Consider the following 72,089-nt stretch of genomic DNA (forward strand, 5'->3'; position numbering starts at 1 on the left):
TGATACCAAAATAAATGATTTATTAGTTTTATAATTATGTTTTAAACCAAGAATTAATAATTGTATAAAACTCGGGAAACTGTAAATTACATTATATTTTACTATAAGCATAGTAATCAACTTAATTTACTTAATCAAATAATCAATTAGAACAACAAGAAAAGTAAATCATCTTTTAATTTTAATATAGAGACCATTCATTGCACACATCAAATATTTTCTACGAAAAAATAAAATTAAATTAAAAATATATTTATTAGATTAGGTACCTACTTAAATTATTATAAAAGGTTTGTTATTTTTTCAAAATAAAACATACAGTTAAGACATAAAGAATAAGATACTTCAATAGCTCAATCAACTGAGTAGTTATTTGGAAACTTACCAGTGATGATTTCGGTCGTTTGAAAATATTCATCAGGATGAATATAACCATTTTGTACGAAAATAGTGATAGTATTCTAAAAGCCAAAAAGCAACCATATTCCGGTCCCGGTGACATAATATTATATTAAAAATATAATTTAGTTTTCAAGTTGGAGAGAGCTCATTCGTTATTACGATATGGAGATATTTGATTTGTTATCGTTTCAATCGTTTTATCATGATTGGGCGAGTCAGTTGCGATGGTTATTATCAGATAGTTGTACCATATTTGTACCATGTTCTATGATGTTACCATTCGACACACGAAATAAAACCATGAATAAATCCGGCCCTATGATTGGTCTATACATTTGGTGCGAAAATTTAAATTATTATGAACTTATTATTAACTATAATAAAAAAAATGTGGTATAAGTACTCGCATGGGCGCCACGAGGGGGGTGCAAGGGGGTGCACTTGCACCCCCTGACTTTACAAAAATTAAATTAATTAGAAAAATTGAATGGTATTGAACTATTTTATTTTGCATAATTATCCATATTATATTATATTATATTACGTATTTAACTATTATTATTATTATTACGTATAAAAGCATTATTAGAAATTAGCGTATACCTACTTGCACGATGCACCCCTGAAAAATTCCTAGCGGCGCCTATGAGTACTCGTAATATGATAATAGGTACATCTTTACAATCCAGATTGTCATTCCCAATATTTTCGAGTGTTAAGAGCTAACTCATAGTTACAATTACGGTTACCTTAATATAAACAACCATTAGCAAGTGTTGTATATTTAAAACGTGTTTTAATTTTTTTTTTTATTGCCTTTAACCTGTGCATTGATCAAAATTGAAAAGAAGTTGTTGCCTAAAATCTATGAAAAAACAAATATAAATTTTTACTAGTAAATAAACTGGTCTGATACGCTACGTAACACTCGATTTGCCGGTCATATATCTACTTATGTCTAACGTCTGTATCCGGTCGCTGCTGATGTCGCACATCTACACGTACCAGGAAATAGCTGTTCCATTTCAACATTAGTGACATTTTTTTCATGCAACTCACCTTGTACCATTCTCATCCACACACAAATATATTAACATAGCCTTTATCAATACTGCCCACCACCTGCGCCTGTACAGCTGTACCGCTAACCATCAAAAACCACAGTCGTCCAAAACGCGTTTTTAAAGACGCTGATCTGGATGAGCATCTCGCGCGTGGCGCGTTTTACAGCCGTGTTCGGAGAACGTGCATGATTACTTGCCGGACGACACCGAGTAGCTTTCTTTAGTGTAACCTAATAAAGCAATAAATTTCATGTTTCCGAGTCATCGAGACAAACGTTATTATAATCAATGCATGTACCTAGTCAGTTATACCATAGATTAAATATTTATACAATATACTATATAGTATAGAAAGTAATTGTATAGTACTATACTCGTAAGTATATTTATTTAATCTATGGTTTAAATGGTATATGAAATGCGTATTAGTTATACATTTTAATATTTTATCCAAAAATACTTTAGATTTTAGATTTTTTAGCCGGTTTAATGATTATATATGATATAAAAAGTACTATTTTATCCAGGAGCAAAGCTTTTAATAAAAAAATGTAAACCCTAAGTGGACTGTATATACTATATTTTAACTTAAATAGTTGTGAAGTCGCTCACTGCGTCGGTATAACTTTCGATGTACGATTAGCATTATAAAATTATACAATAATTGATAGTGCAATAGTTGTAATAGCGTAAATAATACGACTATGTACTATGTACTTGTGCACTAACAAGTACGTATTAAGTACGTTTTATAGTTTATACTTTTAAAATTTTAAGCAATACATCAACATTTTATTAAAACTATAAATATTTTACATTATTATTTATAACTTATTTAGAATTCGAAATTTTTTTGATGTAGAAAGAATGTCGGACGTTCCCTGAAGCACGCTAAAACGTTTTTTTACTCACCCTGAGCGCCGTTCATACAAAAAATCACGTATATTTAGTTTTTTAGGTAAAAAACGTCAAAAAACAACTAGGGGCCGTGGCGGCCGTTATATAAAAAAAACTCTGCATTATTTCGTGTTTTTTTCGCGCAATCTATTTCGGTACACGTCTTACAATGCGTGTAAAGTTCAGAGTCGAAAAATAAATTCTTCACTGTGAAAACTTGCAAAACAGTTGTTTTTAAAAAAACCGGTTTTTACCGTTACTTAGGTGGTTAATATTTAGAATTTCGAAATTTTTTGATGTAGAAAGAATGTCGGACGTTCCCTGAAGCACGCTAAAACGTTTTTTTACTCACCCTGAGCGCCGTTCATACAAAAAATCACGTATATTTAGTTTTTTAGGTAAAAAACGTCAAAAAACGACCTAGGGGCCGTGGCGGCCGTTATATAAAAAAAAAAATCTGCATTATTTCGTGTTTTTTTTTCGCGCAATCTATTTCGGTTACACGTCTTACAATGCGTGTAAAGTCTCAGAGTCGAAAAATAAATTCTTCACTGTGAAACTATGCAAAACAGTTTTTTTCAAAAACACGTTTTTACGTACTAGGTGGTAATATTTAGAATTTCGAAATTTTTTGATGTAGATAGAATGTCGGACGTTCCCTGAAGCACGCTATAAACGTTTTTTACTCACCCTGAGCGCCGTTCATACAAAAAATCACGTATATTTAGTTTTTTAGGTAAAAAACGTCAAAAAACAACTAGGGGCCGTGGCGCCGTTATATAAAAAAAAATCTGCATTATTTGTATTTTTTTTCACGCAATCCATTTGGGTTACACGTCTTACGATGCGTTTAAAGTCTCAGAGTCGAAAAATAAATCTTCACTGTGAAAACTTGCAAAACAGTTTTTTTCAAAAAACCGGTTTTTACCTACTTAGGTGGTTAGAATATTTAGAATTTCGAAATTTTTTTGATGTAGAAAGAATGTCGGACGTTCCCTGAAGCACGCTAAAACGTTTTTTTTTACTCACCCTGAGCGCCGTTCATACAAAAAATCACGTATATTTAGTTTTTTAGGAAAAAAACGTCAAAAACAACTAGGGGCCGTGGGCGGCCGTAATAAAAAAAAAATCTGCATTATTTCGTGTTTTTTTTTTTTTCGCGCAAGCCTATTGGTCACTGTCTTACAATGCGTGTAAAGTTTCAGAGTCGAAAATAAATTCTTCACTGTGAAAACTTGCAAACAGTTTTTCAAAAAAACCGGTTTTTACCGTACTTAGGTGGTTAATATTAGAATTTCGAAATTTTTTTTGATGTAGAGAAAGAATGTCGGACGTTCCCTGAAGCCCGCTAAAACGTTTTTTTTACTCACCCTGAGGCCGCCGTTCATACAAAAAATCACGTATATTAGTTTTTAGGTATAAAAACGTTAAAAAACAAACTAGGGGCGTGGGCGGCCGTTAAATAAATAAAAAATCTGCATTATTTCGTGTTTTTTTCGCGCAATCTATTTCGTTACACGTCTTACAATGAGTGAAAGTTTCCAGATCGAAAATAAATCTTCACTGTGAAAAATGCAAACAGTTTTTTTCAAAAAAACCGGTTTTTACCGTACTTAGGTGGTTAATATTTAGAATTTCGAATTTTTTTGATGTAGAATGAATGTCGGACGTTCCCTGAAGCACGCTAAAACGTTTTTTTACTCACCCTGAGCGCCGTTCATACAAAAAATCACTGTATATTTAGTTTTTTAGGTAAAAAACGTCAAAAACGAACTAGGGGCCGTGGGCGGCCGTTATATAAAAAAAAAATCTGCATTATTTTGTAGTTTTTTTTCGCGCAATCCATTTGGGTTACACGTCTTACGATGCGTGTAAAGTCTCAGAAGTCGAAAAATAAATTCTTCACTGTGAAACTTGCAAAACAGTTTTTTTTCAAAAAACCGGTTTTTACCGTACTTAGGTGGTTAATATTTAGAATTTCGAAATTTTTTTGATGTAGAAAGAATGTCGGACGTTCCCTGAAGCACGCTTAAAATGTTTTTTACTCACCCTGAGCGCCGTTCATACAAAAAATCACGTATATTTAGTTTTTTAGGTAAAAAACGTCAAATAACGACTAGGGCCGTGGCGGCCGTAAATAAATTAAAAATCTGCATTATTTCGTGTTTTTTTTCGCGCAATCTATTTCGGTTACACGTCTTATAATGCGTGTAAGGTTTCAGAATCGAAAATAAATTCTTCACTGCGATAACATGCAAAACAGTTTTTTCAAAAACCGGTTTTAACCGTACTTAGGTGGTTAATATTTAGAATTTCGTAATTTTTTGATGTAGAAACAATGTCGGACGTTCCCTGAAGCACGCTAAAACGTTTTTTACTCACCCTGAGCGCCGTTCATACAAAAAATCACGTATATTTAGTTTTTTAGGTAAAAAACGTCAAAAAACGACTAGGGGCCGTGGGCGGCCGTTATATAAAAAAAAAATCTGCATTATTTGTGTTTTCTTTCGCGCAATCCATTGGGTTACACGTCTTACGATGCGTGTAAAGTTTCAGAGTCGAAAAATAAATTCTTCACTGTGAAAACTTGCAAAAACAGTTTTTTTCAAAAAACCGGTTTTTACCGTACTTAGGTGGTTAATATTTAGAATTTCGAAATTTTTTTGATGTAGAAAGAATGTCGGACGTTCCCTGAAGCACGACTAAAACGTTTTTTTACTCACCCTGAGCGCCGTTCATACAAAAAATCATGTATATTTAGTTTTTTAGGTAAAAAACGTCAAAAAACGACTAGGGCCGTGGGCGGCCGTTATATAAAAAAAAAATCTGCATTATTTTGTATTTTTTTTCGCGCAATCCATTTGGGTTACACGTCTTACGATGCGTGTAAAGTCTCCAGAATCGAAAAATAAATTCTTCACTGCGATAACATGCAAAACAGTTTTTTTCAAAAAACCGGTTTTTACCGTACTTAGTGGTTAATATTTAGAATTTCGAAATTTTTTTGATGTAGAAAGAATGTCGGACGTTCCCTGAAGCACGCTAAAACGTTTTTTACTCACCCTGAGCGCCGTTCATACAAAAAATCACGTATATTTAGTTTTTTAGGTAAAAAACGTCAAAAACAACTAGGGGCCGTGGGCGGCCGTAATTTAAAATTAAAACGTCCTTCCCGAACAGAGTCATTTTTTACTGGTCATTGCAATCAGTGTGTGTCTGCATTGTGTTGCTTTTGTGGTATGACGATTGTTCGTTGTTGACCGTCACATCATCTCCTACACATATACATCAAAATTCTGATTTTATTAATCTCTTAATTTTTAATATTTTTTCTAGTTTTGAAAAAAACTGTGGATTATTTATTTTTTAATTATTAATGCTAGGTACCTAGAGTAATTAAGGCACTTTATATGGATAGGGTCAAATATATTTTAGGGCAAGGGATACTGTAGGCCTATGTTATTCCAGCATTCCACCCAGTGCCTGATAGATGATAGTTGATTCACAAAAAAAGCTAACTATAACACTACATATAAGTGATTTTTTTGTTAAACATGATTGATTATGGTCTTTATCGACCTATGCAATGTAGACATTTGATGTTCACGATTGCGTATGATTTTTATCTGTAACTTTGAAGCATTACTATTGCCATTTGATTTGAAGTAATGTAAAATACAGTTTGAAATTAATCCGAAGGTTTCCATCGAACTTATAACGTTCAATTTCATAGCTTCCATCCTTCTAGAAATATGTATGAAAATAGAACCAGTATTTAAAGGTAGGATTAAAAAAACATGTAAAACATGTAAAAACATGTGCTTGTTACTGTTTAAATGTATTACTTATTAGTCAAATAAAATTTGTTTAATAATACATATCCAAATGGCAAATTATTATAGTTGGCTTTTAACTAAGAATATTTTCTAACTCTACCGGTTACACTGCAAGTAGCATGTGGCTATATGAGAGATCTTTTTTAACGTTAAAATACTTAAAAATAATCGTTTAAATAATACAAGTTGATTTATTTCAAAGTATGCTCCTAATTTTTAATAGTTTGAACTTTTTAAATGAATAGATACTAGGTCGGTTAAATAAATATAGGTACCTATATTAAAATAGGTATATTTAAAAATATATTAAATAATTAATATAAATAATATATTATTATATATAATAATATAATATATAATATATATTATATATTATTTTTTTATTATTATTTTTATTATTAATATAATTAATTTATATTTTTTTAATTTATATTTATATTTTTTTTATATTTTTAATATATTTTTGTATATTTATTTTTTTTTAATATTTTTACCTATTCAAAATACTAAAATTACTATATTAACCATATACCAATTAGGTATAGGCTATAACTATAGGTACTTATATAAACTAAACACCAATTCTCAAAATGGTTGACTGCTAATACATTATTGAGTAATGTTGGTTAAGGACTAAGGTTACCCTACGTTAAACTACTTAACATTTAGTATTCTAATGTATAAGAAAAAATTAAGTTTTTACAAAAAGTATAAATAAATATTCCACATTTATATCATTCTATCTTAAGTCTTTCTTATTTTCTCTACAATAAAAACCCTATGTAAAATATAATCTTAATCTTAAAACCAGGGAAACCACCCAATATCCCATATAGCCCAATAAGTGTTTTGCTTCTCTTTGCGACACTTTGTAAAAACGAACATGAAAATAAAATAAAAATATTTTATTATGTATTTAGGTGAAATTCGAAACCAATCTAAAGCCATCCGCGAAGATAGGAGAACTACAATATGATCAAAATGAGTGATTTTGTCAAACTACAAACGAATTATGTACAAGTGCATGGTATAAAACACTTATAATTTTATATTATCAATAATTGACATTCCAAATAGTTGTACACGTATTAGGTATAAGTCATAATAACGTTCGAAGTTATATAACATATTATAAATAAGTAATAACTATCCTGTCGCGCCGCCGTGGCTGTAGTAATACGTCGAACTGTAGATGTAGAAGTTGTGTAATTATAACTATTATCTATTAAGGTGGATTCACTTTAATCTCGGAGTAGGTACTTTTCCCAAAAGTATCTGGAAGAGAAAAAATTATGAAATTTAAAAACCTTATCACTGATAAAATGAAAAATAATTATGCCATAGATTATACAAAGAAATAATAGATAATAAAAATAGGAATTAAGAATACCTAATTTAATATTGAAAAGTAATATTTATATTATTATTATCTATTAGCATTATTGTTCTGAGCTATTGCCTATGAGTAAATAATAAATAAGTAGTTTTTACAATTTTAACTTAATTCTTAAATATTCTTTGTTAAGTGTTAACTTTTCATTCGTTGAATAAACAAGAAATGTAATTTGAATTTAATGATGAACCTTATTTGTAACCTTCTCATTATTTAATTACAACTTACTCATGTTTGTTTTTGTTTAGGTAATAACAATTCACCAATGGCACTCACAAATAAGTTATTATTAAGTCAAGTAGCTGGCTATACAATAGCAGCAATTCTTTCACTATGCATCATTATACCAATGAGTCTTCATCAAGATGAATTTAAGTAATAAATTCAATGGCTATTTAATTATTTATTATTTTATCATTTAACATTACAAATTGTTAATATTACAGAGGACATTGTCTTTTGTTTTCTTCTGGTCAATGGCTTGAGAAGAATGGTCAGTTTTTAGTAAATTGGGCTTCTCAAGCTTATTGCAACTATTCAATTTTTGTCGGAGTTTTGCTATTAGTGATATCATCAATACAGACGTATAGGATGTCAATTTTTGCTTATAAGGGAACTGACAGGTTTGTAATTTATATTTTTAAATTAAAATTACCATCAAAATTATTTTAATATATTTGTTTTTTTAAACCTTGAAATTAAGTATAAATTAAAATTTAGCATAATACATAATCAATAATTTAAATGATACCAAAATATATTTTCTTGTGTATTTTTCAGTTCATTTTTATTGACATTTATTGATGCCATTACATGTGTACTTATGTGTATTTTTACAATCAATGCTGCTCTGATGATAACATTTGGATTTATGACATGGTGTAATGACATGATTGAAAGATTTCCATCGTAAGTTATTTTTTTTTTTTTATCATTACTATAAAAACCTATGCGATATTTACAAATTACAATATTCACAAGTTTTGATTGTCTACAACAATCTTCCCCACAGTGGCTGGGAAAATGTTATAAGAAATAAGTTTAATGTATATATTACATAGTTTGGTGTTTATAACATTTATTTCATCATACCTTATTAATTAATCAGTACCATCTTATTTACAATCAGTTTGTATCTCTTTTTGGATATAATTCAAGGAAATGTGTAGTTTCTTTGGGTGTTCATAAAGGAGGACATCTACAGTCAATATTATTCAATATTTTAATAAATTATTTGTACTTATCTATTAATTGTAATATTAAACTATTTGATGATTTACATTAATTCTATGTTTGAAATGTATTCAAGACCATACTAAGTTGTAAAAATCACTAAATTTATTAGTACTCTGACGTAATGCAGTCAGACTTAATTTTGTCATTTACAAATTTAAAACAATGTCATTCAATAATATAAGCTTAGAACTAAAATATGTCTTGGTATATTAGAGCTGATAGTTTTTAAAGTTGGATTTGTGAATTTTGGATTGATATATGAGAAACTATCCTTTTTAGAGACCCACATTCATAATATTGTTAAGAAAGCTCTGCAAATATTTGGATTTGTCAGGTGATATGTCAGACTATCAATCTGTTTTATATGTTTTTTAGAAAACCAATACTTTAGAGTCGTTTGAAAGTTGCTGGTAGTAAATTTTTGAATGACATAGTTTCTGGATTAATTGATGCATCAATATTACTATCTAGAGTTGAAATAGTTGAATTTTGAATTCTTGTAACAGGGATAACTACTTTAAAGCCATACTAAATATTTATGATAAAACTAATTATTTGTCGGTTATTTTTTAAGGAAAACTACATTTCTAGAAAATTATGATATTTTTTGTGAAATCAAATTTTTATGAAAAGATAGTCTATTAATTAATTTTCAGCTTATTAAGCAATGTGTTAATTATAGTTTTATACCTAATAAATTGTATATTATATATATAAGTTATAATATTAATAACATATTAATTTAAAGGTGTGAAATGGCTGCTGGAAATCCTATTGATATTCAAGATGGAATTGATACATCTGGTTTTTACTTCCAACTTGGGGTAGCTCAGGTACTTTTATAACAATTTTTTGGAACTAATTATAAATGTACTAATTAATTAAGTAAATAACAATAATGTGCAAATAAAAACAAATAATACTATCATCGTCTATAGACCCATACTATGTTGAGGCTTGATTAACTTGTGGTATGATATGCAATGCTGAATTAGTTATGAATGATACTATACATTAATGTTTGATTTAAACTATCAACTGAATCAAAAAAATTGAATAGAGAATAATAAATATTTTATAACAATTTTTCTAAATACATAAAATATATATGTTTGCTCTAAAGCTCGCAGCAAATTAGCCAAATTAAAAATCATTGTCAAATTGAAACCATCTACTATTGATATAGGTATGAGCTTAGAAGAGATAGTGTGGACAGCTTGTCCACGAGGTCTACCTTTTTATCTTGAATTATGGCTGATAATAAAGTATCTTTAAAAATATAATAATAATTTACCACGGGTAGTGTTACTAAAAAATTCTATCCCTCTAAACTCAGCAAGATTTGCACATGCTTGAATATTAATGCAAATTAAATAACATTAAACTTAAACAATATATAGGTAAAAGCCTTATATATATTATGAACTTCTTTCTCGGGAAACTTCTGGTTTCTCTATTGAGGAATTAAGAAATATAAATATTATAATTGTTTAAGGGTAAATCTGTATGTATTTTACATTGACAAATTGATTATTTTTTTTTCTTTGTTAGCATAGCATGTAAACTTTTTTAGAAGTATATTTTTAATATCTACAAAATTATATTTTCATAGTTTGGTATATGGGCATCATGGTCCTGCTGGGTTGGCTTGACAGTTTGCACCATGTGTAAACTTTGTTATTATCATCAAATGAGTAATATGAAAGCTTCAATGTTACGAGAAAGACAGAAACTTATTGATGAAGGTATGGCTGCACCCACACGAGTGACTCCATATACTACTCAAACAGATACTTCAGATGAAAGTAATAATTCTAAAATTGAATCACAACCATCAAAATCTATTGATGTTAAAAATATTCAGTAGTTCATGTTCTAATAATATGTATATATTTTTATTATTCCATTTGATTAAAAGTTTTATAAAATATATAGATAATATTACATTTGTGAATAACACATTTTGTATTTATGTGAATCAATTTAAATTAAGATTATTATTATTATTGTTATTATTATTCTTTTATTTTTTTACCTATAATCACTTATACAAGTTGTTTTGTTTGTATTTAAACCTATCCATTATAGATATTTATGATTTTTATTTCATAGCCAATAAAAATATTTTGTTTTATGAAAAAATAAAATATTTACCTCTTTTATGATTTTTTACATTTTAATATTTTATTATATAACAAATCTTACTTGAATTTGTAATGTGTGTATTTTAGCGGTTCACGGACTGGCAACCATGTACATAGTTTTGAAATATATGTAAGTGTTTATTTATATTAAATTTTAATGATTAATCTGAATGTTTTAATAAATGAAAATAATTTTTTCAACTCAAAAAATATGATTTTTGATATTGATTGGTATAAAGCAATCATTCAAACTTTAGTAAATCATGCTTGAAAAATGCCTATCTTGGGCAGGAAAACCCAAAAATATAGGAAAACATACATTTTTTTTTTACTCTTTTAGTCTAACTACACGCATTATTATTCCTATGGTTTGCATAGTATCATGTGATGACTCTACTTTTCTATAGCACCCAGTTGATATACTCCGTACACTCAAACTTTATTTCAACCAGTGCAAATGGTTTCCTAAAAAATGGTATCACATTGTTGATAATCTTAAATACTTGTAAGCTCACAATAAATTGCTGCTGATCGGACATTATAAATTATAATATACAAATGAGTGTTGGTCTTTTTTTCCAAATTATGAACTATGGTTCTTTCTTTATTATTATTCTATTGTTTATATAGAATATATATAAATAGCAATATAGCTACAGTGTTTCAACTTAAATTTTATCCCCCTATAATTAAGTGCTGGAGTATATAAGCCTGTATCACAGTATATTATATGGGTTATCAGAACACGTATGTATGTAAAATTAATTTATTATAAACGTTCTGTATATAAACCCAATACTATGTATAAACATAAATTTTAGTTTTTTATATTAATGTTTACATAACTATTGTAATTAATGCATAAAGAAAAAAAGGACTATTTTTTAATGTTTTAAACAAACAGAAAAACGTATGTTTATATGTATTTTTTTATATCATACAATTATTGTCAAAATAAAAGATCTAACACACGACACTATTTTTTTGTCAAAAAGTATATTCAACCAAAATATATGGTAAAAAAAAACATGTTATGTAATATATTACTAAAATTATAAAATAAAAATGAACTTAACCGCTAACAAATTCAATTTTATTTTCAATTTCAACATAATGTTCAGTTCCAACCAATTTTGACAAATGTGCACGCTGCATTGGTGATAAAGTCATTTTTGTCATAATTTTAGAAATGAAATCATCTAATTCAAAATAGTTTACTTCCAAAGAGTATTCAATGCACTTCTAAAGTAAACACAAAATAATAATTATTAATTAAAAATATTATGAATTTAAATAATAATTATTATAATCAAGATTGAAAGATTAGTCAATTAGTTGCTCAGCTCTAATTTAATAAATTTATTTTCAATTTTGAATAATTTTTGACAATTACATTTTTCTGGTATAAATATTGTAAAATCTTTTTTATAAGTCTTGAAAATATTGAAATAATAATTTCTTATTAACAATATATTAAGCATTAAATTTGAAATAATCATGTGGAACTTTGGAATACAATTTATCATTGCAGATTTACAGATTTAACAATAACCAGGTTTTAAAATAAATAAGTAATAACTATATTAGAATTATGTATATCTAAACTATCACCAATATCAAACTTAATTTTACTCTACTTACTAATAATTCATTAAAACAATTATTTTCAATGCAATAATCTAAAAATGTAGCGATTGTATTGCTATCTGGAATTCCAATGATTTCGTTTTGATGTTTATGCAGTTTTACAATAATTTCAGTAGCCTTGTTAATATTATCTCCAAACAAACAGATGTTTATCAAATTTCCCAACATATTACCTGTCCATCTAAAATAAATAAGAACATTTTTAATAAACTATACTAAAAAATGAACATGATTTTTTTTTCTATTTTAATAAGAATTATTTTACAATAAATAAAATGATGTTATTATAAATATAATATTTTATATTCAATTTAGTAACTTGATTTATTTATTTTTTGCTCATAGGAAAAAATTATAAATTGCTTGGTAAACACATATTTATTTTATTTATTTATGTTATGCATTTAAACATAACTATTAAATAATTATTTAAAAAATACTAATTATGAAAAATTAAAGACAAGTTCATTGATCTTAAAAATGAAATTCATTAATTCAAAAAACAACTATCCAGAATATTAAGATTGGATTTCCCTATTGTAGTGATCTCTCATCTCTAGCCCACAGTTTACATTATTTACACCATAAATACCCACATAAAATCATTCTCCCGGTCACAACTATTTTCTTAAAACATAACTTGACTTATTCATAGAAGAGCAATCTGACATGTTTAGTATTTTAGACTATTTTAATATTATTTTTTTTATGTATATATAATATAATATAATTAAAAACTCAATAAACAATTTCAAAAAGTTCAATATTTCTGGAAGTCTGTTATACTTACGACATTTTTATTTTACCAGTTTCTTTTCTTTCTTCGATAGCATCATAAATTGTACCTGATAATGTACCTAATTTTTCTTTAACAGACGATTCAAAACTTGGGAACAAATTTTGAGCCATACCATTAGTTAACTCTATTATAATGGGCTCTCTATCTGCTTGATCAAACATTAAAATATCTGACCAAATTTTTGGATATAATTCAACAGCTGCAGAAATATTTATCGATTTCACAATCAACTGCAACAAAAAATTAAATATTAAAAAAAAAAAAACATTAAAATTTACCATACTATACTACATTTTATAAAGAGTAATCTTGGACTTGTGATATAGCTAACACACAATGAAAACCGCATTCTCATAAGCACCGCTTTATTATTTCAACAACAGCTTAGATTGCATTTTATAAAGATATAAACTCAATAAAACAATTTATTGTCGTAGCCAATCATCAAAAATAAAAGCTCAAAAGGTCTGATCAAATTAGATAAAAATTGGTTTCAGCCCAAGTTTTCACTTACATAATACGTAGTATATTCAAATAAATAGCTTAAGAATATTTCATTTAATCAATTTTTTTAACATTTAATTTCTATTAATTTGTTTCAAATATTAAATTTATTGAGTTGAAAACAATAACTAATAATATAAATTATAATGCTTATGTTTATACTATAGTGTTACCTCAGTAATAGTCGGTTCAGGTATGTATATGTGTGGGACCAAATCATCGTAGTATTTCATCAAAAATTCAACCGATTCATTTTGACATAAGATAGCAAAAAAATGACGACTAAAGATATATGTAGATTAGTAAATTATAATCAAGTATTTTATATTAAACTAATTATTAGGGTTCGAATTATAGGCAATATAAATTTAAAAAAATAATTTAAAATGTAAAAGTATGCAAAAGAAGCCATTTAAATCATTAAAATGACGATCATTCAATTTCCATCACTGAAGTTAAGACACATGTAGCAATCGAAATAGGTTTTTTCTAGTTTATTATTTAAAACATATTATTGACAATGCATAGTTTTTGCAAACTCTTACTGCTTATTATTGTAAATACATATATAATTAAAGTGATGAATTGATAATTTAAAAAGAGAAAAATGCAAAAGGCATTTGCAAGAAAAAAAGCAAAAAAATACATTCTATTTGTATAGGTACTATGAATAAAAAAACATTTTTTAATTTTTTTTAATTATTTGCTTGCATTTCAAATTTTCGAACCCTTCTAATTACTAAAGACACAGGAATGGCATTTTTATGAAGAAAAAAAATATATTTACTAATAGACTGATTCTCTATATGAATCTCCAATTAAATTATAATTTCTTTCCTTTAATAAAATAGAATGAACTCTAAGTGCAACATCAACGTTTTGTAAATGGTACCGACAATTTTCCATAGCAGCAGTAAAAAAATGTATATCAGCCAAGTCTTTGATAGTTAATGATTTATCTTCAATAGTATTTAAAATATCAACTAGAATAGTGCTCTTGTTTTTTCCTATAACAAAATGTTTATAATAAATCATCTAATTACATTAATATTTAACATTTTAAACATACTGTCTGCACAAAATATCTGTAATAAATAATAGTATGAAGCTAAACTTGGTTCAATACCAAATTGTTTAGCTTCAGCAATTGTTTTTAATGCATATTTTTTTGATTCAGCATTTGTCGCCATAGTAAATAAAACATTAAGAATTGAATTTAATGTAAATAAATTCATAGGTACACCTGAATCATTCATTTGAGTTAATATTTCCTGAAAAAAATATATTCAGTAAAAAATTATATTCTATTAAACTAAAATACAAATATATACTAGTATTTTATACTAATTACTATAACAAAATTAAAAGTTTAAAAAATAAAACATGTGAGCTATTGTATTAATAGTATGATTATCAGTATGATAATCAAAATTTTGTGTGATGTGGATAGTTAAACTAGAGTTTAAAATTAATTTTATCTTTAAATAAATAAAATAATGATACTCCCTATTTAAGCACCTCAGCTTAAAAAAAATGTTGATAGATTCGTAATATTATACCATTAGTTATATCTTAATCTTATAAACCAATATAACACAATGTAAATTATTTAATTTTAATAATATTACAAATAAATTAATTAATACAAATTTATATTTAAGAATATATTTACAAGAGCTATTGAAAAAAAAATTGAAATAATAATTAAGGATTATCAAGCTTACAAATGTGATGTTGTCACATAAAACTGCAATATAGGTTTTAATTAATTTTAGAAATACATTTGTAAACATTTTTAATGTATTAATGTACTAACATATTAATCACCTGATTAAAAACCTAGGTACAATAATATGTTTAATAAAAGTTAAATTAAGTGTAGTTGTTTTAGCCATAATGTGATTAACAATGGGTTAAACATATTTTTCTAAAAATAACCATATTGAGATAAAATCATGGTTTTTTACAATGAAAATACTACAAATGCATTTCATTATGTAATAAATAACTTTAATGTTAAACATACTCTATGAGTAATTTATGCCCATAATGCTAGTATTTGTATAAATATCAGGATAAATAAATTCCTAACAAAAACATAGGAATGTCCACTTTGTCTTAATATATGATCTCAGAGTACAGAAAATGCAAAAAAAAAAAGTTTGCAAGTACCCATTTACAATTAATGATAAATATTCTTAGTTAATAACAAATAATTGCTATCAATAGTAAAAATTTGTTCTATTTTTGAAATCAATTCAAAATTAAATTTATATTTCAAGGTTAATTGTATAATCTATAACTAACATCTCTAAAATTAATATTTTATAGTATTCTATTTCTTAAAAGATATTTAAATTTTAAGTATAGTATAATTCACAAATGACCTAAATCCCTTAATAATAGTCTCTTTATAGGCAATTGTGAAAAAAATAATAATATTATTAATTTACTTGTATATGAAGCCACTTATGGTCTGCTCCTTCTTTGACATAAACAGCTGTTTTAATAGCAGAATTATATGCATTGGTTGTTAAAATAAATCCTTTTTCAATAGCTTCTTTGTATAATTTGTATGCATCTTCAAACTAATAAAATACAAAATAATTAAAATGCTTAAACAATTATATGATTTTATTGCTAAAATTCTATAACTATAAAAGTAATAAGAAAAAATATATTTTACTTGATTATATTTTGCCATCCCTTGTATAATTATTGAATAATGATGAGAATTAGGAGATTTAATAGTTGAAAAAAGAGTCATTGCAAATCCATTAGATCTAAAATTATTATTTTAAAATAAATAAGATTATTAAGAATTATATGAGCTAGAACAAATAATAAATTACTTATTATTAATACTGTACATATTATGTAAATATTAAATACATACTTCCAAGTATTTCTAAATTCTTCTCGATCTTTATTAACTTGTGTATACCAACGTTCTTCAATCCAGTCTTCTTCTAAATCATCTTGACTATTGTAAAAACATACTAACTCCAAAAGTGATTGTTGTGTATCAGAACTTATTTCTAATGAGCATTGAAATTAAAATCAAAAAATTTTAGTACAAAATATAAGTATATAAGAATAATATTTAAAAAAAATTACCTATTCCTTTTTTCGTTAATAGGTTATAAACAGTTATAGCGTCAGACACAATAGATTTTTCAATTATTATTTTTAATTCATTCTCATCCAACTCACAACTTTCATCGTATACAACTTTGGGGCAAAATTTCTAAAGAAAATAACAATTAAATAATTCATTTTTTTTGTGTGATATAGTATTTTTTATAATATGAATCAGTGATAATCTTAACAAATACGTTAATGAATGACTGCCAGCAGCCATGTGGCAGTTAACGTGTTAATAATTTAAAAACCTTAAGTTTGTATAAAAATGATTATTCATATTACAAAAATTTGAATATAATTTATTTACAATTGTACCTCAATAGGAGGAAATGCTACTTTATGGTTAAACAATTCAGGATGTTGATTACGAATCCAATGTGCAGCTTTTCTACCTGATTCTTGACTTAAAGCATAAGCTCTTTTTTGAAAATTTGAAACTGGAATTAAATATGGGTCATCATGGTATTTATAGTGAGCAGCAGTTGGGTCTCGTTGTATAGTACTTGAAATCGCCTGATTAATTACAAATTTTTAATTTTTTAGTTAAGTATTAATTTTTTTTTTTAAGTAACTTAAAATATACATAAGCCAAAACAAATATTTACTTTTAGTATATCAGTTGAACTTCGATTTATATATTTAGGTATATCAATTTTAATTCCATTGCTTGAAGATTTTTCCAAAGTACTAGATGATAGTCGAAACAATTGAATAGTTTCGTTAGATTTTCTTAAGAATACAGTCCTAGCATAAGAGATAAATACCATATTATTATAAATATTATACTTATTCTTAACTAATATTTCTTATTACAAATATGATAACTTAAAACAAGTAATGCAACATACCTGTAGTTATTTAACATTTTAAAAAACTATATTTTCAAAACTAGATAACACAACTAAATAATTTTCTTGACTTAGCAGGCAGCTTTGTACTGATTGTTTTTACACTAAAACAAACACATTTTTCATGCATAGGTGGTATACTAAATAATTTTTATTTCAATTAACTTTTAACTAGCAAATTGAAATAATTATGTGTAAAATTGTATTACTAAAATAATAAAATTTAACATACAATATAAGTAAATTATTACTTTATTGCAAATTGCAATCATTAATCCATTCACCCGGTTCCAGGAGCATGGGTGATAAACTGATAAATAAACGGGACAATATCTTTAGCCTATAGTACCACTATACATTTATTCCAATAGTCATTTGTCCCAACATTTTTTTTTGAACAAAAAACCATTGTAGCATATTTTAATGTTTTATGGAAAAAGTGATAGAAATATTTTTTGGAACGAATAATAAATATTGTAAGATATTTTTGTGGATACAAGAGCATTGGAATTTTTATTACATATTATAATGTAAATTCTATAAATTACAATAAAATCCAAAATTACAGAAAATTGCACTTAAAACTTTTAGATTTTAGTTCGTACTTGCATGACATGCATTTTAAACTTACTTAGCAATTAATTGAAAAAGTAGAAAAAAAAACAAAAATAACATCCGTGCCCTAATTATAAGTATTTAAATGAAAATATATTTTACATATTAATTCAAAATTATCACAAAAGTCATATATAATTATTTAATATTAATAAAAATTGGTTTAAAAATATTTATTTTTCCGAGCGGAATTTACAATCCAATTTTGTACCTGTGTATTTTTTTAGGCGGGATCATAATTTTCAATTTCGAAAGAGGTTTATGTATACAGAAACTTATTTGTTTTGTCGGTCGTGAGGGGGTTAGGGGAAAGGGGGATATTTATTTTCTACAGACAAACACACCTCTATATCATAATACTATTATTTACCTAGTCCTAGTGGTTCTAGGTTCAGTAGCCAATAGCCCACATTATCCCCTTACAACATTAAAAGAAAAAATATATATATAAATTACAGCAGCGAGGTCTTCTCGGGCCGACCTAAATCCATCACCCTAGACATCTCGTTCGGAGAGCCTCTTCGCGGACCGTCCTAAGCCAGCCGTCCGAGACATCTCGTCCTGAGCACCTTTTTTCAGGTCGGCCTTATCCCGACACCCTCTATGTTTAAATATTTGAAACCTAGCGCTACTAGAAACCACTTTTTTGAAAATAACTTGCATGCAAGTTTTTACGGTGAAGGATTTATTTTTGAATACTGTAACTTTACACGCATTGTTACATGTATGTTTAGTTATAGCAATTGATATTGATCTTGAAAATTTAAGATTAGCACGCCATGCTGTATTGCTGTGATATTGGTGTTGCTGATAACATTGAATTTATGGTTGGTGTCTTGGTGACTTTTTTTTAATTTACCCAACGTTAATAGCGAATGTTCAATTCATGTCACCACCATAGCGAGGACCAGGATATTCAATTGATAAAAGCTATTGTCTTAAGTCTGTGTGCAAAGGTCATTTTGAGGGAGGTTTAGATAATTTTAATCTTACTAAAACTATTGCAACTATAACATTTCATTTCATATGCCGAAAAATACCTACAATTATATTAGAAGTAAAACGCATGATTATGATTTGAAGTATAAACTAAACTTTATATCATGAAATTTCAGTCTTTGTGGTTAGAACCTAACTTTGGAAAAGTAGAAATCCAGCAGAATATTAATAATGGAAAGTTAAATTCACTTACAGCATTCTATGGAGACTTCAATTGGAGTAACTGATCAGTTCAACAGTTGTCACTGATGATTGATAACATTATTGCTTATATTTATTTATTAATTATGTTTGTTTATTAAAAATAAAGTTATCTCGATTTTTCTTTATTATTTTTAGGTGTATTTAGTGCAACAAATTAATAATATAATTTTGTATTTATTTATTTAATATATAAATATTAAATGTATACACATCTAATATATCTAAATTGCGTGTTAAAAAAAGTTATAGAAAATTAAAAATGATGCCAGAGGTAAACATGATGTAAATCAATTTGACATGTAATTTTTGTCTTTGAGTATGTAAATATGAAAATTGAATTCCTAAATAGAAGAATAATATACTAAATAATATTATATAGGTCATCAATTAATGCCTTTACCTACTTATTCAAGAGTGGTCTCCGTGTACGATCAACAGACTATACTATACTATATATTATACGCATAACACATTATAATTACTGATTTCGTATGATTTAGAATCTCTTGCAGTCATATTATATACAATGTATACTTACCTATAAGCTATAATGGTATCTAGATTTTATAATTTACATTACCAACGCCCAACGGGTTTTGTCTTAATTTTGTATGGTATTATTGGAAAAGCTTTGGGTGTTTGTAATAATACTTTAAGAACTAATAAATATTCATGATTGCGATTTCTAATCACCGAATCGAACACTGGTCATATTTTTAAAATTATTTTCATTGGAAAAATATGTCCGTAGTAGTTAAATTGAAAGATGAAAAATTAAATATAATAAAAGACCACGTAAAAGTATAAAACAAGTAAAGAATAAATAATAATACACATTGAAATACGAACTCTCGTTAAAATATTAAAATATAATTTATTCTGTTTACCGTATACGTACCACGTGTTATACATAAAAATAACCGTTGGAAAATTTGGAAAATAAAAAGGACGTTAAATTCTAATACTGGCCGATAAAAAATGATGAACGTACTGTATAGCTGGCCAATAATAAACAACGTTGTACTCGTCGTCTGGGATTCGCAGCATCAGACGAAACTCGAATCAAGTTCATTTGCAATTCATAGTTTAGACGTCAAACATGAAGAACAAGAATAATTATTATAGAATGTCGTCAGCCAACATTAATGAAATCGAGTTCACAGGATAGAAGATACAGTAGTTGACGGACCGACGACGTACGTACAATTGTGGTTCTTAGCTGAAGCCGTCGGATGGGACGTCAGCAACACAAGACCAGGGGTATTAGAAAGAGGAGAGACGGGAGTCTCGTGGCTTGGCGATGGGTTCGCGGGTGTCGCGCGCTCGGTTACAGACGCGTCAGACTCCCTACGGCCAGCCGAACGGCACCCGCCTTTTACAATCGCACGGTCCGACGGCGACGGCGATACAGTGGCCGGCGGTACCGGAGTGGACAACGATGCTGCCTTGACGGCAACAATATAGCGGTTGTGGCGATCGTCACTGAATTACGAGAGCTCGACAATAATAACTAATCGTCACGTAACAATGCGACGGACACGAAACGTCGTAGATAACGTCGGTAGCGGTATACACAGTTAGAGCGAGACTAGACGGGCAAACGGTAGAAAAGTTGGCGGGTGCCGATGGAAACAGTTGGCGAAGAAGCCGGACAACAATGATAAAAACGTTAAAAACGTACTAAAGCGTTTGACGTGGAGTCGTAGATCGCCGTGAAGCGGTGGTACACTTGGACGCACGTCAACATATAAACGTCCCGGTGTACGACGTTTACGCGGGCCGAACGCATAAATATATTTATACCGCCACCGATAAAGCAGTCGATCCAAATCGCGAATGGTATTTTGCGATCGTACAAAAATACGATGTCGGTGTAGGAGTCGTTTCAACAAGAAGATATTGCGTAAAAGCAAAAAAAAAAAATAACGAAAATCGTGTGATATGAGATTACGAGACGCGCAACCAATGGTCAGCATGTCTTTGAATGCAATGTCAGCATGTCTTCTAGTTGCGGTGGCACGATGGTACTGAAAGAGATCCATATTTATACACACACACCGACTGTGGCTATGGTGACGATATAATACATTATATTTATTATGTATTGAAATACTGTGGTGAAATCACCGACATCGTGTCGCGGGCTATACGATATTAATGTCAATACGTCATTGATAACAATAAAAATATGCACAACGGGACAATGTAAATGTGACCATTAAACGGTGACCGGCCAGCGTTAGCACCGGCGAGTACGCGCGATTTCGATGTGATGCGTCGTCCGGCAATAGTGAATTAAACGGGCCGCAGGTATTCAAAACGAAACTGATGCGCCACCATCATCACACGAACCAGCGGTATATAAACGTGATGGCAATGTAAATTACATACCAAGACGAATATGGTTTTGAGTGAACCAATACACTCGTCAGTCATTTATAATAATCTATGTAATGTATTAATATACATTATTATACTATATATATGTACAAAAATTACAAATGTACAACATATACCTGTTACATTTTACACACTTACCGACTTACCTATAGGCTATAGGTATACATTATAATTGTATCCTCCTGGCTGGCGACTGCTGTCTGCAATATTACGAGTTGTGCAATAAGTTGTAATTTTCTATAATTTTCTGTACGGTTTAAATCTTCAAACAAAACATTATCATATAACATTCGTCTTCAAAAGACTTTCAACTGGAAATATCCATTCAGCTAGCTGCTTAGCTATGAATTATTATTATGTTCTCGGCTAACGGAATACTTACCGAGTGTCAAGATAAATATTGTAAAATAGTACGTTGAAACACTTCAATTAGACATAATGTGTTGCATAAATGTAGTCAAATTGTCTGTACACTGCGCCGGACTAGCCGAGTAATGCGATACGCGTATAATGTATTATCATTATATTTATATTTAATTAAAATATAAATTGTTTTTTATTTGATCATTTTAGCTTTAAATACAGACGTTATTAGCTATAGGTACTACACAATATTAATTATTTTATTAATCATTATTACTATGGCTACCCAGGGGCGGATCTTGAATATTTTGAATTATAATCAATAATACATATTCTTATTTTTAAACAAAATCGTTAATATATTTAATATTATGTTGGTTACATAATATCACACATCAAATAATAATTTATAGATATAGGTAATATACATAATATGTAGTCATGTCTTATTAATAAGAAAAAATATCTTTATAGATTCTCATATTTTATAGGCTTACAGCCTTAAGGTTAAATTGAAGTCTTCGTTTATGTTCTAGTAAGTATAGTATTCTTATTTACTGTATTCTTAATTTATATGATACTCGTAGTTACTTAAAAGTAAGGTCCTACACTGCGTATATATTTATTATATATAATTTATAAGTTATCAGTCTAATATCAATTATATTATATAATACTGTCATACATTTAAATATAATAATAAGTTATTTATTATGTGGTTATAATATTTCTTCACTTACTCCACACTATTATATTCTTCTAAATGATATTATTTTCACATTATCAGTTTGATAACTTATAGTTATAAATTATAATATTATATAAAATGTATAAAAATATAATGTTTAATGTCTTCATGATATTTTTATTTTTTTAATACAGAATCATCAGTTCGATAACTTATAATATTATATAAAATATAGTTTATTTTTTTTTAGGTATGTACCTGTCTTACGCCGTATAGGAACTTGCACACATCATATACGTAGAAATTAATATATGTAATTCTTTACCTGTTATTCTCGTGTAGGAACTTACGATTCTCCTTTTATTTAGTCCCTTTACGTGTCGCCGCTCACCACTTATAATCCAAGCCATCGACTATCGTCAGCCGACAACATACACCCAGGTTAGTACATAAGTACATTACACAATTACTAATATTATTAGTAACATACCACTAATATACCCATTAGTACATTACACATAATATACAATATACATATTACCCGTTTTGTCGATATTTTATATGCAGTATAGTGTTGTCATGTTGAAATTTGTAAGACAGCGCAAATCGTAATTTTATTTCTAGGTTTCTTTATTGAACTAAATTATATTGTATTATTGGTACAATGGTAAATAGTTTAAGTCTTTAAGTTGTAGTTTATTTTTTTAAATTATTTTAATGCATTCACATTATATGTGAAAAACGCCATGGAATTTATTGTATTTTTTATAAGGTGTATGGTGTACGATATACGATGTACCTAATTATTATACCTACATATTTGTAAAATAACTATTATAATATGTCTAGTATCTTGTGTGTGAATTTTTTTAAATATTATATATAGCTATATAGGATCAGGCGGATCAGCTGACCAATCTGCGGTCCTTAGTAATACATGTATACTACATTATTTTATGAGTAATATTTATTTATTTCAGTTTTTGTACTATTATATAGCATTTTAATTGTAATAGTTCAGCTGCAATAGCTGTCTGTCTAATCTAAATATTTACAAAAAAAATATTACTATATCATACACAGTTAAATTTATTATTGGTTTAATGATTTGTCTATTACATATATATTGTATTATACCCATTATTGCATATTAATATTTGTTTATTAAGTATAGTTTTAGAATTAGGAAAGAATTGATTTTAAGTAATAGTAACCGGAGGAAAGGTATTATCTTTTATCTAACGTTATTACTTTTTTTTTTCTATAAATTATATTTCACAAACACAAAAATTTGCGATGTATGCATTTCAATATGTTAACTATATGCTAATTTATAATCGAACGTTTTTGGTCATTAATGATTTAAAATGGTTTTTATAATAATTTCAAAACGTATTGTTCATAATTTTAATGTATTCCACATTTCTACTAGTTCCATCACAATATTAATTCGGGGAGTAAAAACGGGTAACTCGCAGAAAATGTTCTATTCGGCTATTCCATACTTGAAACAGTTGAACCCACATACATAGCGACATCGCCAGGGGCGGATCCAGTATGTATTTACGGTCGGGGCACTTTATAAGAAAAATTATATAATATAGATATAGCCCCCCACAAGAAAAAACAATATGATAAAAATTTATGTTTGTTAATATATATTATTTTTTTCTAACGGGGGTGGCACTTGCACCCAGTCCCTTCCCCCCCCCGGATCCGCAAATTGGACAGCGCCTTACCCACACAGTGACGTATATACATAATATATTATTATTATTATATATTACATAATTGTATACAGGTACAGCCACGATTCATACTCAGATCGTGTATGACTAAATTGTAAATATTATCCACTTTGATACCTATTGAATAGCATTTTATTTCTTCTGTCTATATTGAGAGATGAGAATAGACAGAATAGTGTAACCAAGTTAAGACGATTACCAGTAGCACGTAAATGTAATTAACTAGTTTTGTCTCGTATTAACTGGCCGATGGTCATTAAGTATTAACTTGGTCGCACTCTAATCTGTATATATTGTAGAAAAATATTGAGTACCTAATGTCTTCCTACCACCTATCACGAATTAAGATTTACTTAATTCGTGTTTCCTACTACCTATATATTTTTTATCTCGATGATAGTATGTTTGTAAATGTGTAATAGCTCAGAATTATTATTATCATTTATCACTACATAATATTATTTATTATTTGTTTTGTTATTATTATTATGATTTTTATCAATAATATTTGTATCTTGTAAACACACTAAGCTGAGCCTGTGACTAGGTTTTATAATTATTTGAATAATGTCTCTCGAGCTTTATAACGTATTCCGTAAACAATGAATTTAAACATAATAAATTATTTATTAAAAATAGTGTTTATAGTTTTTGGAGTTCAAACTGTGTTTGTCCTCTGTGACAAACCAGTTTGCCCAGGAAATCATGATGTCAATAAACAGTAAGTAAATAATGAAGAAAGTGTTCATAATTTTTAATAATCTAAATGTTTTATGCATGACAGGTTTATATTCATAAGTACTTTGGATGGAAAACTTACAGCATTAAATACTGCTGAAGGTGGAACAGAGGCTTGGGAATTTTCAACTGAGCCAGGAGCATTGTTATCTTCTAGCATTGACCAACTAGAGGTAAAAAAAAGAAAAAAAAGTGGGCTAATAAACAAGCTAAAATGATTTATTATGTATACATTAATGTATAAGGTATTAGATAATGAACCATGTAATGCATTATGTCATATAGGTAGATTAAAATAATTTCTGCTAAAACAATGAAAATTGTAAATGCCTGAATGTAATATTTTATTAATTTATAACATTTTTTTTTGAAGTTATCAAACCATGGTCATTGGGTACGAATGATTCCATCTTTGAGTGGAAGTTTGTACAAATTTGATGGTGAAAATCTTGATCGTATACCATTTACTGTCGATTCTTTATTAAAGTCATCTTTTCGATACAATGATGATCTATTAATATCTGGTATGTTTTTTTAAGAGTTTTTAATGAATGAATTAATTTAATTATACACTTTTGTTTAAAATTAAAGGCGGAAAGATTAGTCGAACATATGGTGTTGATATGAGTACTGGTCAATTATTATATACATGTGACATGGCTCAGTGTAATAATATTACAAGTAATAGTTTCACAAGCATAGATGGAAATATTTTAATTTTACAGAGACAAACACAAACTGTTCGAGCATCAGACCCTCGTACTGGAATAGAAAGGTAGAGTTTTAGTTGTAATTAAAAACTAATTCATTACAATTTTGTGAATCTCAATATAATATTTTTTCTCTTCAAATTAACTTCTATTCAGCGCTGGATTGGTAAGATATCGGCGTACTGAGTCTTAGAATTTCTAATGTTTGATTACAAGCTACAGCTATTATACGGTTAAAATAGTTCAAATCAATTATATTTTCTATCAATGTTTGTACTAATTTATCATAAAAATAAAAATATACGACCAAACACTCTAAATCGGCCCATATTTTGAGCGGCTCTGTTTCTGTTAGCTCTTGTGTATCAATGAAGTCTGTATAATACAGGGGTCAGGAACCTTTTCATAGGAAAGAGTTATTTTTTCAAAAAAATACAAAACCATGATGTCCTGGGAGCCGCACAAGGTTTAAACAACCTTTTTTTTTTTATTTTAGTTGTAGTTTTTTTTTTTTAGCATTGTAGACCATTTAGGCGCTGCCAATACAAAATTCTTACACTCTTCTCTATTATATGCATGCATTAGATCTCCATGCCAATCTGGTCTTAACTCCTGAATATCTCTTTTGACTACATCCAACCAACGCTGCTTCGGTCTGCCGCGAGGTCTTTTCTGTTCAATAAGTATTTAATAAGTTCAATAAGTTTATAAGTACCTTCTTGACAATACTGTTATCCGCTCTCCATACGTGACCAGCCCACTCCAGTCTTGTGTCTTTTACAAATTGTACTATATTTCCTTTTCCATATAATTGTTGTACCTGTTCGTTTGACCTTCTCTCCCACACTTGGGTGTCAGGGTTATAAACGGGACCATAGATTTTCCTTAACACCTTTTAACACCAGTTGTTAGTATAAATTATAGAATATTAGAATAAAGATAGTATTATTATTTCATTGAGAAATTGGTAGGCATTAAAAACATAATAATACCTCTTAAATTTAGAAAATATAGATAAACCTTATTTAATTAATTAATAATTATTATTATTATTGTTTATACAAATATAATATTATTTAATTAAAAATATAATCACTATATAATTTTTACTCCTGGTATAGTACAAAAATTAATCAAAATATTTTAGTACACACATTTTCTTTTCAAATACAATTATAAATATTTAAAGAATTAGTGGTATAAAAACATTTTTTTAATATTCACTCACATAAAATTATATTTGCTATATAATAAAAAGATAAGAAAATTTACGTATAATATGTATGTATACTTATATACATAAATTATATTTAGTTATTGTTTTCCAAATTAAACTACTAAAGCATTAAATATTTATTTTACTTAAGATTCATGTTTGACACCATGTATGTGAGTTAACAAATACAACAAATTAACATTGTGGGTTTACAAACAAAACTTATATTCTTAATTTATGATATTTTATACTAAAATTGTATTTAGAACAATTAATATTTTGAAATGTTTTAGGTGGAATTTTAGTGTTGGGTTACATGACATAAAAGTAATTATGGATTTAAATAATAATTGTCATACCACAAATCCTAGTGTCAAACTTGATTTTAAAATAAACATACCTAAAGGAGTTATAACAGCAGTTGCATTCGACAGGCCCCAAGAAGTTATTTGGACTCACAAAGTATTTTACTTATATTTTTTAATTAATATATATTAATTTGAAATTTAAATTTTAGTCAAAGTCCCCCATTGTAAATGTCTGGAAATTTGAACATGGGAAAGTGGAACCAATTGATTTATTTAAACGAGATCATAACATGAATTCTATAGATCCTTTAGTGTATCTTGGGATGCATAAAAAACAAGTATTATTATTTATATAAACTTAATAAATTCTTAATTTTATTTATCTTTAGATATTAATTTAAGGTTATACAAATATATTGATTAAAGTTTAATATAATCAATTATGAATCAATGTATTACATTTTTGTGTAATCTAAAATTAATATCATAATTAGCCATATAGGTTCTATTGTTACTTTATTAGTATATATTCATTGTACTTTATACAGTTGTATATTCAAGAAAGTGATAAAATATTTGCAATTAATCCAACTTCATATCAACAATCACTTCTTCTTGAAGAGGATGAAGTAGATAAATCTAGAATTCCTTGGAAACCAATACCAGTTTCTGGTAAGTGTTTTTATAAAATAAGGTTATAATTGTATTCTAAAATGTATTTATTAAAATTATAAGATTTTTATTTTTTTAATATTTACATTTTTTAATGCATACTTATTTGATTAATTTTATTCTGCTCAAATTTGGCATTTAATATGTAACTATTTATTATAATTATGCTTAATTTATATAAATGTTATTAACCAGCAATTGACTTGAATACATAATAATAAATATTTTGCAAGGTTTATAACATAAATTACTAAGGATTTACATTAATTCCAAATAATATTAGTTAATCATGCTAATTATATTTAAATTTTTCCATTATAACTGATTATTTTCATATGATAATGAACTATAGCATTTCGAATTGCATAATTTCCCAACTACTCTACAGATGTATTTTTCGTTTTACACTTCGCCTTACAATTAAAAATGAGTTATAATCGCTACTTACGTTTTTTTTTATTAATTTTATCAGATATAATATTGTTAAATTTATTTTCCTTTTAAAGTTCATCTATATTGAATTGTATTAATAGAACAATTTAAAGAAAATTAACACAATATTTTACGAATATTTCAACACACAAGACACAACGATGATATAACGATAAAATGATGTTGATCTGATGCGCACTGTGAAAGACTGACAAAAATATTATCTACAATAGTTACAATAAAGTAGTAAGCCCATTAAGAATTTTTTAAAACTTAACTAATGGTTGTAGTTAGACACAGGACTAACCTATAGTAGATATTATAAATCTTAGTCCATGGTTTTATCTATTGCGGCTATAATACTATAAAATACCATTAAGATAACAGTGGCAGGTTTAAAGGGGTGGCTATGCGGACATTAGCTCCCCTCCCTCCCCTTGGGACTAAGCTATCTTTCTAAGGCGAGTGTTATAGTTTATCAATAATTATAAAATATAGTCATAGAAGAATAATATGATTATTTATTAGTTGAATGCTCTGAATGGCTCTGACACTCAGTGCGGTCTCTGTAAAATTATATAACTGCCTGAGGCGATCTGCGTATAGCTAAGTAAATCTTTGAACCTCAATAATTAATTGAGGTTTTTACTGATATTATTGTTTATTACATACTGTGGAGTGGGGACAATTTAACAAAGACAAATGGATTTAGGAGTTACCAAAGGTCAAAGATTGAATAAAAAAAGTGCTATGTCGCTATTTTAAAGAACTGCAGCTAGAATAGCGTATTTTTAAAAAAATATGGATTTAAAATCAATCAACATTGATTGAACTTAAAAATAAATATTTCAAAATAACAGATTTTATGACAAGAATATTTTGTAGTGTATAATGACTATAATGTATATAGTTTTATTCTACAAATATAAACAATAAAAAAATATTATCTTAATTTTGATTAAATTGTAATTAACTTTCGATATGTACAGTGGATTCCGCTTAAAGTGGACACGTTACGGCCAGCCCTGTTTGCCCACATTAAGCGATTGCCCATAAACACCGAAATTAGTTGTATTAATTATTTGGCATTGGAACCAGACCATTTTGCCTATATTAAGCGGATGCCCACATTAGGCGGGATCCACTGTATTTCAAATTTATTAAAACAATTTTGTTTTCTAATTATACATTAAGTTCTTTTAACTCAAATTAAAATCCAGAACCAAGTTAAGTAATGAATAATATCTAATTTTAAAATGATAACAACATATTTAACAAATTTAAATCATTAGAAGAATTAATTATATTTGTATTTGAAAATATAACAAAAAAAGTTATAACATATTTTTAGAAAGAAAATATGTATTAACTGTTTAATTGTTGTTACTTAAAAAGGTCAAATCATTTCAAAAAGTTCTTCAGCTGTACAGACTACTGACGATGTATCTAAAACTACAGCTTTATCAGTACTGTATGCATCAGAGTATATCAATGGTAATATTTTTAGATTTTGATTATATTCAGCAAGTTAATTTTTTTTTTCTCATAGGTAATGGTTATTATCTTAATGGACCAAAAAAAACCAAAAGAATAACAGATGGAAAAAAATATAAAAGTTTTAATACTGAGAATGAAAATGAAACTGAAAACGATCAAGAAAGTATTATTAAATATGAAGAAGGGCTTGATATGCCAGTTGAAATAATTATTGTTTCGCTGTGGTATTGGTGGAAAGAAGTATTATTTATAAGTGTTATAACAGCCATTTTGATAAACATCTTTATTCCATCTCGCATAGCTCGAATAATTACTTTTATTCGCAATCATTCTGTAAGTTTGATAACCATTTATTTAAAATACATACAGAATTTTTTAAATACTTAAAATAAATAATTGTGTAATTTTTAATACCAGAAAAAAAATGAAGATGATGAAAAAATTGTAGAACTAATTGAAAATAAAGTTGATTGTGGTAAAGACTCTGGTGTTGAATTGTCATTAAATAGTATTGTTCAAAAACAATTACATCCAATAGTAGAGTTTAAATCACGATATCTACAAGATTTTGAACCAATCCACTGTTTAGGAAAAGGAGGTTTTGGAATAGTATTTGAAGCTCGAAATAAAATAGATGACTGCCACTATGCTATTAAAAGGATACCTTTACCATCACAGTAAGAAAATTGAAAATTACTATAATATTTAATAAACTATACAATACTTTATCAAATTCAACTTATAGTATTTAATAACAAATACTAAATACTCAATATTGTATGTATAATGTGTATCAACAAAATTTTATAATTGTATTTGTTTATATTAGAGAAGAATCTAGAAATCGTGTACTTCGTGAGGTTAAAGCATTAGCAAAGTTGGATCATCAATATATTGTTCGGTATTTTAATACTTGGCTTGAAGAACCTCCTAGTGGCTGGCAAGAAAAACATGATGATGATTGGTTAAAAAATTCTGGGTAAATAAAATAAAAAATAATCATCATCATTTTTCCACTGTTTGTAAATAAGTTGGTAAACAAAAAAGTATTCTTATAATTTTTGTTTTTTAATGTATGTACCCAATTAATGCATTTTTGATGGATAATAGTACCTTTTTCATAAAACTTAAAATTATACCCATTAATGATAACTATTAGACATTAATGGGTATAACACTTATCAATTACTCAATCAATTAAATCTAGATTGTAATCCATACTTTTATTCCGTATTTGTAGCATACAGATCCAAAAATTAATGAAAACCAACATTTCTTAATGAAAATTAATTGTATAGTGTTATTAACACCTAGATAAAATATTTTTTTCATTTCTATTTTGTACCACATAAAATACCTACTACTAAAATATGTGTATAAAACTATAAAAGCCTAGTTTACACTTTAAATTAATTAAATAGTTTTAAATTAATATTTTGATTATAATATTATGTTTATTTTTTAGTGATATGGACATGAGTAGCAATATAACAACTAGTGAAAAACAAGTTACTAATCTTTGTCCAAATAAGCATCATGTTCGTACAAAAAGCTTGTCAACAATGATAACATTTCCAGAAAGCAGTGAAGAATTATCTGACATTTTAAATAACCCTCATGCATTACGATCATATAATGATAAAAGTGATTCCTCTTTTATTATTTTTGATAGTCAAACAACTGACAATAATAAAAAAGATTGCATATTAGATATAAGTTCAGACAACTTAACTAAAGGTAGTAAACGACGGAGATATAAATCTGAGTGTGATACAAGAAGTAATGTCCATAGTGAACGAAAAACAACAAGACATTACTTGTACATACAAATGCAACTTTGTCATAAAAATAGTTTAAGGGAATGGTTGAAAGATAATACTAAAAATAGAGACATGAAGTATATTTTAAATATTTTTAGTCAAATTATACTAGCTGTTGAATATGTCCATTTGCAAGGATTAATACATCGAGATTTAAAAGTATGATCAATAGTTATTTTTTATTAATAATAATTATTACATGCTTAATTTATTAAATGCATAAATTTATTGACTATTAAATAAGGTTATAATTTTACACAAAGTTAGGAATTATAATAATTTAATATGTATTTATTTATTCAGGAATTTTATTGTTGAAATATTTTACTATTTAGAAATTAAATTAATTTCTATTTATTTAATTAACCAAATAATTTTAATTCAACTACCTACCATACCATTTTTAAGATTTTTATATTTCTATCTATTTTGATATATTTCCAGTTCATTTTTATTTAGACTTAGACTTTTAGACATTTATTTAGTTAAATATTTTAATGGAATAATTAAAAATATTTTATTTTGATATGGTGGTTAAAATAAAGTATACCTTTTATTTTAAATCAAAAACTTTAATTTGTATAATATTATAATGTAATTATTAATTTAATAATTTTTTATGATTTATTTTATTTTAGCCTTCAAATATATTCTTCTCATTAGATGGCCAAATCAAAATTGGTGATTTTGGTTTAGTTACAGAAATGATAGAATCTGACGAAGGGATGACATTATTTGATAATAAAAAAAAATGGTTAAATGAACAACACACTGATCGTGTTGGTACACAATTGTATATGAGTCCAGAACAGGTAAATAACGTAAAAGATATTTAAGAATACCTATTATTTTTTGAAAAAAATGTTATAGATATCTGGAAAGTCATATAATTATAAAGTAGATATATATTCTCTTGGAGTTATATTTTTTGAATTGCTCAATCCTTTTACTACTGAAATGGAAAGGTACCAAACATTAACTCAACTTAGAAATTATATATTTCCTCCACAATTTTTGAAAACGTTTAAAAATGAAGTAAGTAAATACTTTTTAAATTAAATAAAAATGTATTTACCAACTAAAAATGTTTATTATTTATTTTTATTTTTTTTTTAGTATGATTTGTTGTGCTTAATGTTATCACCAGATCCAACATTACGTCCAACTACATTTGGTATTAGAGCTAGATTACCGTTAAGTACTCCTGATTCAAATTTAGATCCTATATTAACTGATAGCACTTATGAGTTTGAACTACACAACAGAAAAAGTAGTGCTATTAAAGTATTAAAAAACTAATGATAATATATATGTACATAATTTTTTGTGGTAAAATATTGTTGTTAATTAAATTAAAAATTAATTAAATATTATAGGTATAAGTTACCTAAATAATTAATTTTTTATAAATATAATAATAATTTACATTTAATTATTTAAGTATTATTTATTATTATAACTTAATTTTAAAGACTGTAAAAACATTTTAATAATCTAAAAATACTTTTAAAAATATATAATCATTTATAAAAGATCTATTTATTGTTATATTATCTGATTGTAATACAATTTTGAAAGTTATTATTTTATTTTATTTTTTGATATTTAGAAATAAATTCTGATTATTGAAAAATTTCCTCCAAAAATTTACTGCCTAAGTAATCAAACATCTACCTTGTAAAACCAGAATGTTCTTTACTCAAATATTCAACATTACGATCAGAATATTTTATTTCATTATTTTATGTAAATATTCTATTATAAGCTATCTTAAAACATAAAACATATCAACTACTTTTCCTCATATAGCTAAATCAGTCTCCTTATTATAATCCAATTCTCTGAAAAGTATTTAAAAAACTGATTAAATTGTATCTTACTTATAGTAAATAATACATAATAAATAAAAAAAAATATCGAAAAGAGATTGTTTTCATTTGCAAATGCTAAGTATGTTATGAAAAAAAGTTTAAAAATGATTACGTTAATTCTTTTTAAAATTATTTTTCGCTCTATCATCTAAAATTATATAAAATAAAAAATAAAATGCTATTTATTTATTCATATTATATAAACATGACGTGTATAAAATAATTACCTAACTCCTATAATCTCAAAAGCTTTATTCTAAGTCTTTAATAACTCCCCTTTTACCATGATTTAAAAATGTTCATTGTTATTAACTCTTCAAAAAGTACTTCAATAACCGACTGTTTTACTATTCTAATGTACTATTATCACTCAACGTTCATCAGTAATTTCTAGTCAACCAAAAAAAAAAGATTAAAACAGCATTGGTGTCATGACTCATGACCTGCTTATCTAAATGTTCAATAAAACAATAATATTAATGTTAAATAAAATTATTTAAAGAAATTTATATTTTACATAATATTTAGTAATCAGTAGTGGCCCCTGAGATGGTAGTTAGAGGGGAGCATTGACTTTGATTAGGGAGTCACGTATCAGCTATGTTATGATATATACCATTTAATGATGTATTTATTTTTTCTTAGTTTTTATTTACTGTAAGAAAAACTTATGTGGAGCCTTGTATTGAGGCGTTAAAGTGAGGGTAGAAGCAGGGAGACTCAGTCCCCTTACCTCTAATGGAGGTTAAAAAGCGTCCTCTTTAACAAATTATTCGTAAGGTACACGAGAACGCATCAATTATATTCAAAAATTAGTAAATATAACTAAGAATTCCATTGAAACTAAACCATAAGTTTTAATTATTTACGAATTCATGTTATTTGTTAAAGTAAACATTTATTAAAGAAAATACAATTTATGTTCCTATTTAAATATTATGATTGTTTTCATTTTCTAATAGCTCTTTATTAAATAATGTAAAGTCAAAGTGTGAATGTATGGTTCACCCTGCCATGCGTATAATTTGAATTTTTATTTTACAATTTAAAGTACTAAAAACACTACATTTTTATGATATAAATACTTTTTGTCTGGTTGATTTCTTTAGTTTTCTTAAAAGACAACCAATACTCACAACTTAATATTTTCTTTCAAAATATTAAATTTGTATACAAATATTCGTTTTTCTTAAAAATATAGTATTATTTGTGATTTAAATTGTTTATAAAATATTATTCAGGAATAAAAGTGGGATGAGTATGTTTCACAATCACTGTTTATATCAATGGTTTTCAACCGATGTGCCACGAGTGCCCTTGAAGTGGTGTAATAAGTGTACTGCAATACAATGTACCTATATATATGTATAAAATATGCTTTACATATTATATGGATTGGTGTGCCACGAAAATTTTGTAGAAGATATAGTGTGCCGTATTGTTAAAAAGGTTTAAAACCACTGGTTTATATATTACATATTAATATTTTATACTACATTAGACATAATATATAAAATGATATATGGAATGCTTAAACTTTATGGAGACATTAGTTCCCCTGGAATTTTTTCCCCACTTTAAGCTTGATTTGTATTCAATTTTCAAGGGTTCTCGCTTACAAATAATAAAAAGAAAATACTAAAAAAGTACAAAATTTTAAGTATCCACAGAAAGCACAAATAGAGTCGAAATATTTTTAAAAAATGCTAATATAAATATTTGATGAAAACTTCAAACCTATACAGTTATTCATTTTTGAATTAAAAAAAAACAAAATCGAGCTTGTGTATTACCGTGTACAACTCCTATTATAACTCTAATTTTATACCTACAACTCTCGTTTCTCTTGATTTTTTTTTCTCGATTGTTTTTAGCTAAATAGTTATAGTGGATTTTTTACTTTCGACCCTCCCCTACATGTACAGCTATATACGATTTACTTGTTAATTTACTGTCAAATTATAGTAGACTAATTACCTATAAATTCCGATTTATAGGAGAAATCAGTTAAAATGGTTTCATGGTAATATTGATGAGTTGCCCATCCGGCCATCCCTACTCTATATAATAATATCTTTTGATCAACTCATCACACCGACACCACACACCCTGGTCGCCGATTACCTACTGATTAGGCTGTTGACAAGACATATATGCTATATAATTTCCTTAAATCTCGACCTCATTATCGTCGCTTCTCGTCATTTTTAAAATTACCTTACTCTTATCGATTATCAGTATATAAAATGGAAGCTAAAAATCAATCAATCTAAATCTATCCATACTTACCACATTTACTCTCAAACAATTAAATATTTTGGACTAATCTTAGACCGTACATTAATCTGAATCCAGCTTATTAAATCTAAATGACTCAATCTAGGTATATTACCAATTACGTCTACTCAAAATATTTATTAATAAAAATAAAAACACTAATATCAACTCTAAAATGTTTAATTATAAATCTCTAATTAAATCAGTATGATATATGCTAGCTTAGTTCAGTAATAGGGGAATACAAAAAAATCCAAACGTTTCAAAACATAGAATAGGTCGGTAGGTGTCTACATTACCAATACTTACACAACCATCTTACCTATAACATTAACCCACTATGTAATAAAAAATCTTAGTATTTTCCATTCCTGGAAACCTGCCCACTGCCCAAACGAAAACGATGTCTTGGCTTTCTTTACCCCCCCTCCCCATCTCAGCATACGCATGCACTCATTTTATTGGTAAAAAATTATATATAAAATAAAAATCAACCGTGAGTGATGTCATTGTTGGATGACAAGAATACGCTAAACCTACATGTGATGTCTCCATCTTACAAACATACAACATAGCAAAATTTGCGTACAGTATAGAATCAATTATGTGTTTTAGCTTAAATATTAGAGTGAATTAATCTAGTATCAAATTTTAAGTTAAGGATATAATTTGTGTTTAAGAGTTATTTCTTTTGATGTTTTTCATTTTTAAACAAGATTTGAGTACCTATTATAAATATTACAAGTTAAAAATGCTTGTACATAGCTTAAAAATTAAAATATCGATAAAACCTAACTCTTATAACCACAGATTGGGTATGTTCTTAAATTTAATTTTGATAATAGGCCAATTCACTCTTAATATTTAAGCTATTAGCTAATAATTCTACATAATTGATTCTACTGATGTATGTTGTAAATAAAGAAATGAATAAAAAAAAAAATATTAGAAAATAAGGTATAGGAAAGTGTTAAGTGGTGCACTGGTGCGCCTAGTGCATACTTTGCTGCACATAATGATGTGTCAAACGAGTCACTAACAGATGTGCTAAATTTGAATTCAATGATTTATTAGTGCATACGAAAAACGATTCCAATCGGAACAGTCTACCTATGTATCATAAATATATTTATATTTAAAAATATATTTCATATGTTTTTTAATATAATGACATAACAGCTATTCATATTTTATCCTACTATTAATATTAGGTATGGTAGATACCTATTGACTTAATTTTGACCAACTACAGTTGGTTTTTTTTTAACAAATATTGTGTTTATTATATTATTAGCATAATAGGTTAGTATATTACACATTTACACAATTACTGTTATATTATTTATAATTATAATTAATTTTTGAATTTTGATTTAATAACACCTTGACTGTACTGTAAATAATGTAAATACTTAAAAACATGCAGTGTGAAGAGGTTTATAACATAAATATGTAATAAGTAGGTACCTACCTTAAAATAAATCAATAATATATTATGATTTATGAACATTGCATTGTGTATAGTAAAATTCATAATATGTAGGACATAGGTACATAATTTTTTTATATTTTCACGGATACATTTTTTTAATTTATAACAAAATGTTTTTTTAGTAGAATATTTTCATTATTTTCGAAATTTTTACTCCTAAGTTAAAGTATTAAATATAGGTACAAATTTTTATCAGAAACAACAGAAACCACTCCTAAAGCTGAAAATTAAGTATTTTTAGGATCCCAAAAAGTAATGGTTGATAGTCTTCAATATAAGCTTCATTTCGTTGTTGCCGTTCCATATTTTTTTTTTGTATTACGAGGTGTTTTTAAAATGTTGATATTTTTAATTTTTATGTTTATTCCTTTTGGACTTTATTTCTAAGTACAGCAAACCAGCTCATTATGAGTGGAGTATGTTAAGGCTGGTTTATCTTTACTTCCAAATAACCAGCTATGAACGAAATTAAACTTATACATTGAAGAGTGAGGAGTGAGGACTACAAAAATAGGAAAATTTGTCAAACAAAAATTAATTTTTAATTTAACAAATGTAATATTATGTTAAATAATATGTATAGTTGTTAAAATTGTAAATTTTAAAAAAAACTGCGCTGGCCGAAAAGGAACAGTAGCAAAAAAGTAAACGGGAAGTTTTGGCTAAAAGGGGGGTATATTATGGTCGAAAACGGTGACGCCCAGTTTAACATGTTATATTACATTTGCAATTTAAAATGCTGGTTTGCTTAATTTTTAAACAAAGCAAATAATTAATTATTACTGTACATATTTTAAAATATAAAATTAAAATACAATTTATTGAAAAAAAGTAAATTTAATATTACATATTTTTTAATAAATGCATGTTTATATTGCATGTATAATTATATTATGAAGAAAATTAACTTAGATATGTAAAATAAACATTATGTAATTCGCATAATTAGAAGTAGGTAGGCGTAATACATGTACCTAATATATACTTGTAAATATTTTTTTTTTAATATAATTTAAATATGATGATATATATGTACATGTATATATTTAAGTATCACTATAGGTAATGAGTTTATTATTTTTTTTAATGCTTATAAAAAATATTAAGTTATAACTTCTAATAAATTAAATTTTAATGTTCGTAAATAGGGGTCAAGCGAGAACATTAAAAAAAAAGGGGGACATATATATTCCAAAATTCGGAAAATTCCCGTTAATGCAGTACGTATGGGGAGACTAATCATTAAAAAATGTTTTAGCACAGATTAATATTTTATTAATATTATAATATTATATTAGATTAATATAATTATATACACCATTTTATTTTCAGTAATTTATTATAATAAATACATTTTTATCTAAATGTTCTAAATATGTATTCCCGCCATATTCGCAATGAAATGCAATTATGTACATACATGAAAAAGCAGCTGTTTTTTTTATCACGTGACGTGTTTTTCTTTAACCTTATCAAAAACTCCAAGTGCACTTGAAAAAAAATTGTAAAAAATAAAAAAATTGTGCAAGTGCTTATAAAATTTGATTGAAGATTTGTTTTAATTTTCCAAATAAGTAAGTTTTCATTTTTACCTTGTTCCCAAATTAAATACCAGGTTTCGCAAATAAAACTAGTAAAATATATCGGTCGGAATAAAAGGTAAGATGATTCATGAGTAAAACATGAACCAGTTATAAAATTCAACATTTCCGTGGTCAAGATAAAATATTTGTTCTGATTGGCCGTTGTCCAAAAATCCTATTTCCAGCATATCCAGAGTTATAATTTTAGATTGGGCTGGATCAAATTCAAATTTTCTGGGTGCTCATTATCTTGGTCTTTTTGTCATACAATATTTTTATTTCTTTGTTTTTGTTTATTATCTTCATTTTAAAGCATTTTAATCAAGGTAAGAATTTTTTTTCATGCTTACCCATATTGAGCATTTCAGTATTTGTATTAAACATAAATTATGTTTACTGTTTTTTCCTATTTGAAATAATATCACCACTAAACAAAAAACAATTTTGTTTAATTTAAATACTTTTTTTTCTTATGAAAGATGAATTAATAATTGTTAAAGTGTTTTACTGTTTACCTATTGTTCTTAAAGTATTTCTTACAATTTTTATTTAATCAAATTTATTAAATATATCATATTTTATCATTCATATCTGTTTATTTCAACTGTTTTAAATAAAAATTTCTAAAATATCTTATTAACATTTTTTTCTCGTGTTTCTAAAGATAGTAATAGGTTAAATAAATATTATTTATTAATAGTATGAAATGTATACATACTTATACTTGTTTTTTCTATAATGTCATAACTCTCAATTATTTATTTTGCTATTTCAATACCTATATTTTATTTAAAAAATTTAGTAGAATTCATATTTATATAACTATATTTTACCCATATGTGTATATAGACCTAAATTTTAGGGTATGTTTACAATAGTTTTAGCAATTTTCTTAGTTTGGGCTCTTTCTTAATTAGCTAATTAACTTAAATAAATTATTACTTATAAATGTATAAATATACATTACATACAACTTAAATAATTTTATTATAATGAAATATGCCTTTTACTTAAATTATTAAACGCATTAACAATTGAATCTAAATCAACTTATGAATTTATTAATATTTTATTACTAGTAATTATTTCCTATATTTTTATAATACTTGGATATATATATATAAAGATTTTCTGTACAATTTATAATAGTTTATTTAATAATAAAATATGATCAGAAAAAAATCCTTATATATAGGTGTTATAATAAACTTAAATAAAATTAAATCAGTATTTTATTAATCCGAATTGTATAAATGTACATTGTACATGTCAGTAGAAAAATTAATTAATACTTTAGCGGTAATTAATAATTATTGCAATTAAAATATAATTTTTTATGACTCAAAACTATTGGTATAAAATATAACAATTAATTAAGTAGTTTAATGGAATAAAATTTCTAAAACCAATCAATGGGATATAAGGGGAGAGTAAAAAAGTCAAATTGAAATTTTTCCAATATCTGTAAAATTATTATTATTTTTTCAGTATATCAATAATATTATATACTAAATTATTTTAAAAAAATTTTCAATTATTTCTTTTCAAGAGTATTTTTTACTAGGAATATTTTTCTTGGTCTTATTTACCTAAATGTTTTCCAATTCTCACACTTACTATATAAAATGGCAGTATATGTCACATGACATACTAAGACATATTCCTTGTAAGTTGTTGTAAATAGAATCATAGAAATAGTATTATAGCCATGAACACATTCTTTAAATTAGATTATAGATTATATAGGTACATTTTTTTAGTATATAAATTTTATTATTTGTTAGTTATATCTTACATTTTTAAATACTATTACATTATAGCTACTTATAAATATGTTAAATAATATTAGTATTTAGCACATTATTAAAGAAGGTATAAACATTGATATGCTAAGTGTATATAAAATAGAAAATTATACCGTACTGTGCATAGATAGTAGTGTTCAAGGTTTTCAGTTCAATTGATTTTATCTGTGTTTTGTTTAATTATTTTAATCTTTAAAATAGTTTTTTTTTCATAATGAGATAAATTAATTGTATTGAAGATGTTTCAATATAGCATTGGTTAGATTCCAGAAGTGTATTATGTTATTTTAAACTTATCAAATTTATTACCTGCCTTTTATCTGTTTTGTATGTTTATCTTGGTAGACCTATGATTTTTTTAGCTGCTGCTATTCAAATTAATATTTTTTAAACTCCGGGTTAAAAAAATTCATATTATATACTTGTATTAAAATAAATATATTCAAAATATTAATTTAACCATTTTTAGATTAGATACAAATAAAATATATTATTGTTAAGTTAAATGCTTATTGACTATTGTAAAAATTTAAAGACAATATTAATATTAGAATAAATTAAATTCACATAACCTAGAGTTTAAAAATGTTTATATAAATAATAACTAAATAAAATAAAATCATAAGTCTATCAAGATAAACATAAAACGTAGATAAAAGTTAATCAATTTGATAAGTTTCAAATAAATTTATACACTTCTGGAAACTAACCAATGTCATATTAAAACTTCTTTTAAATATAATTATTAAAAAAAAAAAAAAAACAACTTTTGTATTTGTACATTATAAAATTGTTAAAATAAAAAATAATTTTCAGTTACGTAAAAACATACATTCACAGAATGAGTACAGAGGAGTCACAACAGTTCTGTCTCAGATGGCATAATTATCAAAGTTCACTTATGTCAACTCTGCCTCAGCTTTTAAACCATGATGATCTGACTGATGTTACATTATGTGCTGGTTTGAGAACACTTAAAGCACATCGTGTTGTTTTGTCTGCATGTAGTGATTATTTTAAACAGTTATTTAAAGCACTCACAAAAGTAAGAAATATTTTATTTTTATATTATTTTTATTATAAAAATAAGACTCGATCAATACAATTGTTAATTCATTTGAAAGATTTTATTTTAATATTACAATATTAAGACTAAAATAGTGTTTGTTATAACATGCTATTTTTAAGTTAAATATACTGAATTTTATCATTTAAACTATATTATTTTGTTAAATATTTAAGATTCATTATTAAATAACATTTTTATGGAGTAATTTCTAGTCTAATTTAAGTGGATATAATATTCTTTCTAATTTATATAATAGTATTATATTTATGTATATGAATTAATTAATTTGATAAAACTTTTATTGTTATCAAAGGAATTAGGAGCAAGTCATCATCCAGTGATTGTTTTGCCTGGTGTTGAATTTACCGATCTCTGTGCTCTAGTCACATTTATGTACAGTGGTGAAGTAAATGTTTATGAACATCAACTAGCTAGCATGCTTTCCATGGCTGATACATTACACATTAAAGGCTTGGCTGAGTTTTCTAATGTAGGTATTAATTTTTTTAAATTTTAAGTTGCACAGCTTGAATACCTTATTAATTTTCACAGTTATTATCTTGCTTTTATTATTTAGTATAATAATAAAACTCAATTTTTTAAAACTGAAAATAAAAATAAATATCGAAAAGAGATTGTTTTCATTTGCAAATGCTAAGTATGTTATGAAAAAAAGTTTAAAAATGATCATGTTAATTTTTTTTAAAATTATTTTTTACTCTATCATCTAAAAATATATAAAGTAAAAAATAAAATGCTATTTATTTATTCATATTATATAAACATGACGTGTATAAAATAATTACTTACTAACTTGCAGATCTTTTTAGAAATAATCTTCAACATTTATGATTTAGTGTAAAACCTCAATTAACTGTCTAAAATGAGACCTAGTGAATAACGGATAAAAGAAAAATATGATTTTATTATTATAGCTGTTATTAATTTTGATATTGTATATATTGTGTATTATGATGATAAAATTACATAATTTAAAAAAATAGTTATTTTTGTTTGTTTATATGAATCCCGAGGTTTTTTCATAAATTAGCTTAGATTTTTCTACAAGTATGCAAAATACTCATAATACAGGCGTGCAATATACTATTTAAAATTCACGATACCATTATGACAGTAGGTTATGTGTATCAGAAATTGATATATAACTGAGGTTTTACTGTAATAACTATTTATTTTAAATAATATTATATTATACTGAATCTATATTAATAATGAATTCTTATTTCTTACACCAATACTAGTGTAGTTTTTAATTAAATTTAATGTTTATATCTTAGAAAATGTTTAAAACTATTTATCAGGTACCTGGTTATACATCTGGCACATTTGAAAAATCATCAAAGTGGAAAAGGCCACGAGTTGAAGAATCAGAATCCTTTAATAGAGTGATGTCAAGACCAACAATGAGTGAAACTGAAGCTTTTGCTGATCTAGATGTTGCTCAAGATCTAAGTAAACGTGTTCCAGAAAATGATAATCAAGATGATACTGTAAACTTAGCAACTACTGTTGACCATAAACCGTCCACATCAGAAATAAATGTATCTTATGGTGAAGAAGCTCCGACACCTACAGATTTAGTTCAAGGTATGCATTTTTTATTAACTATTAATATTTCAAAATTAAAATAATAATCATTTTATATTAATTTATGTGATTTAATACAATTTTGTGGCTGTTGGAATAATTAATTATTTAAGTATTTTATAAAATATAATAACAAGATTAACTTAATAATGTATTTAATAGTATTAATAATATCCATAACAATAATTGTTATCATGCTTAACTGGCATGCTGATACATTATACTTTTGCAAGTAGGTCATCTGACTAGGGAATTTTTTATTAATGGATGTTAAGTGGGCCTAGTTAAAAAAGCAAGTATACTCAATGATGTAGGGCATGTTTTTATTATTGTTTTTATATCAGTACATCCATAGAGTATAAAAAAAGTAGAAATGTTATTTATTATCTATAGCTATGGTACCTAGTTCGATTACAAACGTTACCAGTTGTTTTGTCTAGGCGATCAGCAGTGAATTTTATATAATACTTTTTTGTTGCCCCCCCCCCCTTTGGAAATCCTGGCTACACCACTGAGTATATTTGTTGTGCTATATTATGATTTATGATAAATAAGCTGTATCATATTATTTTAATATTTGTCTAAACTATTATTAATAACTTTAGAAGCACTAGAGTTAATATGAGACTAATTATTAATCATTATTAAGTAACATCCAATATCTAGCGATGACCTAGGTTAAATATTATCCTGCTTATTACTAATAAGTTATTAGTATCTAAAATTTTCTATTAGGCCTATACCTACTAAAAATTGTAGTACATTTTTAATAATAGTGTCAACTATATATTTTATATATGTATGTACACCACAAATATTTTTTATTAAAAAACCATAAAATAATATTTTTAATATTTAATATTAATCTAACATTCACCTGATTATATTATAATGTTTATTCATATAAATAATTTTATTGTATCAACTACTCAACTATTAAACTATGTACGGTTTATAGGTCCAGTTGTACAGGGTTCACAGTCAGATAATAATAAATCTCGAACACCTGTATCCAAGCTATATACAATGTGTTTCATATGTGGTAAACAGCTAAGTAATCATTACAATTTGCGCGTTCATATGGAAACCCACCAAAATGCACAGTATGCTTGTTCAGTATGTAGTCATGTTTCTCGATCCAGGGATGCATTAAGGAAACATGTATCTTATAGACATCCACGTCCCAACAATAATAATACAACTACAGATAATTCATCTACAGTGGATTCATCACACAATGTAAACAAGCTTCCATCAACTTGACCCAAAAAAATACGCATGATACATTTATTGTTATTATTTTAATTTATTGTTGTTACCCTTTAGTTAATTTTTCTTCTAGTTATATCCATATTAATCGTTGACCTGTTATTTTTATTGTGTGAGTGTTTGATTGTTATTGTTATATATTGTTAAAATTTATAAACTGTTGTTGAAATGATAATAGAAAAATAATGTAAGATGGTCCATTTTAAATATAAAGTATAAACTTACTTTGAAAATATTCAACCCTACCACAGATAAATTACAAGCATAATATATTAGTCAATAGACTATTAAAAACATTCAGTTGAAAAAATAATAGTAATCATCCTTTTGGAGTCTTTATTAAACTCTTAAGATATTTATCATTTTATCTTTATATTATATTATAAACTATTATAAATCTAGCTAAATATTTATCTATAAATATCTATCCCCTAGCTTAAAAGTATATGATTTCAAAAAATAAATTAAATATTTGTCGTGTTAAAAATACATCTAGATTTAACTAAATACAATGTAGATTGATGTAACAGGCTATAATGCTGCTTTTTTGACCTTTTTCACATCAAATTAATGTTTTAAATATGTTTATATGTATTTATTTTCAATGTTATTTATAAATATTATTTAATATTATACCTTTAGATTATAAAATAGATTACCAATGATATATCAGTTTAAGTTACCAATGTTTAATCCAATATTGTTTACATAACTATTATAGCCTACTGATGTAATTTTTTTTATGGAGAACCGCACAGTAGGCTCATTATAATGTCTCCATATGGTTTGTTGATGGTATAAACAATAACTTTTTTTTTTTTACTTCTGTGATAAATTAATATTATGTAAATTATTACTGACCACTGTAAAAGGTTATCATTGTTAAATTTACTGTGATACGGGCCTGTTAAAAAAAATTAGAATATTATTGTATATTTTTAGTATGAAACCATAGAAATGGTTATATATAATTAGATATACATTTGAGATTCAGTTGTTGAATATTTATTTGCTGTGTATAAATGTATGGAATTAGTGAACTGTGATAATTTTTTTCTTTCATCTATTAATGTTCCATGAACCTGCATGATAGTTTATTTTATTTTTGTTATATCCAAGTGCCTTTTACCGTCATTTAGATGCTAGTCATTCAAAATTAGACTTAATAGTGAGAGAAAAAAAATGTTTAGTCACTTTGATTAAACTGTTCTATTAAGTTAACATTTAATGGTTCATGTAGTAGTATGGTGATATATGGAGACTAAATTTAATAATATTTATAGTATTATATTTATTAATTTATTTATTATTCTAATACAATATTAATATTCTTATACATTAATAATTAAATAATATTTATTTGACTAACTTAATATTGGACTCAAATTTAATGGAAAATTTTATCTATCAGGCAGACAAACAGAAAATAATTTAATCAAGACCTGATCAAAATTAATAATTCTTGATAGTTCAGTCATATTTATTTATATTTTATATTCAATACATACTTTCAAAAACTAAGTTAAATTAGATCTCAACTGTATGATTTTTTTTTTTTTATTGTTATTAGAAAAACTATACGTCATATATAATATTATAATCAATTACATCTTATTAGTTATTCAATTTATTAAAAAAATTTTTTTTAAGATTGAAACCTGGATTTGTTGGTTATATTTTGTTATTTTATTGAGAATTGAGAATGATAATAAGCTGTGATAAATATGATGTCTAGGTTTCAATCAAATTAATTTTATGCTTCATTTAATCATCTAGGATTTCGATAAATAATATGTTCATCAAAAATAATTATACTAGTGCTCAAGCACATAATAAAAATGAAAATTTCATTAATAATTTGGCCTTTATGTAAAATATTTTGAATTGTATATTACTGTTATGTAATTATATTTAATCATTAACTAAAATTACAAGGTTTCAGTATAAAAATAAATTGTATATCAATAATTATAAATATAAAGGCCTCTTTGAAAATATGTTTTAAACTTTTCAGTTAGTACATAGGATAATGTAGGTAATTGAAATTGCAATCGCAGGGTGATAATTTAATTGTTCATTGTTTTAAAGCTATTATATTTTTTTGTTAACAGAAAAAACGTTGCCTAATTTTTAGTTAAACAAATTAAGTTGGGTTTTTTTTTTGTTGTATGTAAATAAATGAATTATTTGAAAAAGGAAATACTTGAGTTTTTTTTTATATTATTTCTAAAATAATATATATCCTTGTAACCTTGTATATTACTTATATATAGTGTGGCCAGACATTCTGTATTATACGGGAAAGTACCGTATTTCAAGTCTGTCCCGTTGTCCTGACATATGCATACGGGATGCTATATTGTCTCATTTTTTAAAAATATGACTATTTTCATACAATAGAAAAATATATGTAAATAAAATTAAAAATATAATCTTCATCTATCTGTACTAAATATCAATTACAGTCTACGGAGTAAATGTATATCATATATAATTATGTATTTGTAGAATAATGATGTTTTTGCTAAATTATTATGATAAAAAATTAGTAATAGTTTCTACTTTAAGCACAAAAAAATATTTATAATTCTTAAAATTGTGATAAAATATCCAAAAAATATTATTTTAATGAGTTACATTTGTTAGTTATCAATTATTATTAAGATTTAAGACTAAATATTTAAGTTTTTCATCAAAAATAGATGTTTATTCATAATAAAAAAATTCTTATCTTTGTCCCATATTTTCGTATTTTATATCTGGCAACCCTACTTATAATTGGTATGTAAGTAAGTGAGCATAAAATTATTTTATGTCATTACTTATAAATAGTTTAAACATTAAAGAAAAATAATTTTCTGATAACTAATTTGTGTCTTCCAAGATATAAATATTTTGTGTCATTTTGTCGTCTAACACACATATACTAACTACAAGCTATAATCTTGAGGACCAGAACATCGTAGATTTTTTATTTTAGACCAACATATTACAAATATTAAATTAAAACAAGAATATAGTATAATATTGGATAATTTTATTTTGTTCTTAAATAAGAGTTGTAACCTTTACACAGTTTACATACTGTTACTTATGTTACAAAATTCAATAAATAATTCTATATATATAATTATTTATATATGGTTGTACATTTTGACTAACTACAAACAATTAAATATTATAAAATTAACCTATTTCATTCAATTGAATAGTCAAAAATAATGATACTATTATTTATATTGCACTCATTTATACATTTTAAAATTAAAAATGTACAAACACAGTAATAGCTTATAATATTTATATGTAATTATAATAATGGTAAATATTTTAAAATAAAAATCACAGCCACACAAATAAATAATACAGTGAAATAAATGGAAAAAACAACAATTAATAAATTAATAACTATGAGGAATATAAATAAAAATAAATATTTTAGAACTTAAAATACATACAATATTATGTATTTATCGTACAATGGAATTAAATACTATTTTAAAGATCCCAACTAAATAAATGATGTTTTACTAGCATATCTCTAACACCTGCTTTTAATGTCTGAGTATTTTCTTTTTTTGGAGGAAGTTCCCAATCAGGATTTAAATTAAATGGAAATTGTGATAAGACTCTTAATTCGCATTTCACTTGCACCCATCCTGGACTGCAAACAAAACTCCACGGCTGATACCTAATATATAAAATAATTATTTAAAATATTTTAATTTACATTTTTTTTAGTTAGAATTATTTCACCATTTTTTAACAACTTGATCGGAACAACACAACAGCTCCAACCATAGATGTAATGCTTGTTCATTAAGACCAAGACAAACAAGACTTCTTAATTTTACATCCATTTGACAACCAGCTGCATCATGACTTTGGTTAATGCATTGAATACATCTATATAAAAGCTGAAAAACAAACATTCAATTTATTGTTATGAATTATTTAATATTTTTAATTAGACAATTATATTGAAAATAAAGATTATTAATACAAACATTATGCATACATTCCTGAAATTGTATTCAATTAAATAAAACATGTATTTACTTCTTCGGGAGTTAACACTTTGCCATCTTCGTCCAATCTGTATGTTTTACATAACATTAATCTGCTATACACAGAACTATAATCTCTTTCAACTTCGGTCATTGCTGCTTCTTCAATAAATAACCATGGATGACATGGACCGCCTAAGAAAATAAATAATTAATTATTATACCTATTAACTTTGAATAAAGACAATCAATATACAACATATATTTACCCAAAAATGATGGTCGTTTCATTCCATGTTCAAGAACCTGTTTAATAGCTGGACAAAGAGTTCCTCTAACTAAATCTGTAATAGTTTCTGATATTGAATCATCTCCGGCTATACTATACTGTTTACTTCTTTCGTCCAAAAGTTCGACAAATTTTGCAGGAAACCATCCTGTATGTCGTACGTTATTTTAATTGTATAAACTATTTATATCATCTCTAATTAGTTCTTACCACTCAAACCATTTAATTCTCCAACCCAACAATGTTCATCTTTACGGCTAATGATTGTAATAATATCATTTTTTCGAAATCCTAATTCATCATCATCGTGTCTTTCAAAATCTAATAATAAAAGCCAATTATAGTAGTGTATATTATTATAGCAAGAGATTAATTTAATGTAAAACACTCGTTATTTCAAAAAGCACTAACAATTTGCAAATATATAATTAAAAATTTATATTTTGCAACAGAATATTATATATTAAATAATTATACATGTAGATAAAATTATTATTTATCAAGATCAAACTTAAAAAATAAGTATCTTAAGTTTAAATGAGTAGAGTAGTGTATCAACATTTTGCTTGGAACCATACCATTCCACTCATCTAAACTTAAAATACTTATCTCATAAACTACTTGTCCAAAATTTAATTTTTTTACATTGAATTACTTTAACAAATATTTCGCTTTAGAAAGAATTAAAAAATGCATGTTATCATTAAAAAAAGAAATTTAAAAAATGACAATTAAAAATTAAAAATTTTATGTTTTTTAACAATTAAAATTTATTTAAAAATGCAAACAGTTTTTAAAATAATTATTGTTCTACATAATAAGGTTCATCTAATATAAGGTAAGCAAGGTTTTATGGTCCATACTGGTCAAGGCTCACCATAAGATTATATGTTTAGTTTAGAGTTTTATTATTGTATACCAAGTCATATATTTTTATATTTTTTACAGTTTTGAATAAAATATACATAATAATAAATAATAGTTTATGAAGAGGTGGGCAATGAATATATTAAATTTTAACTTAAAGATATAGAATTGTATACGAAAAACGATTTGACAAGACTGTGTATCAGTCTATAATACTTAGTGCATTTTGTGATATTTTTTTTTTGATAAAATATTAGCTATTAAAGTAATTTATTTTACTGTTAATATTATACTAAGTGAATTTAATTTTTAACGAAAATTTTGCATTTATGATATTATTAATACTTAATTATCATAATAATTTTTTTAACTCGGCTTACTATTTATTGAATACAAAAAAAAAAAATGATATGCAATTAATGCTAGAAATCTCTAAAAAAATATTTATCTACAAACTATTTTAAATCAAATTACAATCATACATATTATGTAATAAATGTTGTATTTTAAGTATTTTGGTAGTAAGATAAGTTATTAATATCTAAAATATTATTATTAATTAATAATTTAAAGATTTACCTAAAAGTGCTTTAGCTCTTCTCTTTTTATTTCTTGATACATTTGCATATGTTTCTAAGTCACGTGAGTGACTTTCTTTGGTATAATCTGGTTTTAACGAAAGATTACTAAGTTTAGGATCAACAAACACAAAATGACGAGATACTTGCATAATTGCTTCTCTTAAGTCAACTAAAAATTCTGAAATAATAATTATAATTTTGATTATTAATAATTATTTTGTATTTAAATATTTGATAATATACTAGATAATGATTTTGACAGACCTGTTTGACGAATATTTTTGCATTTTAAAATAACTTTGGAATTATCTTCATTAATTTCATCACCAAAAAGCAATACTTGCATTATTGATCTAGATTTTCGAATTTGTCTCCTAGTAACAAATATTAAAAAATAAGAATAAAAAATATGTTACTTATTAATTATTTAATAAATAAAAATAATTTCTAACCTATTAAGATGTTGTTTAGGTAGATTTGTTGAAGAATTGATATTTGGAACTAAAGCCCCTCCATCGGCCATTAGATATCCTAAATATCGTCTTCGTAAAGCTTCAATTTTTTCATCAGTGATTTCTGGACATACTTCAAAACACACCTAAACGATTGATCATCAATATCTTAGTAATAATATCAAAATAAAATAAAATGTAAGCGATTTATTGATTGATATTCACTTGAAATAATTCTTTAATATTGGATATATTCCCTGGTATATTAGATAATGCATTGAATATATCAGCTGAATTATCAAGTGTTTTCAATAATGGTTCTAAAAATTATAATCAATAAAAATGTATTAGTTAAAATAGGAATATTCCAAAACATATAAGTTTATATGTAAATGTAATTGCAATTTAAAAATATTTATTATACAACATTTACATTTCAATACAAATAATAATTTGTTATAAATATATTATAGAGAAAAAAAAATCAGTAAAGCTGTGTTGAATTCAAAAAAAATAAAATAATCACTCATGTAGTTTGATTTAATCAAAAAAAATATTTAAAAGCAAATACATTAATGTTATTGTTCCTAAATAAATTTTAAAAACAACTTTAAAAATAAAAAAAAAATGCCAATTAAAAACGGATTAGAATAATATGCACATAATGCCATTTTATAAATTAGATACCAAATACATTCAAATCCAAGCACTTAATTATTATTTATTAAAAAATAAAAGTTACATTTACCTTTAGATTTGAGAAGACCAATAGTAATTTGAAAAAGAATAATCGACCCCTCAAAGAATAATAAATCCCAAATTCTTAATAAAACTTTGAAATTAACAACATTGGAAAATAATGTCAAAAACCAGTTAACAGTGATTAAACTCAATTCTATGTCATGTAACCGCAAAAGTTGACAAATTCCTGGTAAACAATTTCCTAATACAGTTTGCAATACTTGTTGATCTGCTTTCACACCTTCAATAAAACAAATATTAAAATTTATGAATTAAAAATGTATTATTATATTGTTCTAGTATGGTACCTATTAAAGTTGTTGTGTAATATAATGCAGGTAATAAATCTTCAACAATAGCACACATTACCCAAAATGATTCTTCCTCTTCAAGTATAAGTAAGAGTGATGCCACAATCATACTGGTTCCTTGGCAATAACTAAACATTATCATTAGTTAATACAAAACAAATTGTCCAGAAAGGAAGTAAGTAGTGATTGGCTGGCGTAATATGAGTACATAACTAAAATTATTGCATAAAACCTTTAAAAAATGGTTGATTTTTAACAGAAATTTTTTTTAGTTTAATCATTGATTAAATATGTATTTAATTGATGGTTTAATCAAGAAAATTGTTATATCTTTTGAAAAAGCAACAGATAAAAATAATTATAAAGAATAAAAGACATAACTACCAAAACAGATTTTAGATTTGAAAAGATGTGTAGTATATATAATTTTGATTAAAAGACAATAAAAGAGATTAAGTTGAGGATTTTTTATAATAATTATTGTAATATTTCTATGACGCTAACCAATAACACATTGTAAACATTTTGTTTAACTGAATTTGTATAAATTACCCAATATCAGGGTAAAGCCAAGCTAGTGATCTCAATACTCTTCGTAATCTTGGAATTCCAGTACTCTGGAGATTATTAAAACAAACATGACTAGGCATGGTGCGCAAAAGATCTTTTTCAATTTGTTTTGATGAAACCAAAGTATCATTATTTGATGATCTTACTATCTCTTTGTAGTTGATGTTGTGTGATTGTTTTTTTAAATATGCACCTAAATTTTAAAACAATAGTTTATTAGATATGAATAAATATAAAACTAAATATTTTAAGAGGAAATTATACCTACATGTGTTGTCTCCATCTTACTAACACATGACAGCAAATTTTACAATTGGAAGAATCTCTTATACTCTGTTATTTTTAGTGAGCTGATAATTTAATTTGATTACAAAATTTAAAATATCAAAAAAAAACTAAGTGAGGTCCTGATAATATTCATACCTTTAAATTTGATAAGTCTAATAACTAGTATTAAAAATAAAATTTTTCTTAATTTAATATTGGTAAAATTATATGTTAGTATAATAAAGAAAACACTTGTGGGTATGAGTAATACACAATATCATCTTAATAATATATAAAAATATTTTACATACCAGAAAATCTCATCCATAGCTGAGGTCTAAGCGAGTGCGGTATACCTTGACGAACCATTGACTGTAATATTTCTGAATGAGGTTTTAAAGTTATTTTTTCTTTTTCTGACAATTCTTTTACATATAAATTTTCAAAATAGCTGATCCATTGATTTCTATTAGAACATTGCAAAATTCAAATTATTTAATAACTATTCCAATAATATAATACACTAGTGTACCGTAAAAAAAAAAAAAAAATAAATAAATACAAATCACAAATTGCAAATAAATGCTATTTTGGAGTTTGAACACTTAAAGTCCAGAACCATATAAATAAACTATACAATAAACTATGGTTGAATAATTATATACATATATATATATTGATATTTATTTTATAATTAGTACCTGTGTTGAGGATCTTCATATATATCATCTGCTAAAATGCATTCCTTTGATGAGTCATTGTGATTTTCGATACGAAAACCAAATTCATCAAACCTAAAAATTAACATAATTATATAAATGTATCAAAATAAATATTAAAAAAAAAAAATTAATTTTAACTAAATTAATGGCTATTTTGCAGAAATGTGTAGCAGAATAGTGGTATACTCAAATAAGCTGGATTTTATATAATATATAAAGCTTTATGTTATACATATTTCAATAAACATGGTTTAAAATTATTTATACAGAATACATATAATAAATGATAATGTGTGATTTCATACATGCTACTTAAATAAATTTAAATTAAATTAAAATATAAATTAAAAAATCTGAGCTCTGAAGTATTTAATCATTTTAACAAAAATAAGTTAGGATAAATTTATCTAAATATTTAGTATGTATATTTAAAATTAATTAACCATTACTATGAATTTAGTAAAATAATTAATAAATGCATTCAGTGGAATTATAAACATAGAAAACATCATATACTTGATTAATTCTCTTCTAATTTTTCTTAATTATGTATTTTAACTTTATATAATAAATTAGAACTTAGAAGTTACCATTGATGACTAGGTGGAGTTGTATTGTCATATTGAGTATAACTAACAACAATATCCTCAGGCCACATAGAAGGAGTTAGACCAGAAAACGGTTTCCCCTTGGTCAGTTTAATGTTGTTACCCCATTCTTTCAAATTATCTAAAGCAAGTGCATTTTTCAATTCTTCATTAATAATAAAATCATTGTCTTCTTCGTCTTCTGTTTCTAGAGCAGTCTCAATCCGAACCTGCTAAACATAAACTTATTAGATATTTTAAAAGAATATTCTAAAAAATATAAATTCAATGATGTTAAATTAAATTTAGTACTTATTTGAATAAATAATAAGAAAAAAATATCTAATTAAATTAAGAAGCATACACTTCTGATTTGATATGAGTAATTTTTATAATTTTATGATACTAAAACAATTAGTAAAACAATTACACATATTTTGAATTACTTACATTATCCTCCTTTCCCAAGTATCCATCATGTGATCGTGTTAGAAATAATTGTTTTAAATCCATTTATAAAACTTTGTAATACAATTTCTATACAAAAATTAAATGGTAACATATGTTAAGATCTAAATGATATCTGAAATCTAAAACTATAAATTATCTAAATCCAAATACATTTTTCCCCTTCATTCTTTAGTAAATGGTAGAACTTATAAATAAAAATATATAAATACATAAAATATATTTATTTATTATAATTTATATATTATTATGTACGTACAAACAATATACGTTTACGAAGTACCTATAGAACCATAGAACTGTACCAACTCATTTGATAGTACGTGTTGTTGTCTTGTTGAGTTGAGTGATATCAAATATTGTATTCAGTGATAACTCGAAAAATCTTAATCCACTCATTCTACAAATTAATACTTTAAATAGGTACTTCTATTTTGTAGTAATTGATTACTTGTTCCAATTTCAGGTTTCAATCGATATTTTCAGAAAAAAGTTCTCTATAAGAATATGAAATTAAAAATAAATATCGTCATCATAATATTATGTAAAACAATTGAATAATAGATAACGATTAAAAAAAATAGTAACCAATACATTTTTTTTTTCAAAAACCTTGTTTTTTAATTAATTTAAATTATGCAAGAAAAATATTTTGAAAAATGTTAATACCACAGGGCACAGATTACATGCAAATGAATAATATAGGTATTAAAACTTTTATATAATAGTACTCTTTAAAACAGTAATTATTGGTACCTACTTGAATCTACCTTCAACTGAATGGGATTCAGAACATTCATGTACTTACTATTACTGAAAAGTATAAATACACGACTATAATATGAACATTTTTGTAATATTAAATTATTATTTGATTCTCATAATTTGCATACAGTCTACCAAGTGTCAATCTGTGGTATTTACATTTTTAAAAATGGTTTTCATAAGTGAATTAAATTACAACTAGCAGGTATTTTTTTTTTTTTTTTAAAGGACGTATTCAATTTTTAAAAACTTCATTTATTTAAGACTAAGAAGTACTAAATTTGTTTTCTTTTCGTACAAAATGAATATAGAAAAAATGTATTACCTATTTATTTACGCTCTAATTGAAACATTAGTTGGTATACATAGGTACTACATTTGTACATTTAACATTTAACCATGACTATTCATTTAGTCATGCATTTAACCATATTTTGATTTTATGCGGCATGCGCTCTTTACCTACCTACTCACTTAACCCAACCAATTTACAATTCAGTGGTTAAATCACGGTTATAGTCTATAGCAGCGTTTCTCAACCTTTTTTCATGTACGTACCCCTTGATCTCTCACCACTGCTTTACGTACCCCAAATGCCTATTTATCGTATATTCACACATCACATATAACACAAATAAGATATTATGAAATAAGTTTTTTTCACGTACCCCCTCATACCTTCTTACGTACCCCCAGAGGTACGAGTACCACAGGTTGAGAAACGCTGGTCTATAGCATGGGTCACACATATGGCGGCCCGCGAACACATTTTATCCGGCCTGCAGACAAATAATATATAACACATATTATGACAATATTATATGTGTTATTATTGTAAATTATTATTTTTGATAAATATTATTGGTTTTTAAATAATGGTAAATATGTACTTAGAATTTTGATGGCCCGTGAAAAATTTTCAGATCCTTAATGTGGCACTTCAAAAATATTAATTGAGGACCCCTTGTCTATAGAGTATTATTTATAGATTTGTAGGTTTTAATGGCAATTGGCAAGTGTGATAAGTAATTAGGTAAGTCTGATAATATTATTCTTATTTCTCTGTAGTTATAGTTGTGTAGGTACTTATGTCATAACTCATAAACATCAGTCATCACTAATAACTAATAAAGTCGAAAAATTATGAAGATTCGTCACGACGGAGGCAGCGGAGACTGTTTGCCACGGGGTGAGTGATGACGATATATATATATATTGTTTTGAGCTAGGAACACGGACCCGTGGAAACCGTGCATTTCACGGGGCCCGGCGGCGCGCGACTCCGACTGTCACTGCGGATGACAGACGTGGCCGACTACGGGACACGCCAGTGACGAGGCGGAGAGCATCACTCTCTTTTTCGTCGCGAAGCGAACCGCAGCCGGCCGGGTCGCGTCCATCCGGTGGCCGCCGATTCCGCAGGCTCAAAATATCTTCTTCGCTCGCCCCGTGCCGTTTTGGTCTCCGTCGCTCGTACAGGAGTCGCCGTCTGCACCGCCGTTTGACGCGCACTAGCCCGCTCGCCGTCAACCATCGCTCCCGCGGCTGAAGATGTCGGGCCTCGACTTGCCGTCTAGTGGTCGTCGTATCGTGCGGCCGAGCGAAACGATCTCGTGTCACTCGTCTGTTCGTGGGCTGGTCGGAAAACATTGCGGAGGCGACCAGTGGCCTATAACATATTGCATTTTGGCACCGAATCGCCATCTCGTATCATTCTGCTGATGTTTTTTTTCCATTTTTTGTTATTATTGTTTTATTGTTATATCATTATTGTCATTGTTTTCTTGTTGTTCAAATTTTATTTTTTTTTTCATTTATATACATTGTTTCATTTTTTTATTATTGAAAATGTATTTTACCTATTTACTCATCATGTTAGCCCATATGGCAAGTTTTTTTCCGGATCATTTTTTATCTCATTCGTTTCACCTTTCTATACTTATCATAATTGTTTATACCATTTTGTACACTGTTTTATTTATCAAAATGTATTATATCTATTGTTAGCCCATTTGGCGAATTTTTTTCTGAAAATAATTGATCTTTTTTTAAATTTATATCAATATATACCTTGATTTGTTATTTTTTAATAACAATATCAATAAATTGAAAATCGTATTTATACAATGAATTATTGTTTTATTTTTGAGTATATAAATCAATTATTAAAAATTAACGACTTAGAAAATCGTTAAAAAAATTTCAAAGCTTATTGCAAGAGAGATTTAAAAGAAAAGGCACTAAAATAGTTTCAACAATAAGTAGTTAGAACCATCGAGAAGAACACTACTTGTAAGAATACTCCGAGAAGACTGAAAAAAATAAGCAACTAGATATAGCCATATAGGTACTAAAGAGTGTTGTAGCAACAGTAAAATATGACGGTTGAACAGAAATTTGCAAAATGGTCATGAGAATCAAGAATCCTTCTCCCCAAAATGTAGGTGTATAGTACACTTGCATATGGCATAATTTACCTAAATTAGTAGTAAGTCATATAAAACTAGGTAAAGGTCTATAAAATATACATTGAACTCAACTTCAATCTGTATAAATGACATTGTGGTAAGTAACGCATCTCTAGTGGTAAAGTTTCAACTTTCAGGTAACAGATTTTAAATAATCTGTTGTCCCTTAGTAGTTATTAGTTAGTGTACAACTGCGGTGTTTTATAATCTCGTAAAATACGACTTCTAGATCACAGTGATTGCAGAGATTCACGATCCTGTAAACTCCATGTCTATATCAATTATATATATATATATATATTGATTTGTTATTAAAATGTGAATAAATTGAAAATCATATTTACACAATGAATTACTGTTTTATTTTTTTATTTATGAGTATATAAATCAATTATTAAAAATTAAGGACTTATAAAATCATTAAAATATTTTCAAAGCTTATTGCAAGAGAAAAGGCGGTGAAATAGGTTTAATAGTTAGTAGTTGGAACTTTCGAAGAGAACACTACTTGTAAGAATACACCGGAAAACAATTTGAAACCGATGAGAAAAATATGCGACCAGATATGGGTACTGCAAAGTGTATTACTGTAGCAGTAGTTGAATGAGACTGATGGACAGGAATTTGCAAAATGGTGCGAAAAATTAAGAATCCCCCTCCTCAAATGTGTACAATAGTGAATAATACACTTGCATATTGCATTGAACTAAATTAAATTAGTATTTAATCTTATAAGAACATAGGTCTATAAGTACATATAGTATTCAATTTCAACCTATTTAATTGACATAGTGGTTAGTAACGCAGTAACGCATCTCTATAGTAGTATAGTTTAATTTTGTGGCAACAGTTTTTAAGCCGTCTCTGTCCTTTGGCCGTAGTGTGAAGTTGTGAAGTAATATAATCTCGCAAAAAACAACTTCTAGATCACAACGATCAGAGATTTACGATTATAAACTTTATGTGTTATGATTTTTCTTTAAATTTAAGCATTATTAAAATTTATTAAATAGAAAAATTCATAATGATACAGGAATCCTTTTACTCCGAGATAGACTAAAAATTAAATTCAATAACCTTGATGTAAATATACAATTATATTTTATAACCTGGGAAACGAAACAAAAAATCGGTGTTTAAATCACGTCTACCGCAAGATCTCCTTCTTTCTGAATCAAGCGAAGACAAAGATCAATAACTAACTGCAATTAAAAATTGTAATTTATAACTTGTGATTGGTAGGTAATCAAACTTGTAATAGCATGTAATATGCTGAAACATTTTAATTTTAATAAATAAAAAAAATTTTTTATATAGTAATTTTACTAACTTCTATTTTTCACTTTTTTAACTGATTCAAAATATCAATCACTATTACATTATGAATAAAAAATATTTAGGTGGGAATACCTACAAAATTATACACATCCGCAATTATTTACGTATACAGGGTGATTCTTTTATCATAAAACACTCATTATTTCAAAAAGCATTCATGTTTTTTAAAACATTTTTTTACATAGTTTCAAGTTGTTAAAAAGACTACGTTGTTATTAAAAAATTATGTTTCAAAATGAATTTAAAAAATAAAACTTGTTTAGTCTATTTTACCCAACTATGATACAACTAGGTACTGTTAACCAAGCCAGTCGGCTTCTGCAAGCAAATAATGAAATTTGTGAATAAATAATGCCATAATATAAATAAAATACTTATTATATATTGTCTTATATATGTTTTCTATATTGATGCTGGAATTTTTTTTTTCAGTTAGGTACTTAAGGAAAACTTATGAATAACCTTGTATTGGGTTTTTTAACCTTAGGTATAAATAACAAAAATTTTACGAATTTTCAACTTCAAAATTCCTTGCAATTTTTCGCGATTTTGATATATTTTGTAAACATTTGAACTTTAAATGCTTATAAACAAAAATTGTGACTTACGATTTTTTATTTTTTTTTACTACGATAAGTACAACTTATAATAAACTTTGTATTCAATTTTAAAGATTTTTTGGAAAGCTAATTTTTTTTTATAGTCATTTCAAAAAAATCATAATAAATAATCGTTATACCTAATAATCCAAAAATATATAGTTATGTCATGTATGTAAACTAAAATGATGTGATACAATTTATAAATATTCTAAGTCTTATATTACTCCATACTCCATTAGTGTATCTATTAATAGCGTCTTGTAACACTGTCATTTTTTTTTTATTTCTAATTTTTTTGATTCCGCGGAGTTTACATATATACCCCTTGATGGGTAAGAAAAAAAACTGGCGGAGTTTACATTTGACCTTTTATTACCTTTTTATTTTAACCGGATTCTGGCGGAGTTTACAATCGCCCATGTATGACTTTATGAGTACATACCTACCTACCATTTACTCACCTATTGACCTATTATAAATGTTAACCTTTAAAATTAATCTGGGTTTTTGAAATAGTGTAATCTCCAATTAAACGATTTCGATCAATAAACATACCTATATGAATTGGCTCCGCTGTTCAGTAATAAAAAACGAAGGAAAACTTAAGTGATATCATGGTTAAATATCACTGGCGTAGCATGAAGCTTGGTGTTCCTTGGGCTTGTAAAAGTTAGAGGTTCTCTTTAATGTAACGGTACAGGTCCTGTGGCCCCTCCCCCCAACTTCGACTTAACTTGGGGGTCACGGCTTAAATATGCCCAGTTAAATATACATGTATGCAAATCTATATTTAGTACAGGTAATATAAGGAATAGGTACCATTGATTGAAATATATTTAAACAATGAAAACATACATAGAGCATGAGTTGTTTAAAAAATTGATTAATTTTCAATAAAATAGACACATAATGTCAGGTGACCTGGCCCAGGTCGCTGCTTGAACTGTCCCTAACATTTAATGAATAAATAATGGGTTAGTGGTTTTTAAACAATAACCATGATTTAGTGGCTCAGTGGCTAGTATAGGTATTCCATTCAGTTTTATTGAATTATTTGAATTAGGTATTTTTTATTTTTTTTGCCTACCATATCACATCTTGAATCTTTGGAACTTCAATATATTTTTTGGAAGAAGTATGAATTTATAGCTAGTACTTTGGGGAGACGAAAAATTCCCAGTATTTTTTTTAGTACCTTATTTAGAAAACGAAAAATAATTTAGAACGATTTTTTTTAAAATTATTTGAGTTCAAGTGTTGATAATATTAAATATTTGTCAAAATCATGAAAATTTCCAAATTTTTTTGTTGTTTAAAATGTATGTATAATTTATAGTAGCCAATAGGAATCTAATGTTTAATTTCCATAGCAAAGAATGATAATGAAGAGTGAGTGTTTGAATATTGAAATGTAATTTGCATTAAGATATAATTATTATTTGATTGGTTTCGCATGAACATTTTTTGAAAGGGAGTCTGTACCCTGCGTCACCCGTTAACTCATATCTACTATACTGCTATGTAAAAATATAGTTTTCTAACAGTCTGTTATGAATTTATAAGAGCTTATTATTTGAATACATTCAATATTTTTAAATAATAAGTGTTGGTATCGTATAAATCAATAAAACAGTTTATTATAGCATTTTTATGTTTTACATTAATTGTATAGAATATAGATCATTTTATAAATAAAAATTAAACTTCTAGAAAATTTTTATTTTATATTTTAGAATAGAAAAATAGGTAACATTTTCTAACTCAAATCACATATCCAATTCCCATTTTTTTTTTCTAACGTGATTGAATTGAAAATACAAATTGATGGATTAAAAAAAATTATTTAAAATATGTTTAACTAATAATATTTACTCAAATATTTTACAATATAGTGTATGGGAATAGTATCACCTACAAAACTGTACAAATAAAAAAAGGAGAAGGATAAACTGAAATTTTTTAGTTATTGGCAAGAATTCTGCGCAGCCAACTGATAATATATTATGTTGTATCTTGCTATCTTGGTGACTCATTTACTACTAAATTATGGAAATAAAGAATATAATGATAATGATATGTATAAAATAGACAATATTTTATTATAAAATTATTTTTATTATGAATCATCATTCTAAATAATCTATACTACATTATTTTTCTTTTTATATATTGGATTGTTAATGAAAATAATACCAATTATCACATTAATATATAAAAAGTATACTTTTGAATACAGATTTTATGCATATTTATATAATATATATTATCAATTATCTATTGTAGAGCTTAACAAAATTGTAAAATAAAAAGTGCAAAAACAATAAAAATAGACATCCGCATTAATATAAAAACATTTTACATTAACATATTGAAAAATAATTTTCTGCAGAAATAAATGTTTTGGTAACCGTCAGTAAAAAAAAAAAATTTAAAAATATTCAACTTTTACATTATTTTAAGTGTACAATAAAATAATTATAATAAGTACACAATAAACTATACACAGTATGTTTTTTATAATTATAAATAGAGAATAATATTAACATTTAAATGTTTGAACACTTGTTATTAAATAAAAAACAATTCACTTCTTATAACATACATTAGTTTCAATTTTTTTTCTTAATTGTGAATGATAATAAATACAGATATTTTAAAATATAAATAAGTACATTTATATTTATAAAAACAGAATATAGACTGTTAGTCTTACTCTATATTAATGGGGCACAATTGGCAGTAACTATATTCCATTCATGTTTAGAAGCGACCCGGGGTGGTGACCAGTTTTTGTCTGTGGCACATAGGTCATATACATAATTGTTTTCCCTCCTTAATCAATCACTAGTAATATAAATACAAAACAGTACCATGCCAATGTGCAAAAGTCGGCCACCTGAGTCACTTCTAAACGCAAATGGAGTATACTCTACATCTATACTATGTATTTATAATTTATATGTATAATAAAGGAGTTTGAGGTAGTTGAGAAATGAGGTTAAATAAAATGTCAGCTCTATAAAGAGCAAAAACATTTTATTTTGGGGGTAAAGAAATATTTCCAAATAATAAATCTAAAAATGATTCTTTTTAAATTGGTTTAACTTTCTAAATCGTCAAAATGTATAAATAAAAAAAATATTGGTTTCTATAAATGTAACAAGCAACATAGGATGGAGTATTTAAATGCAAGTATAAAATATCTTTATATTTGCTTTTTAGAAAAAAAAAAATAAATAATAAAAAAAAAACAATGGTTCAAAATCAAGTTATAGGTAAAAAATATATAGTAATAACTCATAATGATGGAAACCTGTTACTTTACACTTAAGGTAGATGATTTTCGTAACCTTTAATATATATAAAATTTAAAAAATGTTTAGGACCTGTTTGATTATTAACAGTTTTTGTGTTAAAAAAAATAAACAAAATAAATGTATACAGGAAAAACTAAATAATTTTTACCAAGGCCCTTATGTTATGTCGGATAAACACAACATGAAAAATCTAGTAAAATCAACATTGTTCTTTTTACAAAACAAGTAACCATTTTTTCTTAAACATAACATATTAGTTACTACGTTTGAACATTTTGAGTTTCTAGTTGAAATCAAGCTCTTGATGGGCCATCTATTTGCATTGAGTGTAACACTTCGTCCAAAAGTTGTAATGCTCGATGTAAATGAACCTTAAAATAATTGTAAATATAAATTAGAGTTGTGTTTTCAGGGACAAATCTAGAGGAAAGGGTGCTTAGGTGCTAAGCAGGTCTCTTGCACTGTGTGTTGTTTTTAATTTTTTTGTGAAAAATAATAAAATTTACCATTATTTTTGTCTTTGATAGTAATTGAACCACCAATTAGAAATTACATAAATAACAAAATATTGGAAATTGAGATAAAGTGTAGAATACTAGAATGTGTTATTTATGGATAGATTCATCATGCGTGAAAAAAAATATTAAAAAATGACCTATAAAATTAATTAATTTCAGTAATCTAAAAAAAAACTATGTAATATAATTTATTATTAGAGTACAATAGAACAAAATAATGATGAACACAAAAAGGGGAAAAAATTCTTCTTCTTCGTGCAAAATAAACTCAAAGAAATAATACAATAGTTTGTATTTAAAATTGTAATGCTTATACAATTTTTAGAGTACATGATACTTGAAATCAAGTATCAACTTAGTAATAGGTTTGTTTAAATTATTTCACAGAAGATCTAAACATGATCTGTGTACATTAATTTTTACAATACTAAAAATATATTAGATAAGTAAAATTGTATAATTAATATGTTTCTAACTCAGAATTAGAATTATCTGCAGAAATATATTTATAGAAAAATACAAAATTCTGTTTAAGCATTATAACTCTGGTAATTTTTTTTCAAATATTAAAATATTATTATACAATTTCACCACTCTTCCTATTTCAATAGCAACAGCTGAACTATTTTCTATCTATCAACTTTAACTTTGACTAAAAATTTTTTATGTTATGAAAAAAATACAATTAAATAGTTTAGTTGTATTGAACATAGAAAAACATAAATCAATTGACGTTCATCTAATTGTTGTATCATTTTCTAGACAAAAACATAGAAAGATAAAGTTGGAAGACTGGTTAAAATCAATTTCATTTGTATTATTAATTTTGTTGATTAAAAATTTTAAAATGTTTACAAATTTTATAAGATTATTTTTTAATAGATAAAATGAAAGAAAATTAATATTGATTTTTATGTAGTGTCTAACCAAAAAAAAAAGGATATGTGTATGTGGTTGTTGATTATAATTACTTATTATGACACCCCCTCTTATCTTAAAAAATAAATGATCTAATGATCACTCCTGTGTTATATTATTATTTTTAAACACTAAACTAAATTTAATTATTTTTGAATTACATACTTCTATCCAGCACGGAGTCTCTTTAATGCTACTTCGTCGATAGTCAGGACCCCAACCTTTTACAAAACTTAATCTTAATATACACAATCTTCTTAAATCATCTACTCCAATACCTGCTGCAGCACTTAAGCCTTAAACAAGTTTTAAAATATAATTATAAATTATATGATAGGTGGTTAATATGTTTAGTAGCATAAAGCACATCAACATACTTATCGCTGGAGCAATACCTCCTACACTATGAGGTCCTGCTAAATGTCCTGCCACTGCAGCTGCTTGTGCAGCAGCTGCATTTTGAGCGGTTTCGGCTTGTTGGTGCATTTGCCTATAACACTGTCTTAGATCAAAAACCTAAATAATTTAAAACGTATTATATTAACAAAAAACAACAAAATTATCTATAATATATGTTATGAAAATATATACTTTAATGTATGCATGAGGATAAATTTTATGGACCGCATCTCCTGGTGCTCGTCCAGCTTCTCTATCTAAATAATATGACTGTACAAAAACTGAATGATCACTCTGACATTTCAACCAAACATCTCCTTCTCCAATCAGGTCTAGTTGAATACCTTTCCCAATATGTAACCTTTAAAATACATTATTTATTAATAAGATTAAAATCAATTGATAAGGTAAATCACAAGCTTATATTTTATAGTTTATCAGATAACTTATATCGTTAATTATTTTTACCTAGCTTTTTCACTTTGTTCTGTTCTGTGAACATTACTAAGGGCTCCCAAACAAAATCTATTACTTCCAGAGGGATCAACATAACCATCAACTGTGACATGAGGGCAAGTGGATGTAACCTTAAATGTTTCTCCAACTTGAGTATCTAATTCAAAGTAAGCAATTGAACACCAATATTCAGGAGCTGGCTGGGACGATAATAAGCCACTCAATCCCATTTCAGAAACTCCCCCTAGAATAACAATACAATTACATTTAAGATATATTTAAATATAATATAAAACTTTAGAAGGATGTATATTAAATATTATACTCACAAAATGTTGGGTGTGGTGGTTGCATTGAATGTGTATAAGTAAGTGTGCTTTGTACTGGTCGATTACCTGTTGTTGTACCAGGCATTGTGGCAGTAGGTCCTTGATAATCATGAGGTGTCATTGTTTGACTAGGTACTGAATTTAACATAAAAAATATTACTTAGTTTATTAAAAATAGTTTTATTAAATATACTTTATTCCAAATAAGTTTGGAAAATGAGGATGAAACCACAAAGTAGTTCACACAGATGCAGTCATGCGGCCTGCATCAACAATGAGTAACATTACTTGCTAACCCATCACAGCACTTCGACTGGGAGGCGGTAGCGTGAGTTTTTCCAAACTTATTCAGAACAGAGTATAGTAATATGAGTATGTATTTACATAAGTTTTCTTCTTCTTGTCCTGGGAACATACTGGGATTTTGTAATGGCATGTTCGGTGGTCCTATAATAAAAAAAATGATTAACTAGTACTTATTCATAAAATTAGCAAAAATTATTTATCTACTTTTTACTAGGTTCAAAAGTGTTAGACAAACTAATAAGTAGCTTAATAATAATATATTTTCTATATAGTATAAATATGTATATTCAAAAGCTTTATGGTATACTTTGACTATGTTTAAATAATATTTACCTATTATTAACTACAAAGGCAAATAAAACAAATAATAACACAAGACATTCAATAGGATAAATAATGTAAACAAATAAAATATACATTTTGATTTAATTTGGCTGACTTTTTATACTCAATATCTTATAGAAAACGTGATAAACAATATTAATTGATCAAAAATAATTTTTCTTAGTAAATTATTAAAATGTTAAACTAAGTTGTACTAAAAAAAAATCAGAAATAAATTAAATTTGCAATAATATACAATTTTTGTCATTCTAAGCAACTACTAATGTTGAATAATTTTTAAGAAAACATCAGAAGTTTTGACTTTAACCATTGAATTGTTTTTTTAAAATCTAAATTGAGCGATAACACTTATCATAAAGCATAACTAAACAAATTAAATATGGACAACTAAATCATTGAAAATTATATAACAGTTGGTTAACTCAGGAATAAATTGAATGATAAATAAACAATTTTAAAATGAATATTTGAAAGATGATCAAAATTATACCTTGATATAAATATGATATGAAATAAATAACAGGATGATTTAATTTAATTTATTATTATATTAATGTATTTCAGAACCCAAGTAAACTTACTATTGGGGGGTATATGTGATGGTGTACCCGGCATCCAATTGTTACATGATTCAGTCTTAACCTGTACTTGAGAATTTATACCAATTTGATGACTAGGACGTTGTTGCTGCTGTAGTGTAGGCCGAAACATACCAATATCTCCTACAAATAATTATGTTCTACTAATAACTACACATGCAAAACTATAAAATAATTCAAGTCAATACTAAATATTTGGTAATATAAAAATATTAACCATCAATATCATGCAATTATTATTTCATGAATTTAAATATATTTTCAAAGTTAATTCTTACCAGCAGCTTGAGGGACAGTTGATTGTTGAGATACATCAGTGGCTGGGTTTTGTTGGTGGTATAAAGGTGGTAAGTGATGTTGTACGGTCACAGCTGGACTATTTCCAGATACATCACTGTCCATATTGGAACTACTAACTTGACTAGAACCAGGTGGAGAAGGAGACATTCCTCCCCCACCAGCTGTATACTCATCTCTTAGGCCAATTATTCGGCCAGAACCATTAGTAGATGTACCACTTTGTAGCGTTAGACCACTTAAATCTAAACAGTTACTAGACTTAATAATCATAATATTAAAATTAAACAGTTAATTTTTACCTATGCCTGGTGATACAACCCGTTCATAATGATATGGATTAACACATACAGAATCACATTTTAAGTCAAAAGCATATTGACAGTACTTTAAGTGTTTGAGTTCATTTTTATGTAAATCTGGCCATCGCCAAATTCTTGCATATATAACGTGCGGAAAACCTTTACGTCCAGCTACCTATAATAAAATAAAATTTGAATTATAAATAATAATTACTATTTATTCAATAGGTGATAAATAAATGCTTGTGATATTAAATTTCTTAAATAATAATAATAATTTGCAATATCAAGTACATTTGGCTTTGAAAATAAAGATTATATATTCAATAAAATGTATTAGCACAATGTTTATGAGTAAGCTAATATAATCACTCACCTGTAACCGTCCGTCTAATGTTCTTTGAATTGTAACACATTTACTTGGATGTGAGCCATTTGTGGTTATTGCAAGAATAAGACTATCTAATTCATCTCTTTTTTCCTAAGTAATATGTAAAAGTAAACATCAATTACTTAAATATTATACAATTATAAGGAATACATTAAATTAATATTATAATAGAATGTTAAGTTAAGATTTCATCTATTAAAATTTTAAAATTACATTAACTCAAGTAAGAAAAAAACTTAATTTTAATTGTCTGTTAAGTATTTACCTTTAACTTTTTAACTAGTGATTCAATGGCTCGTTTAGCGAATCCTTCACTTTCCCATCCCTGTCGATGACACATCAAACTGTGTACTATGCTCAAACAGGCATCAGCTGATGTCGGTGCACTGGTTTGTTGCATTTCTCTGGCTTAAATCAAGAAAATAAACTAGGTACTAAGATGAAACAAATACTATTCCGAAGTGTACCACAGTTGAATTCATAAAGAACATTCCTCATGAAATGTTGTTAATAATTATTAAGCTTACAAATAGAAAAATGAAAATCGAAACGACAAAACGTTACGCGAGCTGCGACATTTTGTCACAGTTGGTCTGCAAACTGCATTCGGATAACTCCGCAAGGGACTTGGTATTATTATTATAATTTATAGAGATAAATATATATTTTTAATATTGTTATTCTTTCGCAATTGGAAAAAGGATTTGAAATTTTTATAGGTTAGGTATTTTATATCAATTCGTAAATATTTTGACCCATGATTGATTCCGACAGACCACAAATCCTGAGTCCCGTTTGTCTACGATATTTCCAGACCAAGACGGACGGACGATAATCCGTACGTTCAAAGTCCCCACCCCGCTACTGTGCACGTAATGATCAACGATCGCGTCCCCCAGACCGCTATATGCCAGTCTGGTACATAAGTAGGCTATCAAGTCGAAAACCAAAGTCGTAAACGTTGATGATCACTTTAGACAGAACGGACTTAACCGATTGTAGGTAGAATAGAACGTACTTGGTTGAGGAGCTGGTGGGTGTTGTATTTGTGTTGGTTGAGGAGCTTGTGCATACTGCTGTGACATCATGTGCGCGTCGGTTTCCATTTGACGGTTTTCGAAATTAATTAATCGTACCACAGAATTAAATAAAAACAACAAAGAAATATCAGATAACTCCCAATCGCTAAAATTTCGTACTACCGAGTACTAGGGCACCAACATTGTGTTGTTGTCAATGTTGTAGACGGTTTATTTTATATTATTATGCTTCTGATGGGCGTGTTTTCGTCAAGGGTTTCCCAAACGTAATTGGCTCGGGACTCAGACGCGCGTATTTACGAAATCTATGGGTGAACGGGTGAAGTGTGAACCTCGGATTTTCCTTTTGGTTATTTCAACAAATCGGGTCTTCGCAGAGCAAATTATCCATCTTACGTAGTGTGGCATTTGTCGCAACTGAACTATTGTTTTGGCTTAGGGGTTGCGTGTTAAAAACAAAATATCGAGCAACTCTCAGGATAATAGTTCCTTAAACCACAAAAATTAAGTTCCAACTACCACATGAAAATAAAAGTTTTAAGTTCAGCTTTTATTTTATTAGATTAATATTATATATAAAAAAAATAAGAAATTGTAATTATGTAAAATTAATTATTTTCAAAAATGTCATAAATTATTAATATTTTAATAATCAATATTACAAATAAGCATAAAAATGAGTCCTTACTTTCTTTAAATAATGTATCAGAAATACATGTATATCAAGATATAGATATAAAAATTATATATTTATAGTTAATTAGCAATATTGACAATTTTGTATTCTAACTAAACTATTGTGACACTGATTTAACTCATTGTGTAATCTCTGAACAATGTCTAATAAAATAGTTAAGCCCCTTATACTCATCTAAATAGTAGTATATTTTACTATTTCTCCATAGGAAAACTTTTAACTGACTTTCATAACATAACATTATGACTTCAGAAATTGTATAAATATTTACTAAAATAATCACCACAATAGTTAGAAAATTGGTATAAAATAGTAAACTAATAATCTCACATTAGAAGATACATTTGAGAATTACCATCACAATATCATTACTGATATTATATTAAACTTATAAAAGAATTGTATTGCAATGAATATGTATTGTACAAATTAAAGTTGTCAGGTACTTATAAAAAACAAAACAAAAAGTTAACAAATAATTAAACACTTTTTAATTCTTGTTTTTATGAATACAAAAATTCTTGTAAAAAAAAAAAAAATATTTTAGTAAACTAAAAAGAATTTAAAAAATACATTTTTATCTTCATATTACACAAATAAATATAGCAACAAACCAAGTTTTGTACACATTACACAATGACAAAAAAGTATACATTATTTTAAATAATATAAGTATAATTTTTTTTAACAAAAAGTATAAGAGAATTTGTGAAAAAAAAAAATCATAATTGTATTTCAAATAAAATGCAAAAGCAGCACTTATATATATATATAAAAAAAAAAAAATTATAATAACACTAAATTATAAAAATGTAATTAAAAATTTAATCTTCATTGTTGAAATTTAATCTCAAATATTATATCAAGAAAAATAATTTACCTAAAAAACTAGTCAAAATTTAATTGCGTTCTGACAATATTTTGTTCATTTTTCTGAATTTTTGGTTTTCTCTTTTTTTCTCGTGTTTCTGAAATATAAAGGTAACATAAAATGTAAAATTTCTTTATATATCTAAAACAATCATAAAAAGTTATTAATTATATTGATTTTATTATAAAATGTTTACCTTTAAGGCTTTAGGACTATTTTCTTTAGATGGTAAATTGGATTCAGATCCATTTAAGGATTGTGTGCTAGAATTAACAGATGAAGGTATAGAATTCATTACTGATTCATTATAATCAACTAAATAATTTTGAATAATGTCACGTCTTAATGTTGTATTAACAAAATCTGGAGTGTCAAATTGTTTTCTTTTTGGGGTACTTCCTATAATAAATTATTAAAAACATAATTGTAGTAAAAATATTTAATTTTCATTTGACAATCATACCTAATGGTGTGCATTGTTTTGATTCGTTTAAAAACATGTTAATATTTGTTTCTTGTCGGAAGAATTCTTCTTTAACACATAAGCTGCCAGTGCCTAAACAATCATTCTGTTTTTCTTTGATTACTGAAAAATTTGTGTGATATTCTTTTGAAATATTTTCAAAATCATCCATAATTTTTTTAGCATCAAGAAGTGTTTGGGACACATTGTTTGTTGTTTTCTGAATAATTAAAATTTTAAATTAAAATTTGTTTACTTTAAGAATAAAATATTTAAGTTTATTACCAAAACATCATCATTGGCAGTTTCTACATGAGTTTTTATTCCTCGAGTCAAATGACTTAATTCTTTATTCATTACAGTTGAAATTTTTGTTAGTTCATCTTTGTTATTAATGCATTTCTCTGATAATTTTTTTAATTGAGCTCCATTAGTTATGGTATTCATTGTTAAACGGCCCTACAAAGAAACAAAATATTCCACAGTATAGTAAAAACAAACTATTTAT

General features: G+C 26.3%; 7 protein-coding genes and 1 pseudogene across 11 annotated transcripts in view; 4 read left to right on the plus strand and 4 right to left on the minus strand.

The window, feature by feature from the left end:
* The first annotated feature begins 7,584 nt into the window (after positions 1-7,584).
* LOC113553868 (transmembrane protein 179-like) lies at positions 7,585-10,891 on the plus strand. The gene is made up of 6 exons (XM_026957423.1): positions 7,585-7,759; positions 7,841-7,967; positions 8,039-8,215; positions 8,373-8,501; positions 9,577-9,661; positions 10,441-10,891. Exons 2-6 carry the CDS (start codon positions 7,858-7,860, stop codon positions 10,693-10,695), a joined length of 756 nt encoding a protein of 251 aa, XP_026813224.1. The 5' UTR covers positions 7,585-7,759; positions 7,841-7,857; the 3' UTR covers positions 10,696-10,891.
* Positions 10,892-11,996: 1,105 nt separating this feature from the next.
* Positions 11,997-18,125, minus strand: LOC113553405 (protein PTCD3 homolog, mitochondrial-like). Its single transcript, XM_026956721.1, has 13 exons — positions 17,915-18,125; positions 17,672-17,810; positions 17,382-17,579; positions 17,040-17,169; positions 16,819-16,960; positions 16,609-16,705; positions 16,376-16,510; positions 14,992-15,193; positions 14,710-14,929; positions 14,096-14,204; positions 13,410-13,648; positions 12,614-12,800; positions 11,997-12,214 (listed from the first exon to the last, which is right to left on the minus strand). Exons 1-13 carry the CDS (start codon positions 17,929-17,931, stop codon positions 12,044-12,046), a joined length of 1,986 nt encoding a protein of 661 aa, XP_026812522.1. The 5' UTR covers positions 17,932-18,125; the 3' UTR covers positions 11,997-12,043.
* A 1,245-nt stretch (positions 18,126-19,370) lies between these two features.
* Positions 19,371-19,755, plus strand: LOC113552410 (annotated as a pseudogene).
* Positions 19,756-25,453: 5,698 nt separating this feature from the next.
* Positions 25,454-33,684, plus strand: LOC113551360 (eukaryotic translation initiation factor 2-alpha kinase). The gene is made up of 15 exons (XM_026953564.1): positions 25,454-25,652; positions 25,716-25,842; positions 26,043-26,193; positions 26,261-26,444; positions 27,889-28,057; positions 28,113-28,241; positions 28,452-28,575; positions 30,403-30,501; positions 30,557-30,837; positions 30,922-31,181; positions 31,334-31,483; positions 31,970-32,483; positions 32,963-33,136; positions 33,195-33,359; positions 33,441-33,684. The coding sequence occupies exons 1-15, from the start codon at positions 25,534-25,536 to the stop codon at positions 33,621-33,623; spliced, it is 2,829 nt and encodes a 942-aa protein (XP_026809365.1). The 5' UTR covers positions 25,454-25,533; the 3' UTR covers positions 33,624-33,684.
* Positions 33,685-39,421: 5,737 nt separating this feature from the next.
* LOC113551943 (zinc finger protein 131-like) lies at positions 39,422-46,209 on the plus strand. 3 transcript variants are annotated; one of them, XM_026954538.1, is made up of 5 exons: positions 39,422-39,538; positions 42,169-42,397; positions 42,735-42,911; positions 43,744-44,029; positions 44,988-46,209. In XM_026954538.1, the coding sequence occupies exons 2-5, from the start codon at positions 42,194-42,196 to the stop codon at positions 45,290-45,292; spliced, it is 972 nt and encodes a 323-aa protein (XP_026810339.1). In that variant the 5' UTR covers positions 39,422-39,538; positions 42,169-42,193; the 3' UTR covers positions 45,293-46,209. The 3 variants fall into 3 exon arrangements, with proteins under 3 accessions (XP_026810339.1, XP_026810338.1, XP_026810340.1); XM_026954537.1 differs by having other exon boundaries at positions 39,493-39,623; XM_026954539.1 differs by lacking the exon at positions 39,422-39,538 and adding an exon at positions 39,649-39,873.
* A 2,492-nt stretch (positions 46,210-48,701) lies between these two features.
* Positions 48,702-55,440, minus strand: LOC113551655 (small G protein signaling modulator 3 homolog). Of its 3 annotated transcripts, XM_026954031.1 has the most exons (17): positions 55,420-55,440; positions 55,143-55,229; positions 54,696-54,922; positions 54,085-54,177; positions 53,695-53,849; positions 53,099-53,309; positions 52,544-52,674; positions 52,243-52,476; positions 51,720-51,814; positions 51,495-51,640; positions 51,307-51,416; positions 51,041-51,220; positions 49,805-49,915; positions 49,575-49,742; positions 49,358-49,500; positions 49,055-49,215; positions 48,702-48,989 (listed from the first exon to the last, which is right to left on the minus strand). In XM_026954031.1, the coding sequence occupies exons 2-17, from the start codon at positions 55,203-55,205 to the stop codon at positions 48,797-48,799; spliced, it is 2,421 nt and encodes an 806-aa protein (XP_026809832.1). In that variant the 5' UTR covers positions 55,206-55,229; positions 55,420-55,440; the 3' UTR covers positions 48,702-48,796. The 3 variants fall into 3 exon arrangements, with proteins under 3 accessions (XP_026809832.1, XP_026809830.1, XP_026809831.1); XM_026954029.1 differs by lacking the exon at positions 55,420-55,440 and having other exon boundaries at positions 54,696-54,925; positions 55,143-55,358; XM_026954030.1 differs by lacking the exon at positions 55,420-55,440 and having other exon boundaries at positions 48,703-48,989; positions 55,143-55,358.
* Positions 55,441-62,906: 7,466 nt separating this feature from the next.
* On the minus strand, positions 62,907-69,732 carry LOC113551348 (mothers against decapentaplegic homolog 4-like). The gene is made up of 13 exons (XM_026953544.1): positions 69,529-69,732; positions 68,776-68,918; positions 68,496-68,600; positions 68,120-68,294; positions 67,799-68,062; positions 67,503-67,643; positions 66,655-66,717; positions 66,271-66,405; positions 65,954-66,185; positions 65,678-65,846; positions 65,464-65,602; positions 65,252-65,382; positions 62,907-64,021 (listed from the first exon to the last, which is right to left on the minus strand). Exons 1-13 carry the CDS (start codon positions 69,614-69,616, stop codon positions 63,944-63,946), a joined length of 1,863 nt encoding a protein of 620 aa, XP_026809345.1. The 5' UTR covers positions 69,617-69,732; the 3' UTR covers positions 62,907-63,943.
* A 1,414-nt stretch (positions 69,733-71,146) lies between these two features.
* The window catches only part of LOC113552334 (kinesin-like protein KIF11-B), a 6,294-nt gene continuing 5,351 nt past the window's right edge, over positions 71,147-72,089 (minus strand). The window contains exons 15-18 of the mRNA XM_026955182.2: positions 71,867-72,040; positions 71,582-71,801; positions 71,315-71,517; positions 71,147-71,215 (exon numbers count right to left, since the gene is read on the minus strand). Coding sequence (XP_026810983.1) covers positions 71,147-71,215; positions 71,315-71,517; positions 71,582-71,801; positions 71,867-72,040 — 666 coding nt within the window. The remainder of the gene's footprint in view (positions 71,216-71,314; positions 71,518-71,581; positions 71,802-71,866; positions 72,041-72,089) is intronic.

The sequence above is a fragment of the Rhopalosiphum maidis genome, chromosome 2, assembly GCF_003676215.2.
Source record: "Rhopalosiphum maidis isolate BTI-1 chromosome 2, ASM367621v3, whole genome shotgun sequence".
Taxonomy (NCBI): domain Eukaryota; kingdom Metazoa; phylum Arthropoda; class Insecta; order Hemiptera; family Aphididae; genus Rhopalosiphum; species Rhopalosiphum maidis.

Coding starts and splice junctions, on each gene's coding strand:
- LOC113553868 (XM_026957423.1), top strand. CDS start 7,858: ATGGCACTCACAAATAAGTTATTATTAAGTCAAGTAGCTGGCTATACA. Junction 8,502..9,576: donor ATGATTGAAAGATTTCCATC/GTAAGTTATTTT, acceptor ATTAATTTAAAG/GTGTGAAATGGCTGCTGGAA. Junction 9,662..10,440: donor TCCAACTTGGGGTAGCTCAG/GTACTTTTATAA, acceptor ATATTTTCATAG/TTTGGTATATGGGCATCATG.
- LOC113551348 (XM_026953544.1), bottom strand. CDS start 69,616: ATGGAAACCGACGCGCACATGATGTCACAGCAGTATGCACAAGCTCCT. Junction 68,919..69,528: donor CCCACCAGCTCCTCAACCAA/GTACGTTCTATT, acceptor TCTTGATTTAAG/CCAGAGAAATGCAACAAACC. Junction 68,601..68,775: donor CACTAGTTAAAAAGTTAAAG/GTAAATACTTAA, acceptor CATATTACTTAG/GAAAAAAGAGATGAATTAGA.
- LOC113551943 (XM_026954538.1), top strand. CDS start 42,194: ATGAGTACAGAGGAGTCACAACAGTTCTGTCTCAGATGGCATAATTAT. Junction 42,398..42,734: donor TATTTAAAGCACTCACAAAA/GTAAGAAATATT, acceptor TTGTTATCAAAG/GAATTAGGAGCAAGTCATCA. Junction 44,030..44,987: donor ACCTACAGATTTAGTTCAAG/GTATGCATTTTT, acceptor TACGGTTTATAG/GTCCAGTTGTACAGGGTTCA.
- LOC113553405 (XM_026956721.1), bottom strand. Junction 16,706..16,818: donor GAATTTAGAAATACTTGGAA/GTATGTATTTAA, acceptor TAATAATTTTAG/ATCTAATGGATTTGCAATGA. Junction 13,649..14,095: donor CTGAACCGACTATTACTGAG/GTAACACTATAG, acceptor TTTTTGTTGCAG/TTGATTGTGAAATCGATAAA.
- LOC113551655 (XM_026954029.1), bottom strand. CDS start 55,205: ATGGATTTAAAACAATTATTTCTAACACGATCACATGATGGATACTTG. Junction 52,675..53,098: donor TGGCTTTACCCTGATATTGG/GTAATTTATACA, acceptor GATAATGTTTAG/TTATTGCCAAGGAACCAGTA. Junction 51,417..51,494: donor CCTAAACAACATCTTAATAG/GTTAGAAATTAT, acceptor ATTTGTTACTAG/GAGACAAATTCGAAAATCTA.
- LOC113551360 (XM_026953564.1), top strand. CDS start 25,534: ATGAATTTAAACATAATAAATTATTTATTAAAAATAGTGTTTATAGTT. Junction 26,445..27,888: donor CCTCGTACTGGAATAGAAAG/GTAGAGTTTTAG, acceptor GAAATGTTTTAG/GTGGAATTTTAGTGTTGGGT. Junction 33,360..33,440: donor TGAAAACGTTTAAAAATGAA/GTAAGTAAATAC, acceptor TTTTTTTTTTAG/TATGATTTGTTGTGCTTAAT.